At 40.2% G+C, this 60948-nt stretch overlaps 1 protein-coding gene across 1 annotated transcript; it reads right to left on the bottom strand.

The window, feature by feature from the left end:
- Window positions 1–1339: 1339 nt before the first annotated feature.
- On the bottom strand, window positions 1340–44274 carry PKP2 (plakophilin 2). The gene is given in 14 exon segments (XM_050325017.1): window positions 1340–3889; window positions 5433–5520; window positions 6502–6691; window positions 8399–8552; window positions 9162–9316; window positions 9319–9334; window positions 10183–10344; window positions 11797–11914; window positions 19485–19662; window positions 24798–25005; window positions 27964–28102; window positions 33844–34538; window positions 36963–37075; window positions 44019–44274. Coding segments are annotated over 14 exon segments (2499 nt in total). The 5' UTR covers window positions 44233–44274; the 3' UTR covers window positions 1340–3820.
- Window positions 44275–60948: the final 16674 nt, after the last annotated feature.

The raw sequence follows: 60948 nt of genomic DNA, 5'->3' as shown, positions 1-60948 counted from the left end.
CTCTGTATCATATCAGATGATGCCTTAAGGTCGTGTTATCTTCCCTGTGGGATGGGTCTGCACTATGAGTCAGGAATGCAAACTGAGATGATAATCAGTAGCAATCAAAGCAAAAGAATGGAAGAGCAGCTGCTGGAGTTGAAACATCAGTCTCAACACCATGCATGGCTTGTGCACGATTCACTGTGCGACTGTGCTCATCAGGCCATCTCATGAACCACCCCCCCAAAGAGAGCTGTGAAGTGATACTGTTGGGTTTTTTATTCCCGAAACCTAAAGATGGGGAAAGGTTAATGCTTCTGGCAGTGCTTCTGGAACCTAAGGGCTAACCCTGATAAAAAGCAAACAGGCAGCCTGCCTACCATCAGCTTTAATGGACTGCCTTCTGAGGATAAGCTGCCAGGCTTAAACAGTGGCCAGTGAAGGAGTTGAGGTTCTTGTATTGTGGCTTATGATGGTGCCAGTTCATCTCACCTGCAGTTTCCTATGGGCCCAGAAGGGAAGACTGAACCTTTCTTACTAGATAGCATGTTCCTACTCAAAAGGAAGACCTCACAAGAAGAGCCAAGTAACCTAAACCCTGTGTTCGTGTATAATATAATGCAATATTTTACACAGTTTAATTCTATTTAGGAAGGGAGAGAGAAGAAAATATTTAGGAGCAGTGACAGGAGGAAAAAAGGCAGGAGGATGAAATGAGGAAGGGAATGACTTATTCTCTGACACTGAATTAATGTCTATATTCTCTAGTATCTACTGCAAAATTATCCATACTATCTAAGAATTTCTGCTAAAACAATTCAGTGAAAGATGGTTGTACTGGGTTGTGGTTAAGACACGAGTCAAGAGGACCTGGGGTCTGTTCTTTGTTCAGCCAAAGACACTTTGGGCACTGCTCAGTACGTTTAAATTCAAGGTTTCTCAGGAAAAGAGCAAGCAGTGAATCTTCTATTTCCCAAGTCCAAGACTATGGTGAGAAAGCTTCTAATTATTTTCGAGATCTTCAGGGACCCATTTTACTGGCAAATACCAATTAAAAAAGAGGTGAAAACAGAAGATGCTGTGTGGTTTGATATGTCAGCAGCACTGTAACATGTCTTGTAAGTAAAAACAAATTATTTGCAGGAGCACTCTGATGCCAACAGGAGCATTACACAGCTTGCCTTCAGTAACACTGCCCTGCTGTAGAAAATAAGTCTCCATACACAGATTTAATTTAAAATTTGCCCTTTTAAAGGAAGGGCTAAGGCTTGAAAATACATTTGCTGCATCCCAGCAAGTATGTTCACTAATAACAAAAAAATCAAAGACAGATTTTTTGCATTAGAGAGAGCACTTTATTATTTCTCTGACTAACATGTTTTGTTTTCTTTGGAGACCTGCTGAAACATTTTTGATTGCATACAAGCAGGAGATCAGTTGTAATAAGGCGTGTCTCTGTTTCTCATGTTGTTGCCAGGTCTGAGATACTTTGTGACTTTATAACTTGCTTTGATTTTAAAGGGACACTATCATAGAATCAGAGAATCATTTAGGTTGAAAAAGACCTTTAAAATCACGGAGTCAATAGAAACAACACAAAAAGTTTGCATCCCCTTCATAAGGACATCTTATTGGGAGATAGTCATACTAAACAGTGTATTTTAAAGTACCTGGCATTGTTTGGTTTTTTTAAATACCTTGTGAGTTTCACAGAACTAAACCAGTGCTAGAGGATTTCTAAAAGCAGCTTTCCTGATTTTTAGACTGCAATTCTTCATTCCCATGCTACTCTGTATTCAGGTTTACTCTTTGTATATTAATTTTGCCTACCACTTCTTTTTGGGCAGCAAAAGTAGACTTGTCCAGGTTTCCTGGTGTTTATTCAGTTGTGGCACATGCAGTGTTACTTGGGTTAACAAGTTAGAAGAAAAAGTTAGATTTTAATTGTCTGTTTTCTATCATATTTTAAAAAGTTATAAAAACAATTTCCTCAACATGAGGTGCTGTAAGTTCCCTTCCCCTGTGTTGTTTTTGGACCTGTAGTATTTTGAACATGACCTCTTAAAAAAAAAAAAAAAACCAATAGTATTTTTAAAACCTCCTTCTGGAATGCATTTGATTTGAGTTATTCAAAGCAAATGTGGAGGACTAACAGACCTATGAAAATGATCTGTGATGGGAAAGCAGGGTTGTTTGCTTACCTCCCCAGGGCACATTCTGTTCTGTGCGCACGTGTGGGACTTTCTGGGAATCCTCTGAGAACTATGTGCATCTACCAGCAGAATTTAGCTCCCTGATATCCAGAAATATGTTTGGACACAATGCAATGTCACAGTCTATTGTCTTAGTTTCTGGTAGGAGCTGGACCTTTAGCCAGGAGTGTTGAAATGTGCATCAAAGGAATGCACATCTCCTTCTGGATAGGAACGGCTGTAATAGCTCCTGTGCCAGCAGGTCAGAATGAGGGCACAGGATGGGCTCTGTTCGAGCAGCAAGGCTTAAAAGTACATATGACAAAAAAGTACATATGACAAAATCTTCATTGCCATAAAGGTAGCTCACCTCCCCTGATTTCAGAAGAGGAATGCCAGATCATGTCAGCTGATAACCCAATCCCCATCCTTTTATATATTTATATATTAATTTCCTATTGGTTTAATGGACAATTTAACTACTGGTTGGTTGTTGTTTTGTTTTGTTTGTTTTTAATTTGACTTACTGAAAGTGCAGATGAGGGTTTTTTAGTGCTTCTTTACCCTCTCTGAGCATCATATCATGGTAACAGCCTTTATTTAGGTGCTTAGGATTTTTTTTTTCCTCCTGTTGCCTATTCCCACATGTGCAGACATGGTCCTAAAGTTATCACATTGCACGTAATTGCTGTAGGGAGGATGATTATTTCATGTAAGAGAATATGAAGCAGGATCAGCATTCCTTAAGCAGCACAGAGCCTAACCTCTTGTGTGTGTCTATTACTTCAAAAACAAAGGCAAGATTCCACTCCCTTTACTATATATAATCAAAAGAATTATTTTGAAATTGCAATTTTCTTAAAATAATCACTGAATCACCCACAAATAACTTCCCCACCAACTAGTAAAAAATGATGTGTCTAAATTCAGCCTCAAGTTTCTGAAACATAGTGTCTTAGACCTAGTGGTTCTAGTTAAAACCCCTTCTGGACACAAATTGCAACAGGCAGGTGAGGGAGGATGAGAGAAGTGAGAGATGATAAAATCTATGTAAAATCAGTTTTGTTGCTGATGAAATCTCAAAGGAAAGGGGCTTAAGAACCAGTGAGCTCATGAATACCAGCAGTACAAAAATAATAATTTTAACTTCATTGGTGCCAGGTAGTGAAACAGCTTCTTGTGCATACTCATGGAGTCTGCAGATTCTTATTTAGCTTGTGGGAAAAAAAAAAAAGAGGGTGAAAGACTACTAAGTCCTGAGCAGTGCACTTGATGCTTATCCACTGTAGAAAACTATTTGTATAAAACAGTCTGAAAAGAAATTTGCTGCCAATCAGCATTTCAAACTTCTCTGCATAGATCAAAGGCAGTCATCTGCAGCTCTGACTAGTGGTAAACCTGGATGAAACTTCACCTCAGACATCCTGAAGAATCCATCTTTGGTTATTCTTATATTGATATATACAGTGACAACAAGGTGATTAGGACTAAAAACTCCAAAAAATCACTCAAGTCTTTATATAAAATCGCAATTTCTTTTTTTTCTGAGATACTTCGTGGTTCACAATGGCAACACCAACCATGTGAAGGCAGTTACGTTAACTGATGTCTGATCTCGTTTGTCTTCAGTGGTGTTATGTTCTGATTCAATCTCTTAGTGAGTTATAGGCTTTTGTGGTCCGGGTGTTGATGAAATCCGCCTTCTTAAAGTCAGCCTTTGGAACGAAAGAAACAGAATTATCCATTATCTTCTGTGCTGATTCTGCAAGGTAGGGGTGGGTTGAGCTGTCTAAAAGCTAGATAGGGAGCCATGGTAGGGGTCTAGGCAGAGTCCTCTACAGTCATAGAGACAGTCACACCTCCATTTAGCCTAAGACAGGTGAGATGAATAATTGGAGTTGCTTAACTCTCTCCACTGACTGTACCAGGAGTTTGTTCTTCTAGCTCAGCAATACAGACTCCTGGCTCTTAGGTGACTAATGCCAGCTGAGATTAATCTTATCGGAACAAACAGTACAGGCTGATGCCAAAATGACTCAGGGCTTTATCCACCTCATTTGATCAATTAATTTCTGTTGCTCATCAGCCTGACTTTTCAAAAATGTCTAGGCATTAGGTGGTCTGCAGTTTTCAGTGCCATACTCAGTGTCTCTAAGGGAGCTGATTTGTACAGGAACAACAAGTAATCAGATTTTTTTTGAAACTCACATCTTACATATGTGTCTTACAGGCATACCTAAATTACCAGTGACTTCAGAAAATTCATACCATATTGCTGTACAATAAAGTCAGGAATGTAGTTGTAAAAAACCAGGGACGACAAAATCTCGTTAAGAATTTATATGGGTACAGTACCCTCATTCTTGAGCACTGATTTCTGGCTTGTGGGGAAGTATACTGCTGAGTGTGATGCAACACCATGAAAGCACACTATGCTAAATAACTTTCTTAGAGCAAATTTCAACAAAAAATCTACAAAAAGAAACAGCCAACTAATAAATGCTGAAGGCTACCTTGAGAACATGGGATAGTTTTAGGTTATAGGGAATTTTGGGTGACAATTTTGAACAGCAAACAAACCAGGATTGAAAACAGTTTGAAATGCAGGGTGAAGGTAGGTAGGTTGAATTCAACTCAGCTGTGCACTGAAAAAGCAGTCACAGAGCTTCAGCAAAAAAAAAAAAAAAAAAAAAAAAAAAAAAAAAGAAACAAACCGGTTTGTTGTCTGACTCATGCTGGTCATTTCTTGTTTGATTTTGATTATGGCAGTAAATATTTGCCAACACCTTTTCCAGGCCCTAGCTTTTTACCTACATGTGGGCTACCAGATCATGCAAATAAGGAGAATAAAACTGCTCTGGTTTCAAAGCAGGAAGCTGCCTCGCCCTGCATTTATTTTTGCTGGCACTTTACACCCTCTGTGCCAGGTTGGTTCAGTCAGTGGTGGATGGTCATCTACTATGCATCACTTCTCACCATCTGACACTTCTGACAGGCAGCAGCAACAGTTTTCATAAACTTTGGCAGTGGATTTAAAACCACAGGGGGAGGGAACATGAACACAGATGAGCAAAAATTAAGGCCATGCATTACTAAGGCAGTATAAGCAATAGGAAAACCAAATTCAGAGACCACTTGAAATCCTACTGATTCTTATATGTGCAGAATTGCTAAGGACCCCAGAGGACAAATTAAAGAGTTCTAGGTCTGAAAGGACAGATTCTGTGTTCTGTGTCTTTGTTCTAACCCAGATCTTACCTTTTTGTAAGCGTTGTGGAGATCAGTATGTGACCACAGGGAGTAGAGGAGGACTGAAGCAGCCCTGCTAGCTTTGCTGAACATGTTACTGCAATTTTGCAAAGAGAATGAGAAAACATAGTTAAATTTCCAAGTCATAATCACAGTGCATGTATAGACTTCAGCAAATGTAACCTTGCAGCATTTGTCCTGTCTCTCTTTGCTCCTAAATGCTGCTTTGCTATTCTTTAGGTATAGTAGCATGTTTCATGCTGTCCTGATTACTGAAAAAAATGAAACATGCCTCCGTGCATCACTCATTCTTCAAAATTAGGGTGAAACCAAGTACTTTGTAGGCTACATCTTAGAGCAGCTATCACACTATTAATTTTCAGTTGAGGAAAATACACTCAGCATTTGAAAGAATCTTTCCAGTAGGTAAAAATCTCTGGTTAGTTAGACAGGATTTAAACTACTTGGAGCCTCATGAGGCCTCCTTTACTGAGATGCATTTCCTCTTTCATTTTGTAAGAAGAGAGGAGAGGAAGGCAAGCAGCATCATTATTCGTATTCTTAAAGCATTAATTATCTTTTGAGTAAATATTGATTGCATGTGATTACATATTAAAGAATGATTAAATTTTGAATCTATTCTATAAAATGCTACTTTATGAATTATTTTTAAGTACAGGTCTATCAGTTTTATAAAATGTATCCCTGCACTTCACTGCTAAAGATTATCAGGACTGTGTTACAAATAACAGGAAAGACAGAAACTTCTGGGGTACAGACACGTTCTGATGGTCAGTCACTACGTGTATCAGAATATAGATAATGTTGTGCAGTTATCTTCTGAGGAGTTACTTAACATTCTGGAACACAGTGAATTTAGCTGAGGATGGAACAGTTGTAAGAGATTTTTCTGTATTTCCCAATATGTGCAATTCTATTCACATTGCTTGTTTAAGCTGCCCTGTACCTTGAGACAAAGTGTTTTTTTCTCCCCAGGTGGCAGAGAGGTTGCAGGTTTTGTTTTTTTTTTTTGCCCAGGACAAAAAAGGAAGAAGGTAAGACTTCTCATCCACCTTACCTGTCATTCATGCTGATGGCAATAATCTTTGGCAGGCCGTCAGCACTCAGGAGAAGCCGTGCATTGTGCGAGCTGCTCTGCGTCAGGTTGTACAAGGTGTAGCAGATGGACGCTGTGGTTTCACAGGCAACGTCAGACCCTGGGACAGACTCGGGAAGTACCGCGACCAAATCAGGCAAAACTTCTCTGGCTGCAAGTGGGAAGAGAGACAAGCGATTCCATTACCAACAGGTGCAGGTTTATGCAGGGGTCCTACCTTGTTCCTCCCATTCTCACCTAGCAGGGTGCTCCCACATCGTTCTGTACCTGCACTGCATCCCTGCAACTGAGGTTAAGCTGCATCCACACTGAATCAGACAGTTTGCAGTTTGCCTCATACACAATACATTACTGCCTCATGTGCTGTAGTGAGGTCACTAGGCATGTGCCAGCAGCAGGCTGCCACTTCCCAGGGAAACCTCTGTGTCCTAGAGGTAATCATGGGTATAGTGATACACACCAAACTGAGAAAAGGTGACTGCAGCACAGCTTTCTGAACCAGTGTGTAAACTGCTTATTTAAGAATAACATCATATTCTGAAGTCCATCCCTACTCAAGAAACACCTCATCACTTTGACCAGCCTGTTCATTTCTCCAGATGGGTGACAAGGTTCAAGCAATTATGTCAGACATGATAGTCCATCTTTTTCTCCATCAGTAAATCAAGAAAGGCAATTTTCAGAAAGCTTCATGAATTTATACACATATCTAGAAAACAGCATGCCTTTCCCAATGTGCTCTGAACAAAGTTTTTTAGGAATCTGACCTGAATTCACACATGCTTTCAAGTCAATCACAAAGAATACCTTTTCATGGACAAAAGGTTTGCCTGAAATTCCCCCAGTTCTTTCTACTATGGGTGAAGTAAGAAAATGACTGTGAATGTGCAAGATGAAGCATCTGTCTCCAAAGCTTTGTGCTATTCTATCTTTCCCACACTCTTTCATAAATTATTTTTTCTGATGAAATCCCAGCTTCTCGTCAGTTTAATTTCTATTCTGTCCAGGGGATTCACCACTTGTAATTTTTAACACCATATGGATTATCGCTTTGAAATCACCTCAACAACATGTTATAATATTTTCATTAACAGGGAATGTTCTCTAAGGATTAAACAGTGCCCAGGGGACTGTTCTGCAGAATTCTGGAGGTTAATCTGCCCCATCAACCATTCGTATGCCTGTAATTTCCCCTTTTCCTTTTGGTGGGAACACAGAAAAGAACAAGTTATGTGAATTCATTTTATCCTATCAGTAGGAAAAAATTTCAAATACACATTAAATCGAAATGAGAATATTCAGAATAGAAACAGCTTCTATTTAGAAATAAGATCCTTTAAAATTATTTTTTCTATAGCATCTTCTAGCTTCCATTCTCAAAAACATTTTGCAGGAAAACTGTGTGAGCTGCAAGCTTCCAAAGTTTTGTGTCTAATAGAAGGAAATGTGACCTTTGCTAGAAGAATTAGAGATGGTCTGTGATTTCTAGCAAAGCATTACATAGCTATGGCAGCACAGAAGCTGGCATTCACCTTCCTTTACCCTATTTTAAGCAGAAGAAAAACTCCCTCTCCAAATCTGCATAGATTTCACTTCCATTATGTATTTTTGAAGATAGCACCTATGGAAGTATTTGAAGAGGAATACACAATACAGTGAAAACTTGAGGTGAAAGTCCTCCTTAGGCAAAACTCTTTATTTTAAACCCTGTAAAATGGCTGCAAGTATCTGGTGCAGAGATCTACTCAACTCACACGGATCAGGTTTTTTTGGAGCATTTCTTTTTTCTCCTAAAGAAGGAAACTTGAAGGTAAAGAGAGCAGAGAGCGCCCAAGAGACAAAGCCAGTCTTTGCTCACCTATATCATTTTGCAGAGAGGTGTTGCGAGACAAGTTCCTGAGCAGTGACACTGCTGTCTTCTTTACTGCAGGGTGACTTACATGCAGCATAGTTCGGATGCTTGGAAGGCCATTTGCCTTTTGAACAACAGTCCGGGCCACCGAGAACGGCATCTGTGAAAGGGCACGTGGCAACACTGTGTCATCACCAGGAATGTACAGCCTCAGAAACCCTCCCCAGCAGGTTCTCTGCATCAATTTAAGCACGTTTAAAATAGTTTCAATTTAGAGCTGCGTATGAGCCGCGATGGAAAAGGAAGGTGCTATAAAAGAAGTTTTGAGCCCTCTTTCTCCCATGTGCTCTTTGGCTAGTTCCTCAAGCAGAGTCATTAGCTTCCTCACCACAAAAGTGATCTGCTGTTGTTGCAGAGCCTTCCTCTCCACACGGGACTATGTTCCACAAAATGACATTTTTGATGCTTTTAACATCTGCTCATCCCTCCCACTGTGTAACGAATTAGCAAATTCCACACATGGAGACGTGCACAGAGTGAGAAGAAGCAGGGCCTGTGTTTGCCAAGCAAGAAAACACTACAAAGTTGGTTGTGACTTTCCCTTCAATGTTCTTCAATTTCCTTGATGATGTCAGTGAGCCAGTGACTTGTCAGTGGTTATTTGAGCTCAGTGCAGTGGGGCTCAGGGCCTGTCACACTGCAGCCCTGAACTCTATGCATTCACATTAATAACTAAATGATCAGAAAAAAGAAAAAAATGCTGACTTACTGGTCCAGTGCCAGCTGTGAGGTTCTGAAGAGCTCCCAGGGATGCTTCCTGGGTGTAGTTTCTGGTGCTCTTCGCTATTAAGGAGAGATATATCCTAATCAGTGTAGAATGCCAGAGTGATTCAACACCTTTGGGATTGCTCTTTTCCTCAGGTAGGGAGTGTCCTGGTGCTTCTAAACATGTAAACAGATAAAGCCTTTAGAAACAGAGACTTATATGACTTAATGCATCACAAGCTAAACTAGTCATTTTGTAACTCTCTATGATGAGATTATTTGCAGATTGCCAAGTTGTGAACTCAAATAATAATGTGTAAAATTTCAATATTGAATGATACTGGACACTCAATCCAAAAAAAAAGGAGATAGGTATGGGGGAAGTTGTTTCTCATCTCTCAGCAACTGGTGTTAGGGGCTGAGATCAAGGAGAAACAGAAATGGACAGCTACTTGTACTATAGATGGAAGGCACAATACACTCCAGCAAAACCCACGGATGGAGAAGGGTTATCAATCTTTTTTATTTTGCTTTTGCCATCCCCTAGTACTGTTTTCCCTCCAGCTATTCCCAGTTGTCAGAATATTAGTGATCTGTACTACATGGTATTGAAAAGAAGAGGTCCTGAGATAGCCCAAAACCCAGCAAGTCGTGGCAGTGGCAAATCATTCTGAGCTGGTTTCACTGGTGAAAAAACCATCACAACACGCACCCATTGGTAGGGCACTTGCACAACTGCTGTACATGGCACAGATACCACTTGGATCCATCAGAGGGGATGAAACCGAGTGGCAGTATTCCTCAGCTAAGGAAACAGTGCTTTTTATATGCCAGTGTCACCAGCAGCAGCTGAAAGAGATAATTGGTGTCAAGTAGGACTATTAATAAATCTGCATTTTTGTGGCAAGTAAGTGCCATGGTATTGGACACAACAATAACAGACTGTCAGGTAGATTACAGTCTTATTCTCCAGAGGTTACTGCAACTGATTAACCAAATGAGACGTAACTAAACATGCACTTTACCTCTTTTACTTTCCTGCTCCGTGTTCCAAAACAGCCTGGTGTTTTATCGTTGCTAGAATTATTTCTTCTTTGTACATATATGCTCTGGGCATAGCTCTCAGGGAGCTCTATCTCTAGCTGGTAGGAAAGATTGTGAAGAATGCACACACAGTTTTCTGTGGCCTAAAATAACAAAAGAATAGAAATTGAAAGATTTGGCATGCAAGGAAGAGACATGTATAGACATGGGAAAAGCTTTCATTTTTGGATCTTCAACAACTAACAGCAGAGCTTCTAATGCCTTATGGAAGAGCTGGGCTTCATGCCAGTGATGCACAAGACTGCATTTACACTGATAAATTAAACATGCCCTGGGATGTTCCTGAGCACTGAGGCCAGCTGGCACACAGGGCTTGCATTCAGAGTGGAGTGCTTGCCTGCTGGAAATGGTCCTGGGACATTATAATTCCTGAATTGTGCCTGGGAAGTGTTTGGGCGAGTGCTATTTGACACAGACCAGAAGTGTGCCAAAAAATGTTTAAGAGCTTAAGAGTAAAGATGATCATGTACAAACCTTGCTGTAGCATCAGCAAAGCTTTGTATCTTTCCTACGGATGAAGTTTTTTTCCTGTGGTAGAATGCTTTTTTAAATAAGATGTTCCTTTCGGAACACGGCTAAGGTCAGGTCTACAATTTCTGCATGACGAGCCTATGGCAAATGGCTTTATTACCAGCTCCTCCTTTTTAGAAAGTAAAAAAGGAATGAGAGGTTTTAAGACAGACTGCAACAAGGAGCTATTGGCACAAGTGTAATGTGCTGGATTCTCCCTGAAGCTAATGGCACCGAATACAAGGAGATGCTCAAGCAACTAATCCTAGAATAGAGCTGTAAAAGTGCAGTAATTACCACTACATGGCACAAGTTACAGCAGGCACGCTAGAAGTGCCTTGCAGGCTGCAGATAACTCTGTCATAAGTGGAGGCTGGTCTTCTCACCCAGCTAAAAGACAAGCATCTAGTCTAAGCTGCGTTCAGGGTTCATCTGCAGTCAATGGTGGGAGGAAGAGAACAAGATAAACTGGCATCTGGAGGTGTCCGTGTCCTTGTAGTTACTGGCTTAGGTGGCAAGTATAACTTCTAAAAAACACTTAGGAAAATTAATTCCATTCTAAATGATGCAAGCTCCTTAATTACACTGACACCCAAAGGGATTTAGGTTCTTCATTTCCTAAGGGGTATACAGCATTAAATATACAGGTGAGTAACCAGATTAATTTTTTAAGCTTCTAGCGAGCTAGCTCCCTGAGGCAACTGAAAAGGTAACATCTGACTCTTTTGTGTCTTAGTATCTCTGACAGCTGTGACTTTATCTCACTTTTTTAAAGAAGACAGAAGTTTCTACCTTTCTCTCTGGTGATTCTGAGAATGCTTTCCCAGTGCTAAGGTACTATTCTTTTAGATAGCAGGATAAAAATACTTCAAAAAGCTTCTTCCTGGACTTTCACATTTGGTGGCAATTTTAAAAGCCCTGGAAACAGTTACATCACAACACTTTCTGAACACTGGTTTCTAAACAACAACAAACATTCACTTAGCAATTTCCCCCAGGAAAACACTTTTCATCTCAAAGAGTACCTTGTCATTCGGCTCATGGTCTGCAATAGCTCCTTGGATATAATACACAAGAGAATCAATCAAGCCATCACATTCTCTCATCTTTTTCCTTCCTTCTGGGCCAGCAGAGCTCATGTTTCTGTGCAGGAAGGAATAGGTTGGTGAGAAGAGATTTAGTCAAAGATATTTTTCTGTGCTACTCTGACAAGCTTTTCCAGCTAAATCTTAAAAACACTGAAGTTAAGGTTGACTGCTTCCTTTCTTCAGGGCTGTAGGACAATCTGAGCCTCCTCTAAGCAAAACTTTCACTTCAGCACACTCCCAGAAAAAAGCAAATACACCAGGAAAACAAACCATTGTGTTTGGATGCATAAGGTACGATCTGACTCCAATTTTCATGTCAAAGTTGAGTTAAATATTTTTAAACAAACCCGAACAGAAAAACCTGGGCTTTTTTTCATTATTCTATTTTCAGTTATATTTTTAATATTTAGGACGGTGCCTATGCCAAAATAACAGAGGAAAGATAGCTGTAAAAACTTCCATGCACACACAAAAAATGTCCTTTAGTAGTTTACCTACACCAAAACAGTTCTTGATCCAAGATAACCCATCAACAGGCACTTGTTCTGAGAGTTTTAGTAACATCTCTACATTAACATGAAGAAAACCGATGTCACTTACAGGGTCACGCTCACATGGCAGTTCAGGTGCTTGTGGAAATGCTCCAGAGGAAAATGCCATCAAGTAGGAGGGGGTTTGAATGCAGCCAGACTGGTAGGCTGGAGCAGCAGCCTGGCCCCACTGCTGGGCAAGAGGCTGCAGGGATGAATGGTGAGGAGGCTGCCAGAGCAGCAGTGAGAGCCGGGGAAAGGAGAAAAATGTCCTGCACTCAGCTGATTCCCAGCTTTCCAGAGAAGCTGCTGGCATCTAAGCAGGTAAAAGAAGGCAGAAGCCACAGAAGCTGCTCAGTCCGAGAGGGAAATGCCAGATGCTTTCTGCAGATGCCTCGTGCTGTTCAACCGCAGTGCCTCAGACACCTCTCTGCAGGCTTTCTGCTTCCTCCACACCCAAAAGAAGGCACTGTTTGCCAGGCTCTCAAGTAACATTTTCTGTGCTTTGGAGTAACCCAAGTGCAACTTGAAAATGAATTACAGAAGTCGTGGAAAACCAAACACACCCTTGCTGCTTGAAGCTAGGCTCTAAATAAGATACCGATTTCCAGGGAAGTAACAACACTTAAAATTTTGTTGTGTAATTACTTTTACAACTCAACAAGGTCTGAGTTATGGAATGCTGGAGTTATAAACCCAGACCTCATTATTCTGGACTCCTGCAGCTCCGCTGGCCAAAAGACTGCACATTCCAGCTTCTTTGTTTGAAATAACATTAAATATAACCCAACCTTAGCATCAAAACCGGAGAGGGACATGTTTCTTTAGATACTTTCAGGTTGCTTATTTTGCATGCTTACTTTACCCACTAGAAATCACAGTGTTTATAATTTTGTTAATGACAAAGCTAGTAAGGTACAGCTTTAAACTTTCCCATGGCTTATGACTGTAAAATGAATGTACCATCTTATATATTGTAATTTCACTTCTACTGTTTTTTTCACCCTGGAAAGCACATGCTCAGACTAAATACTAGTGCACTGTAACTATAATTTTGCTTTAGGTCATAATGTTAACAATACCTCTATCTATGAGTTCTCTATTCTCTCATGAAATTATGTATCACAGAATCAGTATTCAGATTCCTCAATATGGCCTACTATAGGCATCACATTGGAATTTAATTTTACTGATATATGTCACATTTGAGGCATGTCACGCTTTCATATGTTTATGGTTATGCTGGCAGAAATGTACATGTTATAGCCCTTCTAGCACATAGCAAAAATAGTTCCTGAGGCACGTAGACTAAAAATACTGTTAGAGATAAGTGTGGAATTTCCCTTGCCAAAGACACTTCAGCTGATGCAGTATTTAGTTTTGTCCCAGTACATCATTCTGAAACCCCTGAACTTTTTACAACTGGTCATGCTGAATGCTTGTGCAAGGAGAGGCTTTGCCCTGGACTTGCTGTTTTAGCATGAATATAGTGAGGCAAACAGCTTTTATAGCTCAGGAGGCAGAGAAGAGCCTGAATTGAGGGCACTGTCCTGTTCTGCAAAGGAAATTAATCACCAGACTCTGTTTCATTAAGAAGTTGATGCTCAGCTGTTCATCCAGCAATAGATATCAGTGCATGTCTATACACACATGGCCACCCCATTCTCCACCCTTCCCCGTTTCCTTATCACCACAACATGGGCTGGGAAGGGAAGAGTTTCTGCTCTCCCACTCACCCAAACACAGCTGTAACCACCTTACTCTAAACAGGGTCAGAGAAGAGCATTTCAGGCAAAACCTCAGTTGTACAGCTTCAGTTTGTTTGCTAATTGAAGCTGGGGAAATTCCAGGAAATAAAAATGTTATTAGATTGGGAAGAAAAAAGAAGTTTCTGAGAAGTGTCACAGAAATGTAAATGAAAAAATATTTTTTTTAAAACAGTGGCGACATTTTGCTTAGAAAATTTCAAAATTGACTTCATCTTGGCTTCCCAGGATTTGAGGTTCCTGACAACTGGAATGGCTCCTTCTGAGCTCAGGAGCTGGACTTTATTGTAGTGGAGTTCCTGGAGGCCCTGAAATACTCAGTGCTTGGGCAATTGCCGTGGTTGGGCTGGCCCAGCATTGTGACTCATGGCAACTGCTGTGGGGAGACTTCAGGGCTACCTGGAAATCTTCAAGTCTGCTGTGCAAGTTTGTTTTATTTGCATTTCATCAAAAGTGCTCTGATATAAATAGATCCATGAAACAAGGATCAGCTGGAGTAAAAACCAAGAGCCTTCTCATAGAGAAGCTCTTCTGCTGCCCAATTTCTGATATTTCAACCCTCCGTTGGCCTTGAAGGGTTGGGAGAGTGCAGCCTTAGGGAGACTGGTGCTTGCAGGGCTGGTCTCTTTAAATGACTCAGAACTCACATTTTGGCATCACCTAAATATTAAAAATCTCTGACTTCTGGCATGCTCAAATGTGGTAATCCTGGTGACATGCTCAAACTATACCACATGCTAATGTGGATGCATTTCATCTATCTATGTGCCTCATTTATCTCATCTTACATTTGCTTCTTCTGTTCTCTCTTGCACTCATGCATGGTGCAACTATGTTTGTAATCAAAATAGCTGTTTGCCCATGTTCTCATGGCATTTGGGGAGGATCAGCCAATTCCCTACTGGGAAATATTATTTTGATCCACAGATGCGAGGTAAATGCAAAGAAATGTGACATAGTAAAATCAAGCATGACTTTGAAAGAAACAGAATGATGGCATTATAATGTTCAATTAGCTTGCAAATGGCACCGAATGAAAGGGATACTCCCTTTAAGCCAACACTGAGTCATCCACGGACTGTTGGAAAAGGTTTTTGAACTGCTGTGAATGATCCGCATAACTGATAAGAGGAGGGATTTTGCTCCTGGGACTCATTCAATTACCAGACAACAATTTCCTGAAGTAGTTTGGGAAATTCTATTCCCTGCATGCCTTACACAGTTCAGAACTTCATCAAGGAGGGAAAGGTATTTAGGATCTACTTAGTAACCAGAGGCGCCAAGCTGCAAGATGCTTGCTGGAAATAACAAAATTCCTTTCAGGAATTGGGGGAGCAGATAAACTGAAGAGGAGGCAAGAGAAGATAAGAATGGATGGAAATAAACTTCAAGGAGTAGCAATGCTACGCAAGAGGCCTTGGTTCAAAGGCTTGTTATCATCAGGCATTTGTTTTAGGTTCTCTCTTAGAAGCTTCCATTACAAGTTTGAGCTGCCATCACACTTTTCAACACACAGTGAGAGCTTTGGCTTCACTTCTCTCTGGGGCAAAGGGAAGAAGATTTTTATGCAGCCTCCTGGTTTGAAGTGCAATGATCCCACTTCCTTCAAATACAGCTTTACACTGTCCTGTGGGTCACTGTGTAATTCAAAAAAGAAAGCTAAAACAAGAGCTGGGATAGACAAAGTGTCAAAAATAATAATGAGAAAGGAAGCATTACTTTTATTTAACTGGCTGGGGAACCAGTAACAGAGAGCATAGCTGACTCTTCTGGAGATAGTTGTCTATAAAGTTTTGAAAAACTAGAATACAAAGGGGCATTGGATGCTTCAGTTCCAGAGCAATTAAACAGGAAGGCTCTGCAATGAAGTACAGCAGTTGTGACCCTGAGCTCCAACACTTAAATGAAATGTTTTGCAGGAGGAAGTGTGATGACTAAACATAAATCTGGGGAAGTTCAGCACTGCAGAACTTTCAGGAACAGGTATTTCAAGATAAAAATGGAACAAGATCATTTATTAGCTTTCAAGGTGTAATACAACCAGCCTTCTACTAAGCCTTCCTTTTAATCAGAGGAAGAGTCATGCCAGAGATTCACTTATGCATATAAATAATATTTAACACCATACACTCTGCATGCTCTTGGTATCTTATCCCTTCAGACACAGAGAAGGAATATGGGGAAGTATCTTGAAGATTTTTACCCATTTGTATCAGAACTGGAGACAGAACTTTTACGTGTAGGACTTTCAGGCCAAGAAAAAGTGACTTTACCTTTACAATCCAACAGAACTTATCTGCAAATGCCTGTAATACTCCTGGAGATAGCGTAATACACCAGTTTTACTTGTTCAGCTTATTGTCAGGCAACCAGCGATGCCTGTTGATTTGGTTGACTATGCCTGTTCAGGGCTCAGTGCTTTTTATCACATTTCACTACTGAACAATACTATTTCTGATTCTAGCTGCTAGTGCAGAATTCTGTGGCGTACACAGCTTCTTTTTTGCTGTGTTAAGTTTTGTGACCTGTGATTTCTGTAAAGCTTTGCTTCTGACATGGTTTTAAGACAAAACACAGACCTAGAGAACGGGATTAACATATCCTTCGAACGTCAGACTTCCTTATCAGTGACTGCAAACACTGACACAGGCAGCCAAGATTCAGGACTCCACAATATGTCTGGCAATAACTTGTTAGCAGGACAGGGATTGGTCTGCTCATTCACTCATTCCAGTGTCTGAAAGTACCTGCAATATTATCTGCTAGAGTGGATTTCCTCCTCCTGAACTTTTGCCAAGGAGGAGGAAGAGAGCTTTGATTTATGAGTTAGTAACTGTGTGGCACAGTGCACACGCCCACGCCAGATGCCAGTGTTAGATTTGGACTGTGGGTGTCCCTTTCAGTCAATAGGAGTATGTAAATTTTTGAAAATAAGTTCTGGCATTCTCCTATAGCTAAGTACTGCACTATGCATAATGTATTGCACTTCAAAGTACTATTTTTACCCTGCAATAGAAGCTGCAGGCTATAGACTTTATCAGCATGCACAACAAACATGTTAGTATTACAAAAGGGAGGACTAATTACAGATTTATATTCTGGCAAATAAATATACTCTTTAAACATCTTCATTAGCAACATCATTCCCTCAGTGCACAGTTTTACTACTTTGTGGTATACTCTTTTTTTAGTTTTCAGCATTTATTCATGCAGAGATTAATTTTTAATTAATACATAAGGAAGGAATACTTCCAGTGACCTAATCTGGGAGGGGCATCCATTTCCAATAAAGAGATGCAAACTGATTAATCTTAAAAATCTCAGCTATCTGGCCTGTACAAATAGGATAAGCCTCATTAAAAACTATTCTGTGCCAGAAACTAATTCTGTGCTGCAATCCTGCAGATCACCTTCACCTGGGAATTTTCGAGCCCTTCTTGTTTTAATTATAATTTTCAGTGTTGAAGCTCTTAAAAATGAGGACTAGAATATGGACATCATATCTATAGGATGAGTAATGCATCCTTGAGCACTTAGATAAGGGCAGTTTAAGAGGCTTTTCATTAAGGCTGCAGACCTCACTGCAGCTCTGGAGCAGCCCCAAGCACTGACTTTTCTGTACAGAGTAAGGCAAGTCAAAAATTTACAAGACCTCACATAACAACTTGTATCAAGCTGCTGAAACAATCTCAGATAAAGTAATACCAAGCTAAACCTGAGAAGGATCCTTTTTCTGCATCGGTTCGCTTATAGGGAAGAGACAGTTCCAGAATCCAAATGCAAGAGAGGAGCAGCTAGACTGTTTCTGTGTAAATGCATCCTGGGCTAAGCAATATGAAGAAAGACAATCTCTTCATTTCCTAAACATCACCAGTGTTAGCTAGAGACATTTTATTATGGGTGGTTAACGTTTCTTTTTATTTGCTTTTGAGCCATCATAGTAAATAAAAGTTAATTATTACTTAGAGATGATCTTTAATTAGTAGTTAGTGGGCTGACAGGAGTTCCTACAGGAAAAGGTGCCTTATTGTTGAGTATTTTGTATAGCTAACGATTCATTTGTCTTCTGAAACCACATGAGTCAGGCACACAGCTGTTTACACAGTAAAAATTAATGCCATATATACAACTACCATGCTATAGGACATGTTAGCATAGCAGGAATGTGTGAGGCAAAACTGGGCAGCTTCCCAAGCCTCTAAATTTTGAACTTAATTTCTTTTATAGTACTAGAAGGTGTGTAAAACTCAGGCCACGACTTTGCACTTGCACTTTACTCCTCTAAGGAGCTCACTGTCCTTTCATGCATTTTGGAATGTGTAAACAGAAGACATGCATCTCTGATACTCATGAGTGTACTTATTTAACGAGCAATGACTTTGAACTCACAAACACAAAAGGCCCCAGTTCTATAGCCTGTTATTTTTAAAGGAGTTTTTCTTGAAGATGTGATTTTTATCCTTCAGCCATTTAGGGGTGTGTTCACTGAGGCCTTTGGTGTTTCTTTGTACTATCTAGCTACTGTGTTCAGCAGCCTAGTAGCTGACTGCAGTAGCAAATACACAGCTATAAATCTATTAATCCACTCCATGGCTACAACTTGCTTGAACTTGTGCTAAAGGTTGCACAGGGCTTACTATGGTTTAACAAATGGCTTTTCCCTAATTTAAGTTAAATAACTTTCTAGTCAGTTTAAGTATAGATTAGGACATGTCAAAGTAAGCATCTTTGGCAGCAGCTGAAAACTGAAGGCTTTTATGTGCTTCTAGGTACCATGTCTCTTTTCCAAGTCATCTGTTTAGATGAGAAGGGATTATGGCTTGAGAGCAACTCTGTGCATTTTAACCAAAGGGCCCCTGGAGATGCTACTGAATGTAACTATTAGTCATGGTTTATATGCAGAGTAGAAAAAAAGACTGACTTGGCCGTTGCTGAGCACGTTCTGCTCACTACTCAAAGGACTGCTCCCGAGCCTGGTAGCACTTAGCAGGTATTGCAGCAGGTGAGCAGAATATACTCAGCAGAAATGTAAAAAAATTGGTTCCACAAAAAGAGTGGTCCCATTAATACCCAATATTGCTGTAGATAAGGATAACTTTCTCAGTCTCGAAAGGATATTTCAGATACACAAGCACTTCAGTTGTCCTACCAAAGATCTATGACACCAGAACTAATAATTCAAATATGTTAGTCTTTTGTTAGTCCAAATGGCACTTACAGGGGTATACAACAGTAAAGTGCATAAAAATTGAAAACAAGAAAGAAAATAAATGTGCAGGCCTGTTTTATCATCACTATTGCCTTGGTTAGCTGTAGATTGAGTGCTCACCTCAAGCATCCCGTGGCATTGTAGAAGATATCAGGGTCAGGTAAAACACTTGACTTTGGGTAATCTCGATCTGGCCAGCCTGAGTAAGGGATGAGAACAGCTTCGGTCAGCGTCTGCAGGGCTTCTCTAACCAACAGGTGCTTCAGCTGGTCATTAGAGGACAAATTCCACAACAAACCTGTAATATCCAAAATAAAATCAGAGTGGCAAAAGGACTCCCCTGCAGTTTGAAAGACTTAATCTCAAAGTCCTTGAAGTGAAAGAGTGAAGAAGCCTGCCTGACACTTGATATCCTGAGGAGGAATAGAAGGGGTTGTTAAGTGTTCACTAGCCCTGATCTGAGGACAGGGAAATGAGACAAAAAAGAGGGCACAGTTATGCATGTGATTAAAGTAAAATTTCTGCATAGTCAGTCTGATGCCCAACCATGAAGTGCAGTTTCCCATGGCTCCACATTGCTTATCTGCAGCAATCATCTTCTCCATTACCAAAGTAGCACAAGCTAAGCAGAGATAACAACACCACCATCAGTGATCATCCTCCACAGTTCCAGGGAGGAATCTGTCCATTCTGGATGCCTGGCAGAACTAGTTGCACTTAAAAGTACAAAGATCAGTGAGTGGGAGAATAAACTCATATACTGAAGGGATTGTGATGGGAAGTACAGAGATGAAGTTCACAGGTTGCTGGAAATCTGCTGGAAGACAGGAAATGCCCATTACCAAGTTTCTCTAACACTTGATAGCAAAATTTCTCATAAGAGGGCAAACTGCTAAACACTGGTTGGCCATTACTGTCCAGACATTAGTCACTAAGCAAATCATTAAGTAATGCTACAAAGCTTGTCTATTCACAATCTCCAAAACAAATCTTCAATATAATCTTACATAACTTACTAGGTTTGCTTATGCTCTATTCCAACAGATGACAGTTCTTTCTGAAGTACTCTTCCCCCGGAAAACAACACATACTTCTGCTTTTCACTACAAAGACATTCATTGTTTCCCCAGCCCGCTGCTCTAAGTTTCACAGACCTCCTCCTCCACACACTGGCAGAGTATTAGTGAATGTTTCTTTCATCAATTCACAACAAAAAATGCTTCTTTTATATCTCCTTACACTTTGAATTTAATTTCAGGTATTGTGAGAAATAATAAAATCAAAACAAAAGCCAGCCAAAAGCAGCCCATTCCTTCTTTTGGGATCAGCTCTTCAATCTCTGAATTAGAAGATAAAAGGAAGAATGTATTTTCCTGAAGGAAAAAAAGGCTTATAGGAAATCAGAGAAGCAGTCCTAAGAGCATTGGTAAGGGAAACAGGTTAAGACAGAATGGCACAAATGCAAGGAAGGGCACAAGGACAGAATATAATTTAAAGAAGAATGAATTAACTTTTAATAACAGATTGATACTTAGAGTTGTCAGAACAGAATTTGAGATGTTGCTTACACTGTAAATTTTCCAACAAAAATCCTACCTTTACCCACAGGCACTGTATCACTGGGCTGAGAAGGATTCTCTCAGTGGCATTCTGGGTGTGGATGAATTTGTTCACATTAGAAAATGTCTTTAGGAGTGGATTCTTTCCTTGCACCTATGCTATAATGTACTCATAGGAGCACAGTTTTCCCTTAGATGGTTATTTGGAAAAATGGGTGGGGTCTGCTTTTAAATTTATATTTCTTTTAATGACAGTCCTGTTTATGCTGTAATCTTCCCTGCAGGAGAAATTTCCTTTCATTTCTTGTATTTATGCTTCATGATAACAAGATCAAGAGGTTAGCTACTCCCTGGAGGCTCTTCTGGCTTACCTTCAAAAGCTAATATTTTTTGGTTTTTGTTTTTTTTTCCCAAGCCACAGCCATTTGACTTTCTGTTCCTCAGTATGCTCTCCAAATACTATAAAATTCAATTCCTCTTAGCTCTTGTGTTGTCGCCAAATGACATCCTCTCCTACTACTTAAGAATAACCTCATTCCTTTCCTAAGAGATTTCTAAGCAGCTTGGTATGTCAAAGAAAGGACAAAGCCTATGTTTCCTTTCCTTTGACTTGTATCAATGATTTCATGAAGCTAGACAGTTCACTCAGATCTTGAGGAGGACTCGTTCTCCCTATGAAGGGGTCATATAAGCACAGAAATTGCAGAGAAACCAGGCCTTAGGTAAACTGGTCCACAGCAGCTTTCAAACCACTTTCATAAGCACAAAGCCACCTTGGTTGGGGTTGGGGCTTGGTGCTCTCTGTGTGTTCTCCTGGGACGCACAGAGCGTGAGGCAGCACACAGCACTTGCTGTAATCAGCATTTATCTCCATGCACTTTGATTGCTTTCAGTCTTTCCATAGGACAACTCAAGGCACGCTGCATGACTGTGCTCAGTCTGTATTCCTCAGGTCTAGAAGGAAATACAGGCCATCAAAGTATTATTCTTTAGAACATTTGATGTAATATGGCTTAAAGTTAGGCAAGTGCTTGTCTGTATTAACACTGCTGGTACTAATAAGCCAGTGATCTTAAAAATAAGCTTTTAAGGCTGATATTTACTTGTCTCATGTAATTTTCTGAGAGGTAATGAAGTACAGTATGGGAAAACAACTGTATCTCAGAGTTTTAACTTCCTTCTCTCCAACAACATCCTTATCTTCACATACTTCTGCCAGGTGGAGGGCTTTGGTACCATGCTTCCTACACAGCAGCAGAAACAAAAAGCTTCCCTCTGCTGAGCTTAGACATCTTTATTAATGGGTATTGCATGCTTTCCATCCTTGGACAGGAGTCTTTCACCACAGCTCAGTGAGGGATTATCAGGTACCAAGCTGATTTTACTCATCTTTTATAGGGAAAGACATTCAGTTAAATATCGTATCACACATTTGGAAGTCCCTAATTTACAGTCAAAGTAGGCAAGTAATATGTATGATGTGGAAAGAGAAATGGACTTCTCACGCTGACTGGGTGGAAGGCCAAATTTTCCACATTAATCTTTTCCTGGAAGGGTTACAACACTGCAGAGAGATTGCATGCTTAGCTGTGATATTCCACGAGTCCTGCAGGAAGCCAAAGGCAAAGCAAGAGGAGAAACAAAACTTGTAGGTGAGCCATGGTCAGACAGGGAAACTGTTGTTCAGCAGAATTTAACCATTTGGTTAGAAAGGACAGTCAAAGGTTTGCATTATCCTTGGAAAAGCCTTGTGTTGCAGCCCATTTCAGGCTATGCAGTCAATCTGACAGGACAGGAATTCCAGTGATCCCTAGATATCACTGTACATGCCACGATCATCTGGAAGAAATGATCTAAGTTAGAACACGTGTAACAGTGACTGTCTATCTCCTGTCTGCAGCTCACTCCTTGCCTGTCTGGGAAAGAAAATGGCCAGAAGAAAAGCTAATATTCTCACAGAAATTCATTCATCCAGACTGCCCTTTGCCCTGTAGGCTCCTTGCAGCTTATTAAGGAGATGAAGAATTGTTCAAGTGTTGGCAAAAAGTATGCCCTAGTGCCATTTTCACAGAGGCACTCAGTGTATTTCCTCCTGACTGCACATTTGGTCTTCAACAAAGCAAGAAATGCTTCTCTCTTGGTGTATTTTTTAAGCCATCCTTGGCAACAGATAGGTATGAAAGCATATCACAATATTTTGCTTTACACAAGCTACATCATCTTGCTTGATACTGCTTAAATATTTTGTTGGTGTCTTCTTTGTTTTGTAAGTAAATACTCATGTTCAACGACAGGAGTAATTGCAGAACGAATTGCCTTCATCCAATTCCACACTGAAGGGGAAGACAGTAACATTCACAGTATCCATGTGAACTATCCTGCACAGTCAACAGTTTTGTCAGAAATTATGAAACTACTAGCAAGGAAAGAGCATTGGCTTTCTGGCCACTGTACCACCATCTTCACTGCTTACCTCACTGATCTGTAACAGCACAGAGAGATAACACACTATACAGCAAGTTACTAAGTGACCCTGATTCTGCAACTGATGACTGTGAAAACCTTTAAAACATTTTAATGTTGCAGAGCTGTAGAACTGAGCCAAAAGAACCAACAATACAATGCTTTGTTCTCCAGCTTAGGGAGCAGAGTATTTAAAATACTTAAAAGAATGCAGAATTACAGAAGGTCTTGACATGTCCTTGCTTCAAGGCAGGGCTGCTTGACACCTTCTGTATCTTTTCAAGCACTGTTCTCTTAATAGCTTTTGTTCCTGGTATCTTTAAAGTTCACTTGAAATAAAACCCCATTCATTTATTCATAATGTTTTCCATTTATAAGAGATAGCCTGCTCTTCCTTTGCATGCTAACGAGAACGAATGTGGGTCATGAGCAGTTGAATTCCAGCAGACACACTCTGGTCACACAGGACTGCAGGGATGAGGTGGTGGGCACTTCTTAAAGGGCTGCTGCAAAGCCAACAAGGCAGCAACCATAGGTTTCTTTTTGAGTAATGCTGGAGACTCTTCCTCCCACCATCCCTTCTGCTACACTGAAGAACAACAAGAGGTGTAATATGGGGTTTCTGATCCAAAGGGCTTTTCCTTCAAATTTGCAATTGGCCCTACTAATTAACAGTTCTTCCTCAAGGTTACTGGAAATAAAAGCATGAGAACACTAGCCCTGTAAAAACAGAATCCAGAATGTCAGTCACTCCACTGATGGTGCTGAGTGATCTTTGCAGTCAAATGGCTGCCCAGGAGGGATTCTCTCTCTTGTACACAAAAAAGAAACATGCTGTGGCTGTGGCAGAGCTTTCTGCTTGTCACAGATCCAAGAAGACAGGCTCGTGTGTAAACCACTGGGAGTGGGAGAGCTCAGAGCAGAAATCTGGGGCAGTAGAGTTTGTGGGGAATACAACAACCACTTTCTATCCAAGGCACCTGACAGTTCTGGGTGGCTGTCTTCAGCAAGGAACTCCTGGCTAAGTGCTGTCAGCACAGAGTCAAATAACAAAGGCTGAACTGCTGTGTAAATAGCAGCAGCATTAATTACAGTCCCAGGCTCCTTAAGGGAGCCTCACTTTCTTTTCTGGAATATCTAGGACTTTAAGCTTCCTGCAAACAGACTCATATAATTTCTGAAGGAGCTTCAAGAGGGGAAGTTGCAGTTCCTAATCTCTTCTTACTGACTGAAAGACTGGTCTTGAGTAAGGACCTTGGAATTTTACCCTAAGCAAATTGCCTAGAATAGGTGACAATGTTCTTGTATTTAGTCACTAAACATGGGCCTAAGTAAACAATCCTGTACCTCTCCTGGAAAGCTTGTGCATTAACTTAAAGCACTTCGTGTTTGACTGCACAGAAAACACTACCTGTGATTTGCTTCTTAGTCTCTACATCCCTGGTGTGTCGGAGTAGGCGGAGCAAGAGTGGGATCCCTTTCTGCTCTGACACTTCCAGTTTGTTGTCATTGTCCTCAAACACCAAGTTTCTCAGAGCACCACATGCTGCCCGCTGAATGTCCTCATTCTGAACCTCAAGGAGCTGTAAAAGTCTGGGGATACCACCAAGTGAGAAAACCTGTGAGGGAAACAAAACACAGTAGAGAATAATCAGATGCAGTAAAACCCAAACTTCACTCTCCCCCTGCCCCAGCAAATATTTAAATAGTCATAGGGACTTCTTTCATTTGCTCCTATTTGAAAGACTAAGCACAAATCTTTAATCATTTGCACATGACTGCTAACTTCTGGGCTTTCATATGACTAATAGTTAAAATTAACTAACGGAGGCATCACATTTTGATAATGTAAGAGAATGAAACCAAATCTCTTCCAGCTTTGTTGCAGATCTGTACTCTCTGACAAGACATTTAATCACTCTGTATTTTAGCTTCCATGTTGCTGAAATGGGTATTTGAGATTTAATTCTGAACATTTATACAATTTATAAACAATTTTGAGATTACTATATGTAAAATGTTCCTGAGTGCCAAATCTGGGGTTTTTCTTTTCAGCAGCAAGCCTGATGGAAAGACAGTATTTTTTTCTTTATTATCTACTGTGCATTTATCAAGTAAGTGACAGTGTATCAAATAAGAACACATTATACTTAGTACTTCTTATCTGTGGCATACTGAGAAACAACAGTAAACTTAAACATTGTAAGCTAGCTATCTACTGAACCACCCTCATTTAACAAAGACTACTTTTCAGTGTCTAATTCTTTAGAAAATGAGGTTTTGATCACAAATGAAGACTTCAGAAGATCTTACTGTACAGCAGCTGTATGGAAAAATTAGTTTCCAAGTTCTACATGTTGTGGCAAATGAGGAATCCCATCTGAGCTGTGATGTGACATAAGCAAGCCTTGGCTCGTTTAAGAACGATTTTACTATGAAAAGTACCTTACATTCAAGTACAACTGAGAAAGGTTTCCTCCAGCATCTCAAAATGCCATATGGTTTTGAGGACAAACTCATCCTTGTGTATAATCAACAGCACGTGAAAGACTAAGAAATCTGATACAACTGTTTTGAGCAGTCCAGAGTTTAAGGATAAAAAGAATTCAACGCAACTGGCAGGTGTTGGCAACACAAAGGAATGGAATGTAACAAAGCCTTTTGCCCTTCATGTAGCAAACTACACAGCCTGCCAGCCTTTCCTCTGATTCAGCTGTACAAAAGGCACAGTTTCTTGCTACTGCACTGCTGACCTGATTCCCTCTGTAACCACTGCAATGCTAGCAGAATGAAACACAGAAATATATACCTTGAGGGAAATGGAGCATAGAGGCACATCAACCTATTTTATTATAGAAGATCAGCCCTTTCGACACTGACACTGTAGTTGGTTGGGTTTTTTTAAACATTTATGCAGACTTTCTGTTAGTAATTTTAATGCATTTATAGCTCTTGTAAAAGAAGTGATGCTATTTCGACCTAATTTGCAAAGGATAATTTACTAAAGCTATTGATTAGTCCTTCTAAATTTTCACTGGTAGACAGAATTCATCAAAATACTGTAAGAACACCACTTAAAAGAAAAAGAAAAAGAAAAGCCACTAGACTCACAAACTATCAACTATGAGAGAACAAAGCACTGTAAGACAAAGGCTGAAAGGCTAAAAAGGGGACACAAAACAATGCCAATGTAAACAAGTCTGACAGGCACCAAACAAAAAAGCTCAGCTAGGATATGTGGAATAGACAGGAAAACAGGAGAAGGCTTTAGGCTGACTGCTCCAATTAGAACACTTTTACTCATGCACTTGTTTTCCTGGGAAGCTGCCTGAGAGAGGTCTGTATAATAAACCACCTTCAAACATTAAATTCTGGAGCTCTGTCCTCAGCCTGAAGTTAAGGATGCTACTTGTACTGGTTTCTTCCAAGACAGATTTTGACATACCATGAAATCAAGTTAAAAGGACTGAGTGATGTTTGGCTGTCACTGAACTGGACTGAATGTACATGAATATGGAGTTAAGGCTGAGGTTACCTATGGAATGATACTGAGCATATTTACAAACCAAAGCAGGTGTAACACTGGTTTTCAGTGGTTGAAATAAACTGTCACCTTACACACTCACGTACAGAACTGAGAGACATGTTTGTGTCCAATACTGAAACTTAAAGAAAAGGAAGAAGAGAACATTTTTAATACGTGCTTTCAAAAAACTTGTAAGAGATTTAACAAGTGTCTTGTAAGGGACTTAAAAAATGTGGTTAATCTAAACAATGTATTAATGTCTTGGTTAATCTAAACAATGTATTAATGTATTTGTGCAGTCCCAGAGGGCCCTTAACATTTTGGCAAATCCATACACTGTATTAACACATTTGTGCACTCCCTAGCAAACCTTGAAGATTGGATAAGTTTGCACTCTACTCCCAGAGTTTTCTCTTTGGGGATATTTCTGTACCAATGGTGTAAGCGTGCTAGTCAAAAATGAGAGACAGGAGCAATTATAACGAGAAAAATTTCAGACTCTATTTATAAAGGCTGAAAGAACTATTTTTTTTTCCTGCAACAGAGCAAATTGTGTTTTTTTTCACTTTCCAGCCTCAACATTTATCAAAAACTACCTAGACAGGACAGAAACTAATCAAATCAGTTTGAAAAAGGGAGATTTAAGTTCTGCTTTTAAAGTTATACCAGGAATAACTGGTAAACGTAGTAAAGCTCTTTGACTGCCTACAGCAGCTTGTGGAATCCTAATCAGTGGGATGATCTGGATGTTGGTCCTAAACATCTGTAATTACAGATGGTTTGAGTGAATTTTTACCCTACATTTCTATGTCTCCTATCACAAAATGCTAAAGCCCAAATTTTTGCAAGCATAGATCCAATCCTATTCCATGGATTTAAAAGAAACTTCAGCATAAACCATCAGTGTATTTTAGGGAAAATATCTAACATTAGTACCCTATAAGGTTTCTTGAGTGCCTTTTTTTTGGTGTGTCATGCTGACACAGTGCCACACAGTACAGAAAGCTGTTTTCTCTACCTGACTGCAACTGGCACAAAAATAATTACTTACTTTTCTTCTGGCATCTGCTTTCTGGAAGCACTCATGCTGTATGAAAGTCACTGCAGCAAGAATCCTAGGCGTGGACTGTGTGTTTTCACTTTTCAGTATGTTCACCGCACGCTCCAGTGTCATCTCCACTTCTGGGCTCCTTAAAAGTGTAGACAGAGGAAACAGGGTGAAGCAAGACTGCAGAAAAACTATCTTTGTTGTAATACCAGGATTTTTGTATTTTTCAAGGCACTTTAGATTGTCTTAGAACTTTTTTTGCTTTCCAGTAGCAGAAAGTAGTATAAAAGCTTTAACAGACACTGATATTCTGGGGAAGAGAAAATCATAAATAAAAGCGTGGTGACAATGAGAAGTTCTGGAGAAAGCAAGTCATGCTTCAAATTATAAAAACAAAATGGAAACATTAGTGGATGTTTTTATCAGTGTTTCCATCAGTTTCCATCCTTTCATCACTGGATGAAGGGCAGGATGTGGAAGGAAAGATGAAGGAAGTGGATGACAGATCCAAAGATGGCAATAACCAAAGTAGAGTGACTAGTACTGATCATAAAGACACCCTGATGTTTTCCTCAGTAATGTGATGATTGCTTTTTTACATTTGTTTTCATGCCTTCCATCCATTTCTTAGTTTCCAGACTACATATATGCAGGACTGCATTGAAACAGATGGGTAAAGCCTTTTTTTCAGAATAAAAATAGCACTCATTAAACTGAGTATGTACATCCACTGTGGTGGGATTAAAAATAAGTGTAGCTATTTTCCTTTCAAATTCCAGCATGTTTGCTTAAATGATGATCATTTTAGACAACCATATGAAAAAATGGAAAAAGAGGTCACCAGACACATTTTTTTCCTCACTAAATGGAACATAATTCATGGCACATTCAGGAGCATTAGCCATGGGACAGGTGGTTATGCTCCCTAGACTTTTATTTACTTTTTGTTTCAAGTATGTTCCACCTAGAAATAAAAAAGGGGGGAGGGGGGAGGAGGAGGACAAGTGGACAAGAACATGAGTATTATATTTTTTTTTAACCAAAGAGTTTTGTAGTACCAGATCCTCTGCTGGCCAAATGGGGATGAGAGAGCAGTCTGTGAACCCCAGTGAAACAAGAAGTCATTGGCAATAACTTCCTACTTCAGAGCTACCAGAACGAGAATGATTTACTTAATAATCATCCCAGTAAATGAAGTCAAAGTTAGAAATATTAACACAATTACCACTTACGTTAAAATAGGTCTCTGGGAAATAAATTGGCTTAAATTGAAATTTTAATTTTTTTTCAATTAACTAAGCAGAAATATTAAATAATAAACAATATTCAGGAAAGTGAAATAGTACACTTTTTGGTACTGAGAAACGTTTCTAAAAATTGTATTTGTGGAGGTGTCACCCAGTTCTTCAGCTCTGAGACTGGCTCCAAAGTGGACCTCCAGGAGTGAAAGAGCCTGGAGGGCTGCAGGGGAGCAAGGCAGACAAACCAGGCAGAAATCAGGCAGATTTCCCATAGGGAATCTTGCTATAAATGCACTGAAATCCAGCTCTTTTCTCCCAAAATATTTATGATGCACTTATGAGCTCTGAGACAAAAACAGATTTTGCTGGAATTTTTCTTGCAGCTACACTGCAAATCAACATCTGCTGCTTGGTTTTGCCAAGGCAAAAACCAATTAGCATGGCCGTAAGGACAGCAAAGAAATGCAGAATTTTGATTCACTGCACCTGTTGCAAATGAAATGATATACCCATATCCTGAGGTTTCCACCTGCCTTTATATTTCTTTTTGGTATAAATCATTATTGTTTGGTATAAATATGTTATTTCTTCTCCTCTCCTCTGAGTTATTGTTTTGAGCAAATACACTGTATCTATAGGTGCTGAGGATGCTTATGCAAGAGAAAGATGAAATTAGAACTTTGGTTAGTATTTCTAGTGCCTGGCACTGCTTACAGCTTCCATATTTTCAGAGTTTAAAATTCTGGCCAAATTTAAAACAAAGTAGTCACTAAATTACTCTAAGGTGTAAGTCAGATGAACCGATCAGAAAACTACTTAAAGATCTCAAACAATGAGTGATGAAAAAAAGCCAGATCATATTTCTCCTTCTTACTCTCTATAGTGGGACAGAAAAGCAGGCTTTTCAACCTCGGGTTTTAGTCACATTTCTTAAATCAACAATTTTGTCACCCTGTCCACATGTGAGCATGTCAACCTGACTGCTAGTCATTGCAATCATTTTGGAGCCCTTCGCCCAAAATCAGTCACCTTCTGTGAGCAGCAGACATCAACAATGTATTAAATTCTGAGTCACTTCACCGACTAACAGCTGAGAAGGACTAGAACCATGTACCTTTCAAGGTCAAAATTGCTGCATGAGCTGATCCCTCATGGGATACCAAAGAATCCATGTGGAAACTCAACCTCAGGACGCCAAGGGTGTCCCAGAGTGGTTATGGTCCATCAGCAGAGCCTGCCAGGCTGAGATGAACACAGGGGCAGTCAGACTGCATTTCTAAGTGCTAAGGGTGTAGATCTGCATTGAGACTGACAGCAGCTCACTGTTCACCAGAGTTATCCCTTCATGCAGCAGGCAAAAATATTTCTCTCCTGTTGCACACTGCCATACTAGGCTTGCTCTTCACTGGGTAAAAATAACATTCCCTGATGTTTTATCTGGCAGCAATAAAGGATGCAATACAATCTTTGACCCTCAATGGTATTCATAAAGTTGCAGCACCCTAATTCTTGTCAAAATAGAATTTGATGCGATGATTCTATCTCGCCCTCCAAACATTTACAGGCAAACTTAATAGCAGTTGGTTGAGTGGCATGTGTCATGACACTGAACAGTCAGTCAGGAAATGGTTGTTAAACAGAACAATGATTTGACAAGTTCTGACTTCACCTTAAGTGCCAGAGTATAATATTTTTGAGATAGATACATACATAATAATTTTGTGACAGCTCTCTGCACATTTAGAGGTCAGATTCTGTAAGCAGCTGTTTCTCAGACAGCTTCAGGTTGAATCTCTTTCCTAAGCTCTTCATCATAACAGTGCTTTTAACTGATTCACTTTACCAGAAGACACAGAGATAACATCTCTATACTATGATTTTTCTACTTTGCTTTCATAGCATGAGCTAATTCTTTTACAGAATGTTTGAAAATGCTTTTATATAAATTTCAAATGCTGTATACAGCTAGTCCCCTACTTCTCTTTAACCTTGCACAACTATTTTACACTCTCTTAATTCACCTTGGAAAGACCAAAATTGTGATTTGCATAAAAAAGTATAAATTTCAGGAAAAAATAATTTACTCCAAAACCAAGCTTATCTTTTTTGACCCTTTATCTTACTAAGGGAGCAAGAGGTAAGGTAGGAATATGTCAGACAATGTAGATTTAAAATCAGAGAGAATGGGAAATGACAAGAAATACGAAAGTGTCTACAAACTTCTTTAACTGAGAAACCTTGTCAGAAGAAACTACTGTACTACTGGTGGGATGATGAACTTAAGTGAAATACCTCTGACTTGACAGAGGTGTACACTCCACAGCAAAATGTTGTCTAGTGTGGTTTAAACAGTTAATTCTACAGTAACCTGTGTGGTAGCTATTGAGGTTGAACCAGAATGCACTACAAATAGGACTTCTGCATCCACTCCTTCCAGTGGTGAGACTCACAAGAGGACTTATTAAATGTGCAATATAGGTGTTGACTACAGTAATAATGTATGTGGATATCACACACATGATTATATAAATGTGTAACAAACACTGACTTCAGTCAGCTATAACAGCTACAGTTTCCTCCTTATAATTTAAGAACGGTGTAAAGATGGTGAGAGTGGTGCAAATTTCTTGCAGAATTTTAACTTACATGCTGCTTTCCACCAGCCTCTTTACTAATGTAAGTTATTACATTTTACAGAGACTTTTTAATACTTTGGGTAAAGAGCCCCTCACTCCCCCAAAAACTTAGCTATGAAACTAAAGTAGATTCTAGGATATTTGAAAGTCTAAGCAAGATATGTAGAAGTAAATGAAATGGAAGTACTGAGATAAACAAGATCTGTAAACAGCTGCAAAGGGAACTCTAGAAGCTTTCACAGCACTTCCAGTTGTTTTCCTCTCTAATTTCCAGCAAAAGCTGAACCTAAAAACTGGCACTTTAGGAATTACGCTGTCAAAAGATTTCCAATAGGCCACAAATCTCCCAGCTGAGTTCAACATGGTCTCAATCAAGCCACTTGCACAATGACTGAAGAAAGATTTTTACATCTGCAGGTATGAAAAATACTTTGGTTGATGTTTGTACAGGCAGACAACCAGACTCCAGTGTCTGCACCTGCAAAAGAAAAACCAAAATTGCTCCTACATGTAATTAAAGACAAAAATTGCTGGTTGTTGTTGCTCAGAAATGTATTCAAGAACGTGCCAGAAGTTAAGTAAATTATTATCAATGGGATACATGCCTGTTAGTAAATTGTCTTACTGAGAAATGAAGTCCTCCCAGGTACCTATTTTCAACATTACTACTCTCAAATCTTTAGCTGTTGTGAGCTCTGAGCTGTTTTATTTTCTGGACTTGTTGTAAAGACTGAATATCTAGGAGTCTCATCATTAATATCAGATCTCTTAATTCCTGCATTTCCCAGCAGTGAGAATTTCAATCCAGGCCAGAAGTGGGCATGATATTATATATGCTTGTAAATCTTATTATAACACACAACACGTAGTTGACAACAGAAAATACCTCATCAGTGATACCAGATGATGCCTCAAAACACACAGTAACAAATCCAGAAGAAGAAAGGTATTCTTCAGAAAAATGAGCCTAACCACTACACAGTTATGGGAAAAGAGCCATTTCTTAATAACACTGTTGTAAATTACACTATGATTAACTTAAATAAGAAATTTTAGGATCTTATTTGGATTATGAAACAACAATAGAAAGCAGAGTAGACAATGCAGGTAACCATCTCCTGTATAGCAAGTGGCTTGTTCTGTCTGTTGAACCTAAACAGCTCTGGAAACATTCAGAATTATTCTAAAATTAAAAAATATTCACCTCTGAGTGAATTTCAGAACTGATACACTTTCTTTTCTGAAAATGAAACTGATTTTAGACATTCTGAAATCTTCTCTGGAAGAGAATTTCAGTGGAGGCAGGGGAAGTAATGTTGGGGGAAAAAAAAATTCCAGTACTTCAAGCAATTTTCCTGAAGTCTGGGGGCAGATTTTTGACTTTCTGGTATGGATCTAACAGGGCTTTAAGTCAGGATAGTGCCCTCAGAGCATGTAGGATCTCATGGCAGTGAGAAGCTCTGGGGATGGATGGTGCTACAGAGCTAAGAGAAATTTCTGCTTGTGTTTTAATTGAAGTTAATATTAAAAAGTATCTTTGAAACCATGAAGGATTTTCAACCAGAAATTGTAAATCTGCCAAAAGCTGCTTCACTGGTAGATTTCTGACCTATTCTTGTGAGAACCAGTGCTGATATCATCTGATCTTTTATGAGCACAAAATCTGCCAATACTACATTGTGTACTGTGACTCAGATTGTAAATTACTCAGTGACTACTTACAGTGTTATAAAATTGGTCAACTTTTGCAAAAGGGGGTCCCAACCCTAAGTGGGAGTTGTGGATTCTGCAGTATGTACATACTGCTATATCTTTTTCTCCTTTTCCTCTGTTGCACTGGAAGAGGATTTTTAAAAGCAAATCTTCCTGCATCCCCTGCACTGGTATTTTGTACGCTGTGTTGGTTGCTGAACCGTAAGCTGTCAGTTTACTTTCTCTTTTTAAACAAACGTGGCCCTTTCAGCTGTGACACCCCAGAACCAAAGCAGGTCCTGCATCATGCTTACCCTAGCTGAGATCCATTGATGGTGACCTGCTCACTCTGCAGGAAGCCATTTCTCCCCGCTGCGGCCACAGCAGCTGTCAATGGCATCCTCTTCCCATCTGTTTCTGCAGTGACACTGGCTATTGAAGCTGGATGGGAAACTTCCCTCCTGGTCTGTGCGTTTCTGAAAGTGGTTTGGTAGAAGCTGGACCTCACAGACTGCCTGTTCTGAGACGCCAGCTGGGAAGCAGTTGGTGATCTCACTTGTCCCATCGCGCTGCCCGAGGTCAGGTAGTTTTCCTTCTCCAAAAGGTTGGTCATACTGCGACTGTTGCCTGCCTGGTGGTACAGAGGTACAGTGGGGCTGGGGTAGACACCATCCAGGGCAGCATCATTAACAGCCCCCATGCGGGAGTGTCTCTTAAAAGAGCGTCCCCTGTTCACCGAGTCACGAAGAGTGTAACCAACAATCTCAGACCGAGCGTATCTCGGGGGGACAGTTCCACTCGATCTCCCGATATCTCCATGCCTCATAGAGAATCCGGTTGGAATCCCTCCATCATAGTGAAAATCACTGGACACATATGCCAGTCTTTCCGGAATTCGTTGGGGTGAAACCTCCAGTCTCTTCAGAGGTTGCCTTTGAGCTCTCTCTTCCATTGTCCTGTAAGCAACCCTTGTCCCCCAGCCATTTGTGTAAGAGGATGGTGAGGCAACCTGCTCAAGGGTGCACAAAACAACAGGAGTCACAGTAAGATCACAGCACTTAGGATTAATAGCAAAGAAGCCAAACAAATAAGTAAAGATAAAAATTTTACACTCTGCTTTCAGAGTAAGAAAACAAAATGCAAACGTCAACGTACACTCTGTGTATTACATGGGATTCTGCAACACTTCTTTTACTTGCCTCAAGAAGGCAGGAAGAAGTACAGTCTACGGCATCTAATCTTTAGTCAAGAACTCAGAATAGTTCCACAAGTCAATTATTCCTGGCAGTGAACAGTTTGAGTATTAAGGGACATTTTTCAGCTTGAAACTCCTTGGGGATTAACACCAACATCTGCTACTAAAACTAAATTCAAGGTTGTCCAACATACAGAAGAAAATTAATCAGTCAGATATTGAAAATATTATACTAAAGTGTCTGCATATTAATATTAACCTTATTAATATAAGGTTATTTAGCACTCCTGTTCACTCTGTGGTAGAATCTAGTAAAAAGAGATAGCCCTTTCCATGTTTGTTTAACCTCTTAAAAATGGAGGAGACTGTATAACATTCCAAGAAAATCAAAATGACCATTTCACCATTTCAATGATATCCCCAAGTCTACAGTTGCAATTTTAGATGATTTTTCTTTTCTTGTCCCTAATGGGCATAGACTGCAATGGAACATCATCTTGCTTTATAATATTCTCTTTTCTAAAGTCAACAAATCCATGTCCTCTAACCTTTCTTTGTAAGGTGTATCTTCAAGACTTTTACTGTTTAGGTGTCGTTTGAGACCTCTCCAAACTTTCCTCCTTTTTCTTGTGCTCTATACTGGACACCATACTCAATTCAAAACCTTCCAGAAGTAAATCAACTTGGAACACTATCTGGCCTTGAAATACAGGAACCATGTTTTTTTAAAAAATCAGTAAGCATAGGGGCATACAGCCATAAATCAAAGCCCCACATATTCCATTTCCATTTTGCAATATTAAAGGTATTTTTTTAAGGTAAACTGAGGAGTTTATACAAACTATTAACTGAAGGAACAGTGCTCAGTAGATAGCTGCCAGGCTGAAATCCCCTAATTTCACTGTTGAGGACATCCTGAGGATGACAACTGACTCATAAAAGGAGTAAAGGTTACAGAAACTGGTGGGTTGAGGCAAGGATCATTGGCTATATGTGTTTATTCTACAGAAGTTTTGCAAGGATATCTTTATCTTTTGTTTGGGGATAAGGACATTAATGCTTTTGTGAAATACTAGGCCTTGTGCCTTTTTCCAGCTTTCACACAGGACAAATAGTCTCTCTCTTCCCCTCAAACCCCTGTTTTCCCCCCCGCCAAGAACACTACATTATTTTCTTGTGATTCCTATGTCACCTCCAGTTTTCCCCTTGTTAGAAGGAATGAATTCACATAAAATATTATGGATTAGACAATTGGTGAGAATAGCAGAGAGGAGGACAGAGAAAGATATATGTTTAATTAAACAGTTCTAACTCTCCCCATACAGAGCCAGGGCTGCTTCACTGATTGCTCAGAAGCTGGACTATTTCTTTTGATGACAATAAGCTATTCTTAGTAAGCTAAAATTAAGAAAGAACTGCCCTCTCCAAATACAGTTATTTATTAAATAAATATTTCTGTTCTCAAGCTGAATTGTTTTCAGTTGACTAATGCCGATCACGCAGCAGCGTTGCTATTGAGCTGTGTTGATTTCCCAGTCACATGGATGCTCCCTCAAACAGTTTCATACCAGTTATGAGCTGTGTCAGAAACCCTGCAGAAAACCAATTATTTGTTCATTCAGGCCATGAACCCAAGAAAAGCTGGTCAAAACAACAAGAGAACTTATGATCAGATGGTTTAAAAACACCATTGTATTGGAAGGACTGTACTGCTGAAATTCTTGTAATGCTAAAAGGGGTGACAACAGCAGTATTTTAAATTATAAGGAACACTCTACCTGTCTTTGTGAAACTAATCTGTTTTCCTTCGGGTCTGGATGCTTAATTATGTTCAACTGGGAAGCAGGGCCTCTAGCTGCTCTGAGTTACGGATGTGCTGACTGACCTCCTGCCTGGTGGGAGGGATAAACTTGTCACAGCCTTTGCCTTAGTGGAGCGTTAATATGATTTTTCATTTTTTACCCTGATGCCAATTCTCACAAAACCAACAGGGTTGCAAATAGCCTGCCTGCACAACTGAGTTTAATCCAGCCACTAGGCTCTGAAGTCACTGGAAGTGGGGTAAAACATTAAGAGATTTCAGTTGTAAAAACCTCATTTTCTAGAAATGAGGCTTTAAAAAGAAAACAAATAGGCAAGCAAACCTTATAACACCATCTAAATGCTATTATTTGTGGTAACAAAATTAATAACTATGCATGTGATGTTATATTTATTTCCATTCATCATCTTCCTCACCTGGTTTGACTGGTAATATGAGAAACTGTAGGGACTTCTTGGTGAAAAATCATTTTCAGTAATCCCCATGTTATAGACACGCTCTGGTACACTGGATGCACGGTGCAAGCTGCCTGTAACCAAAGATTAATATTAGTAAGATTTTTAACAAAACATGGTATTGTTACAGAGGAGGAGATACAGTACTAGGGAAACATAGCAGGGTGCACTACCATTAATATATATAAACTGGATGTTGAACAGAGAAATAATGGAAAGATGTTTGCATTTGGTGTATCACATTCAAAACACGGCCAAGCAAAGCTTCCTGAGGATACAAGCCTTTTTTCAGTTCCCTATATATTTTATATAATCTCCTCAGTGCTTCATCCAAAGAGCACAAAGAGTCCCCAAACAAATTCTATGGCCCATGGAGGCATGTGGCATATGATGCCAGAAAGTTGGGTTCTTCAGTGATGCCTCAAATCTGCTCCTGAAAGGTTCACTAAGCCTACAAACAATGTAGAAGATCCACAGTGTATCTGCTTTGATCCTCTTCTTCCATGGGCCAGCTTTGAAAATAGAACAGCACATTGTGATTATTTCTTTCATTAAAACTGCAAACAAACCAACCAAAAACTTCAGATTGTATCTTTTTTCACTAATACAACACATTTTCAAAGAACAAGTGCTCCTATTACTGAAAACTCTTAAACCAACAGATACTGCTGATACAATAATCCATGAGATTTCTGTGCTACTATGAGAATCTGCATGTAGGAATTGACCCCAGGTTTAAAGAGGTGAAACCGAAGTCGAAAGTAAGATATACCTCAAATCAGTCATAAATGGGATCAGTGGGTGCTGCAGAAGTTTAGGCTGAAGACATAGTAGTGGTCATTAAAGAAGTTAATTTGCCATCAATTTTCAAAACAGTAGATATTACCTGAGATACTACAGAAAAGAAATCTAAGGAATGAATCGTTAACTTGGCCAAACAGCTGAAGTCTCTGCTCCTAAAAACAGCAGGAGACCTATGCCCATGGGAATTCAGGTGCCAAAGACATACCAGCAAGCAGTTGTTGGGGTGTTTGAAAGCACCTGGAGTATGTGTGTCAGAGCTGATTCCTCCAGTGTATGCAGTTAAGGTTCCGGGCTTCTTTAGGTGCACAACCCTAGAAAGCTCAGCACATCTGTATATTTTATCCTTAGTGTCTGCAGTTAGTCAAGGACTCAAAAAGGATGAAAATAAACTCGGGTAACCAGAATAATTTATGAATAATTCTCCCTAGCATGTAGCTACCTGGGCAAGTCCAAATTTGTGTATTCTATAATATAGTATAATACAATACAATATAATGGCAGACTGCAATAATTTGAGGCCTAATTCAACCATACTTTGCAGTTACTTTGCCTATTTAATCATACTTTCCAATTTTTTCATTTTGGCCACACGAGGCAGATTTAAACACGTATTAGGTGATTTGTCAAGACACATTCACAGTAACTTTGCGTCATGAGAGTGGAATGATGAAGCTTGGTCAAACTCATGATTTGGATTGTAATAATTCCTTCGTGACATTACAAGGTTACCATAGCCCAAGGGTTACCCAAGTACACGAGAAACCAGTAAGAGGGAACTGTTCTCTTTTACTGTGAAAAATTCTGGCTGAACAACATCCAACATTTATTTATTTCTATAAATCTCTCATTTGTGTCATATGAGACATGATGTACTATTTCAGGTGCCCAGTAAGGTGTCTAGCTTAGCCTATCCCCTGTGCCTGCTTTTTTAAAGATTCACTTTCTTCTTCATTGCTGCATAATAAAGTATTTCCACACAACAAATACAGTTTAAAATAAACTTCTATTTCTTTACAGTTAGTATTTTTTGTCCTGTTTACTACACTTAGTGAGAAAGTATTCTCAGTTATTTATCTAGTTAGGGCATAATGACCCTTTGAACACGTAATTTTTGTATATTTTAGGTAACTCAAAACTTGTCTTTACAAAAAAATACAAAAAAGAGAAGATAAAAATAACAAGGCCATTCATGAACTAGTTGAGGATAAACTACATTATCTAACAGTTTCCTCTTTGCAAAAGTGAAATGCAGTCAAACAGAAATTGTAACATGCAGTTATCTTCAACTAGTCCTCTTTTCTAACCTTCAGTCTCTCTGTGAAACTATCCATCAGTTAAAATTTTTCTCCTTCAGAGACAAACCCAGTATATGTCAACTTATGGAATTTCACTTTGCATTTGCAGTTATCTCTTGCTTGCTCTTACAACACTGGGAAATTATTTTGCCAGACTTTTACCTGCAGATTTATTAGGCAGACATAAAATGCATATCTTTTTACTGTGTTCTCTTTACCTGTGCCACAAGTCAGTGTGTTAAAGGAAAAAGTGGTAATAGAAATGCTGTATCTTTCCTTGAGGTGCAGAATAATGACCTGATCAAAACTTGCCTCTGTCAGCAGGGCTTCCTTCAGATTATTTTCACCACACTACAAAACCTGCTTGCCTTTCCCACCTTGCAGAGTTGCTCAGTATTACATATATTCAGAAATCATTATGCTGTCCTTACATACTCAGTGCACTGGGTATCCTTGTTTTGTTCATTTTGTTTGTTTGGGTTTTTTCCCCTAAAAAAGCCATGACAGATTTTTAAAAAAAACATTTATATTATAGTCTCATATACTGTTAGGATTAATACTTTCTAGCTGTGATACTCTGTGTTTTAAAGTCTTACAAAAACTCTCTCCAGAAAATATGCACACCATACTCATCCATAGGGGACAAACACTATTTGAGAGGCCATAGGATATCACACTTGATTTCCAGCAGCCAGTCAAGAAAAAAATGGGTTTCCTACAGGCCCTGCATCATGTCTGTCAACCCATAAGGACAGTTTAGAAAACTCAGGCATCTCAGACAACACCAGACACCCATGTGTGGGCAACTGAGTGGAACCATTTATCACAGTCTCCCCTCTCTCCTGTCAATATGAACTGAAACAGTCCAGGAACACTTTGGATGGGGTCAGTGGAGCAGGAAACCTAAACCCCTTTGCTCTTCTCCACTGCCAAAATAAAAGCTGTACCCTGATATCCCAACAGTTACGACAAAATTTTAAGACTGGAAAAAATAATGACACTATCAGGAGGGAGACTGTACAGACGACAGCAAAAATCCCACCTGTCTTCACAGAGGCTCTTCTCGAGGCTCCTTTGTCCCCGTGGATGTGACAAGCCCAACAGCTCCAAAAGCCTTGGAAACTTCTCCTCAGTGATCACTGCCTATGGCTGCTGACAGATCAACCTGCTGTTTGCTCTGCTTTCAAAAACAACTACGACAAGAGGCATCTCTAAGATATATGGACAAGACAATCATCCTCCATTAAGAAGCTGGGCGTATCAAATTCCCCTTAAATCACATACAGTGGTAACTCTCAGCTGTGGGTCTTTTTCAGTGCTTTTGTGCTTGAATTGTTATCATCAAAGTCAAATTTTGGCCTCAAACCTCCCAGAGCAGTCATCAGTGTAGCTGTACCCTGTACACACAAGTCTATTAAGGACTGTGATACTTTCATGCACCCTGAGGGCCCACCTTGTTGAGTGTTCATTGTCCACTCTTGCTCAGGGCAGGTGGGTGATCATATCCCCAACAGAGACTCCTCAGTGCTCCTGGACTGTCATCCTTTAATCCCTTTTTTATACTTCAGCCCTCACAATGGACTAAGATGGTGACATTTAAGAACAGCACACGAAAAAAGTCACTGAATCACTCCATCTAGAGATCAAAGAGCCCTCTTTTTGATCGTGCTCCTTCATCACTGTGCCAGCACATGACTGGTCCCAGAGGAGTTTTTCTAACATTTTGTGCTCAAATTTAAAAAAGATTTCTTCTGGCTCAGGAAGCAGAGGCGAGGAATTTAATAAAACCAACAACAATTGAAAGTCATCAACAAGGAATTTTTTTTCTACTTCCTTATGCCTCAAATATATAAACAGAAATTTACTACAAAGCTGTTATCACTGTCAGAATTCTGCAAAATAGAAGCCTAAGGACAAAAAAGTGCACCGGTCCCCTAAAAGGAGATTCAAGAAGAAAATACTACTCAGAATTTTAAAAACTGGGAAATGTGAGGAATAAATAAGGGTCTGATTTTAACAGTTTTGTTAAAAGATGTTTTTTATTGGGAAATCTCCTAAGTTTGAATTCTGGTTTGATTTTTTTTTTTTTAATAAACACACAGTGTTTATAAAACTGTGTTAGGGAAAGAATCACAACACAGCCAGCAGTTCATCAGGACATTTGATTTTGTACGATACATATCAGAGGCAAGTGGACTCATAAATAGAATAAAGCTTAATAGATTCCTAAAATGTACATAAAATAATCAATTGCTGCATCATAGGCAAGCTGAAAATCACCAGTCATTAAAGTATATGATTCTGAATGCCATTTTTCTTTGATAAGGCAGAACTACCTTAAATATTTCCATCTTTAAATAGCATTCAGAAATTTGATATGACTGCTTTAGTTACTCAAAACTTCTAAGGGCAGCATAATCTTTAATTTATAAAGGCTTTGCAATGGATGAATTAGAAAAGTTGCAGCTGTTGTTAAACTGCTTGAAAAGCTGTTTGACAACATTTTGAAAAGAGCTGAGGTCATACATAACTTCAATCCTTTTGCAGCAGGTAGAATTCTCAGATTCAAGGATGACTGAATTTCTACTATAAAAAAGAAATACACCCTCCAAAATGGGGAAAAGGGCATGAAATAGCAAACAATATGAGGGTAGGAGGTAAAAAGATGTTTTTCCATTTACAGGTGAAGCTGAAGGCTAATCAGACACCTGTAATTCGAAATTCTAAGGAGAAATTACGCTGCCTGACAAACTACTTCTTGTGGCTTCAAACTTTTCAGTACACTCAGCAGAAAATGGGTGTGCACAGATGATACTGGGCAAGACCTTTACTACCACTGATTTTTCATACCCGGTGGTTATGTGCTTGGCTAATTTTAGGCATGTATGTGAATACTGTGGTTAGGTATGCACTGAGTACCTTGCTGAACTGAGTCTGAAATACTCCTGCAGATAGGACAGTTATATCACAAGGCCCTGCTCCTGCTCCCTCTGACACTTTGCAAGTCTTCCCTGAAAGTGCAAGCAATACGGGGCCCGTGGTGAATATAGCCAGAGAAAGGTTATAATTCAGAGAAAGTGATGCTTTTGCATGTAAAAGAGGGCATATTTTTTAAAAAAAATTTTAAAGGTACCCTACATGTAAGAATTGAAATGTTTCTCAAAGCATAGCCGATTTTTGAGCAAGTCCATACAGAAAGCACATTGGGACACATACGCACATATACGTATATTTTTCAGGGAAGTAAACATGTTAACTTCAAGAGAGGCATTTGATTCACATATATATTTAAAATATACATAGATTTCCACATATTAGATATATATGTATATCTTAATGGAATGCATTCCAGTTTCATTTACTTTTTCTGAATTTTGCAGTAGGACTAAAATGTGTACAGTGAGTTGGGCACAAGAATACATTTGAAAGATGAAAAGTTCATTTTATGCATGAACAAAACACGTTACAGACATGGCATTTGCCACTCCTGATCCTGAAGTTTAAAAGTTTTTGTGTCTCAGAAATGCAAGGGATTCAAATACTTGACCTTTAGAAAAACAAAGCAGGATAACTATCCCCAAATACATCAGGTCTGTTAATGTATTCCAGAGAAGTCAAGATGACTTAGGAGGATGGGAACTCTGTCTTCATAGTTTCATGCATGGTTTAGAGACATGAGCTCAGGTTCATGACATTGTATCATTTATAAACTAGTGCTTAAAAAGCTTTTTGCAGGCTCTCTGTTCGTAGAAAAAGAAATTAAGTTACTCCAAAAGTGTTTAGAAAACATATTTAAATGGCAGTAGCCAAGTTAAGGACTTGCATGTGTATCTGCACATTGCACAGCTGTGTGTACCTGTTTGTGTGATTTGTATATCTGATTTTTATGAGCAGAATTTGTCCATGTCAGCACTGTGTGCATTTTTTGCCATGAGGTGTTTTTTAGATAGAGGCCAGACAAAGAACAAGAAAACATTCCTCTGCCTGACAGGAACAGATGAGAGAAGTATAAAGACTTTCGTCTCACAACTTTTAGCAAATGAAAGGTGACAGCTTCTTTGAGGACAACTGAGAAAGAGGGTAAGTCAGTCATATCTTCCTATTTTAAAAACATGATTAAAATTTCATCATATATAAAGTTTTCATTCATTAGTTAACACTAAGCCCCTCGGGCAGCCTGCCTTTAACCCTCAGCACCTGAGAGTCACCCTGTGGCTGCCTGATGCTGTGATCGAGCCCTGGCTGGGGCACAAGGTGTGACTGCAGACTTTATTGATTGGGTCTGGCCTTCTGCCTGCAAGACCTTAGAAGCACAGAGTGATTGACGTCAATTTGTATCATGCATGTTAAAGAACTGGGTAAATAATGCCTGACAGCATTATCGTTCTGTATTTCCCATTCACGCCTTTCTCAGAGCTACTTTTCCAAACTTCCTTTTACCTTTGTTTGTTTGTTTTAATTTCACGGTTAAACAAGGCAAAACATTTCCTATATTTCTTTCCGTTTTATTTAGCAAACAGGACCGGTGGGTAAGGATAAAAGCATTAAAATAAGCACATTAAGCGGTCGCTGGATTAGGAGAATATCGCCTCAATCCCTCCCTCCCCCTCCTGGGCAGCGGAGAGCCGGGAGCGGCCCCACCATGCACCGAGTTACGGCGAGAGTTTGGGAGGGAGAAACTTCTCACTCACTGGGGTGTGCAAAGAGAACGGGAAGAAGCGACAGATTCGCGCTTTTTTCTGCCAAATCCGGTCACGGCGTGTGAGCGGCACCGGCTGTCCCGAGCACTCCGCACCTCCCGGGGCCGGGAAGCAGCTGCGGCCGCCCGCGGGTCCCACCCCGGCCTCCCGGGACCCCTTCCCGTGCTCCCACCGCCGCTCCCACCGGAGAGCCCCGAGGGGCCGGGGCGGGCACTCACCATTGTACAGCGAGCCCCGTCTCTTCCTGGCCAGCGTCTGCTGGACCTGCCGGTGGATCCGCAGCGCCTTCTCCTCCCCGGCGCGGTCGCCCGAGAGCTTGAGCCGGTCCTCGGAGGGCAGCGCCAGGCTGGAGCTGTCCAGCTCCCCCAGGATCTGCTGGCCCAGCACGGTGCGGATGTAGCCCTGCTCGGCGGCGGGGCCGCGGCCGGCCATGGGCACCGCCGGGCTCGGATCCCGCTCCGCTCCGATAACCTGTTGCGCTGCTGCCGCCGCTCCCGCCGCGCCCAGCGCCGCCCCGGGGCTGCCCCGCCCGCCGCACAGGTGCCAGGCACGGCCCGGGAGCCGCTCCGCCCCTTCCCTCCCTTTCCCCGTCCTCTCTCCGCTCTTCCCCTCCCTTCCTCTGCTCGCCGGGGTGAAAGAGTCCGGCGTGGCCGCCCAGCTCAGCCCAGCCCAGCCCAGCTCAGCTCAGCCCAGCCCAGCCCAGCCCAGTCCAGCGGGGCGCGGTCGCCGCCTCCAGCAACAGCCGCCTGTCCCCGTCCTCGCCCCGGGGAGTCCCGGAGCGGCCGGACCAGTGTGTGTGCGAGTTTGTGATGGCTCTGGAGCGGCGTCCTGCGATTGCCGGGGGGCCGGCTACCGTTCTTCCCCCGCTCCCCTTCCGCCGGGAACAAACACACGCACGCGTTTTAAACACACTAAATATGCGCTGTCTTCGTGTATCGCCCCTCACAGATGCTTCGCGTTATGTTATATATTTAAGGTGCTTCTATGTTTTTACACATTTACGCGTTTTGTGCGTGTGTACGTGAGTTTCGACCTGGAAACCGAAGATGCTCTAAGTGCAGTGGCCCGTGCTGTGCAGATCAAACTTTCCGGCGGGACTGTGATGCGGGAGTGGGTATAGGGATGCTGATTTGGGAGGTTTTCTTGCTCGGTGGGTTTTTTTCAGGCTGCCTGGGGGATTGCAGAGAGATGAGTTGAAGCCGCCTTCTCTCTGTTGTAAAGAGGTGATGAGGGAATTGCTCAATTAAAGTTTGGAAAACCCCCGACTGGCGCTGCCCCTGCCGTCACGGGCGCGTTCTTATCCACTGAAGTACAGCGGGGCGAGTGCGAGCCGGGAGAAGGCTGAAGTTCTTACCCTGTCTCAGGACACAGCTTGGAGTCACTGTTTAAACAAACACTCTACTCGCAATGGGCTGAAAGGAAGAGAAACAAGGGAACGTATAATGCCTTGGGCAAAGAAAAATGCAGGCTTTAGAAAAAGAAGCAGGCGATCCAGGGTTGCACAATTAAAAAAAAAAAAATCTCCACCAAACTAAATGTAGGTATTTTGATTGAAACCCTGATATTTCTTAAAAGCAAATGAAAACTAATGTGGCTTTTAACTTCATATGTTGTGATTTCAGAGACGTGCTGGGACTCAAAATGAGCTGTTGAAGCTTGTTTTTTACCAAACTTCAGACAGCAGTGAGGGTACAGGGTGGCTGGGGAGAAACTGGGGTGATCCTTGTCTTAGTATGTCACTCTAACATAAGAAACTGGGCACCTTCTCAGAAAACACAGGATGGGGTTGGGGATGAGGAACCAGATCTACTTTAGGAGTTCAGTATACTTTTGCTTCTGGTTTTTAATTGTTGTCTCTCTTCCAATTTTTTGTCTGAGAGGGGGAAGCAGCTCTGGCCCTTCTCATCACTTGGACTGACTAATGTCACCCCTTTTATTCTAATGTGGTGTTCCACAGGAGAGCTCATGATAGTGGTACATGAGAATAGTTTCACTGGTTAAGAGAAATTGAGTGACACACTCCTTCTCCCTTATAAATGGGGAAAAGTTATATATCGGAGCAGAAAGGTTGGAGATGAGCTGTGAGGGTACCAGCTGGAAAAGAGGAGCAGGAATTCGAGGAGAGGAAATTGGAGATATGTGGCAGACTAACATGCGTCCTGACCTGGGTTATAAAGCTGTGTTCGTTTCATCAGTCATTCATACAGTCTTGATGAATGCTGGCAGAACTGTGATGGGCAGGAAAAAATTATAACTGAAAAGTGCAAGGATAAAAAAGTGAAAGCATGGACAGGATAAGGCAGGAAAAACAATGGGGAAGACACATCACAGCTAGAAAGGAATGTTAACTATGTCAGAAGCTCTGTTAGACCCTTTTGCTGACATACAGATGGCCACAAAAGCATTTCCAGTAAACAATAGATACTACATTCTCAGGCAGTATGAGTGAGGAGATTAGAAAATAGTCTAAAAAATGTGAAACATTTCCTCCCCTCCTCCTTTTCCCTACCCTCTTCTCTGTTCCCGAACTCCAGCACAAACATGAATTCTGGATAGTTTTTATTAGTCAAGACCAATTTGGTTTCACACAATGGACAAGATTTAGAAAATACTCTTGTAGAGGGTATCCTCAAATGCTACTGACATCACATGGAGGTTTACAAGCTCTCGGCACATCAGCATTGCCTCTGTTGGAAGAGCTCTTGAATTGTTATTAATTTTGCAAGTATGTACATTTATTTATGCTTGTGATATCTGTGGCAAAAGAAATGGCAATTTTCTCTGGACCTTACAATCTTTAATTAGATTTTTGCATTGGGTTTCTCTTTGTGTAACTAGGAATGCTGACTGGAAAGCTGGGGGTGGGGAGAGAGAGGAGAAAGAAAGAATTTTGCTTGCACAGCAGTTCAGAAAATGCTTAGCCAACATCTGAAATAGAAATGAATAAAGTTTTTCTTCAGTTTTTCTTAACTGAAGCAAATAAATAAATACCACATAACTGATTTCCCTGTCAATAGCAATTTCATGAAGTTGATTTATGTTGGATTAATGTTGATTCAATTACAAAAAAACAAACAAAAAGCCGCAAGTCTTTTGAGAGGGAAATACTTTAGCAAAGCCATTTGCAGATATAAAGCAACATATTTGGGATTATCCCTGAAAAGATTGCAATTTGTGATGGATGTTTACTCATTAGATTTTTGAAAAAGAGAATTAATTATAATGCATATGGTGATTAAGGGATGAGGAAGCACATGCAAAAGTATTTGCTCAGTGTCTGATGGAGTCAAACAGATCAGAAAACCAGATATTTCTTTATAAGACTTATTTCTTATTCTTACCAGATGTGCTTGGCCTCAACCACACAACCTTTCTCCATCAGAAGTTTCCCACAAATAATATTTATATTAAAGTTGTGGTAGTTGTTCCTTTAGCTCGTTTTTCCCTCCTCCCCTTGCCCCATTAACCGTGTTAGGACTTAAGGAACCAGCTGAGTTTGTACCTTGGAAACAGATTATTTTCAGTTGCAGGAACTTTAGAGGAAATGAGGTGTTCAGTTTAAAAGTGCAACAGCATCTTAAATACACACGTAAATAACGTGTGTGAATCTCTAGGACCACACAGAAAATGAAGTGCCATTTACTCAGGGTTTGTTCCCCCCCCGCCCCCATCCTCCCTTTCCATTTTGAATCCTAGGGTCGAGGGTGTTATATGTAAGGGCAGATTATTCAAGAATAGCAGGATTGTTTCTACACGTGCCCTCTTCCCCACGGTTCGATTTGACCCCGCCGAGGGGAAGGGAACCGACTCCTCCCCGCCGGGAAAAGCCCTGCGAGGAGCGAGAGCCCGCAGTGCCACCGCGTGTTCCCTCGCTGGAACGGCACGGCCGGGCCCGCTCCCCTTCCCTGCCTCTGGGAAGGGAAAACTCGCAAAGCGGACTTGGAGAGTACACAGGAAAGAGTTAACTCTGTGCTTTGGAACCTGAGGTCGGTATCTATTGCAATTTTGTTTGTCATAGGAGACAGAACTGAAGCTCAATCCTTCTGTGTTCTGCATCAGGCATGGCTATCCTGTATTTTCTTCCAGTAACATAAATTTCTTTCATCCTAGCATCATTTTTGGAAACAGAGAAACAGAAGATCATCTGTTTGGTCCTGTAGGATAATTTAAAAATAAAGATTTTTTTCAGAGACACCTGGAGGAAAAGTGCTATTTTTTCCACTGGTGAAATGAGTGTGATAGCAGTTCTCTGCCTGAAAGAGATGTGGTGATAAAAGCAGTAGGATCTGTGATTGAGACTCTCTGCCTGACCTAGACAGAGTTCAAGGGAGCAGCAAATTACCTGAGGAAAGAAAAAACACAATCACAATCACACACACACAGACACACACACATACACACACAGTGACAATGATCCTCATTGAAACACGACCAAGCTTCACGCACTTTGATGAGTTGAGTGTAGAACTGCTGGCTTTGAAAATCCAGACCATAACCTGGAGCTGACTAAACCTTTTGACTGGAGCAATGCCATATCAAAACTGTCCTGTGGCCATGGGCATTGCTTTATGTCTCAAGAGACCAAGGACTGCAGATAACAGTGGCTCCTCAGGCATATGGCTTTTTTTGTTGTGTAGTAGGACAGGACTAACATGCATCCTGACTTTGTTAATAAAGCCTTCATCATTCCATCAGTCTTGCTTCTGGAGGTGTTGGTTATCCAGCCCACCTATTGCAGGGTGGCAGCTGATGTTGGCCACTGCTGTAGCCCTCAGATAAAATCTCTACTCGAGTCACAGTCTGTTGAGCAGTTTTACTTGGTGTCACTGCCACACAGGGCTTGATCTGATGGGAAGGGGATGACGCTGATAGAGATCTGTACTGGGATGCATTCAACCAAGGGATATTTTTGAATGCTACGCCCAGCACAAGCTGTGGGGTTAGGTTGTCTCTGATGCAATAGAGCAGTCTCCAGGAGAAAGCCAGAGGTGTTGACGTGGCTGCCCTTGTGTACAACGGCATCTGAGATGTTGTAAAAAGGTTTTGGCGCGGTGGATGAGACAGCAGGAACAGAGGGAACTGAGATAAAGTTTTTAACACACCTGACTATGAATCATCTCTGTGGAGATTCCCCAGCTGGATCATGGGGAATGTTTTACTTCTGAGTGGGCTCCTCTTAACACAGCGGGTAGGGGACAGTCTGGTTGCACAGCTCCACCAGGAAGTTATTTTTCAGTGAGTAAGAATGGAGGAGACAGAATTAATCTAAATCTTTCATGTCCCTACAGGTCCTTTGTGTGTGGCAGGAGCAGCTGCACACTGTGAACTGGGGGTAAGGTGGTCAGCAAGTTCTGGGGGAAGGTAGTAAAGCCCTTTCTGTCCTAGCCAGTCAGTATCTCATGGATAGCATTGCCTTGACTGCTGTCTTCTTACCCAGTTTATCACAGCAGGCTCAAGGCTTGCTAACAAAGCAGACAAAACCAAGCAGCAGGGAAACATGGCCAAAGCTGGTAATGCTGCATTTAAACATCGATAAGGTAACAGCATGGACTTGTCTCTGTTTTGGACTGTTTGCTGCCTGACTATCTGCTGACACAGGAAATTCCCTGTGCCTAAGGATTGTTCTCTTGTCCTCACTTCTTTTCTTTCCACGTCCCTGTGCTCTGTTTTATCCTACCATTTCTAGTCTCTCACTTTAGTAATCAAATGTAATACTTTTAAAAGTGTGATTTTTTTCTTTCTTTCTCCTTTTTTTTTAGTCTCAGAAATGCACACAGCCAGTTATTGGAACAAAGGTTATGCTCTGCATCTGTCAGTTCTTGAGTCATCTGGGCACTGTGAAGACAGCCAAGAAAGATCTAGGAAGGCATATTCAAATGGTCTTATCAGATGCTATGCTATAAAGAGCAACAATTCCATGTGGCTTGTTTGCAGGGTTTGGAATGAAAGGAATGAAGTGGAGCTAATTTCAGTAATCTGCAATCACTGCTTTGAGTAACACACTTAATCGGTTGTCTCAGGTGTGGATGTTTTTCCATGTTTTAGAATTGTGGTCATTGTAGTAAAAGAACATGATGTATATGTAGGTGGAAGTATAAATACTTTTAAAGTGAGGACAGAGGATTAAAACATCAGTGTTTTTTTGAGCTATTGTTGCAAGCGGTATCATCTAGAAGCTCTGAATTTTATCAGGGCCCTCTTTCATTAGGGACTGCATATGTGAGGGAGTTTTGATTTCACCTTATGGTACAAGTAAATGATGTATCCAAATGACTGATGTCTCATCTTTATGTACAAGTCAGGGGTGGAGGAACTTAAGGTTATTCCTGAAGGAATGTGGTATCTCAGGAACTGAAAACCATTTTTTAATTTTTGGCTCCTAGTTTAGAAATGTATGAGAGGTGGCTATTGAGAACAGTATTAGAGCAACATTTTAAAACATTCTTTTTCTTTTTTTTCCTAGTGTTAGTAGAAGGGGTTTTATTGGTCATATTTCCCCCATCAAAGTAGTATTTGAGACAAAACTAAAATTTTTTTTTTTAATAAGAGCTGTCAACTCCCCTCCTCCAGGAAAAATTAAAATTGTTTCATTAAAATATCCTAATTTCTTTTCCTCAGTGAAGTTGTAGAAAACACTGCTAAAGGGACTTGAGGGGGATATCTACTAATTTTGTGCTGTAAAGCAGGATTAACTGTATTTAAAATAACACAGATATCTTCCTAATCTTCTTTTAATATATAATTTAATGCATGATGGGAGGCTATTTCTGTATCATACTGTTTTTCCACAACCTGAGAATGCACACATGAACGGTCTGTTATAATAGACTCTCATCTGCATAATGCCAGATTAATGCATCCAAACCAGTCACTGTAAGAAAATGACAGAATGCACTAAAACATACAGGAGATTAAGCTGGAAGAAAACTGAAGAGTACATGCATATTCATTTTGGATAGAATTCTTAACTGCACAAAGCAGTCACAAAGCTGGCTGGCCTGTTTCCTTGGGAAAGGAAAATCTCAGATAGACTCCAGTTGCCAGAATAGTTTATAAGCAATCTGTGTGTAAGACCAGTGGGTCCAGCTGGCCAGCAAGAGCTGCTGTCGAGAGATGCTCTGTGAACACAATGATTTCCCAACAGGTTGGGGTTTTTTTTGAGTTTTCTTTAGGAAAGTCAGACTGATTAAGTTTTTATGGACACATTTTTTGTGAGTACAGTCCAGTCTGATCCTGGCTCAAAATACGTGCAACCAGGTTTGCAGTATAAAAAAAAGCTGCCTTGTTTCCTATACTTTTTAATTTTCATAGCTCTTTTTCAGGGTTTACTGTTAGCATGGACAGCGGTGGATATAACACAATGAAAAAGTTAATATTCCAGGCATTTCCAGCACAGTTTAGGGAGTGCATAAGAACAGAAACATGTTTGCCCTGGATCAGATCAAAGATCTGAGGTGCCTGCCATGCTGATGCGATGGCCCACAGTGGATGCCAAGTTTAATATCAGCACAGAGGTGGCATAGTATCTTAGTATCCTTCTGCAGCCTACAGCAGTTTGCAGCTCAGGGATCTCTTCAGCCAGAGGTAGTACCCTTGTGTTTAATTGTCTTTAATGATTTTCCCCCAATAACTGGAATGATGTATTTTTGCATCACTATTGCCCTTCTGTAATAGGTTATACAGCTTCATTATAGGGTGTGAGAAGATATATTCCCTTTTGTGTTAGAAAATGCTAGATGACAATTTCACTTGATGTAATCCATTTTCGGTAATCTGGAAAAAAAAAAAGAAGAGTTTCTTATTCATCTTCTCTGTGTTGCTGGTTATACCGTTCACTATTATGTTCCTCTGAAATTGGTTTCCCAGGCTGAAAAGTCCTAACCTTTTAATCTCTCTTTGCATGCAAATTGTTTCAGACTGTAGGTCATCTTTATCAGCCTTCATTTTTCTAGCTCAGCTCTACAATTTTTAAGATGAGATGCTAGAACTGCACACAGTTTTTAAGGTGCTGAGACACCTTGGACTTAGTGATATATTCATTATTTCTTTTTTTTCCCCTTTCTTATTCTGTACCTAATCATTCCTTTATGTTCAGGAATTCCTTTATGTTAACATTTTTGACTGCTGCTAAGCTGACATTTTGAAGTCAAACACTGGTGCAGAGCATTCTTTGTTTGGCCTTCATGCTTCCTGCAAGGATGTTGAATATAAACACATTTTAGTGGCTATTACAGAGTTAGTCCTTCATAGTGACATTGTAACAGAAGCCAAAAATACCTCTGGGAAGAGAGTCAAACCCAAACTCTCCCCCTTGAGCTGCCTGGATAGCTTATCCATGAAACATTCCTGTACAGTGTCTAAAAATACCACCGTGTGACATTTAAATCTACATAAGAGTAATTAAATTCTCCTATTATTATGGTATTTCCAGTCCTGGCAGACTCTCTAATGTGAATTCCCTAGTTTGTTGCTATGGTTAACTGTCCTGATCTTGACCTGATTGGTGGCAATGTCCATACTTTGACTTGAGAGTTGTTTTAAAATACTTTGCCTGACACATCTGTATGAGGTTCGAGATTTGCAATTGGACATCGAACTACTGCTGTAGTTTTAGTGGTCTTTCAAGGTGTCATCCATGGGGCTGTGGAATACCCACCAGCTTTAATGATGAAGGTCAAGCGTGTAAACACACACACAAACACATAGTTTACATTTGTGAAAAAGAGCCATAGGTCTAAAGGGGAGTAACACAAAATATTCATTAGAAACACATCTCTTTCCTGTAGGGAGTAAGCGATGGAAGAAATCAAAATTTAAATGGCATGTTTTGTTTCAAAGACTGCAAAATATTTTACATGTATTCATGAACCAAACTCGACAACATCACCAAAACAGAATATTTGGCAACTAGTTCCCTACAGCCATCTGCAAAATGAAATGAAACCCTGGGGGTTTTCCTACAAACATGCTGTGGCTGTGGCTTGATCAATATACTCAGACACTTTTATATCCTCCCTACCCTTTGCTCCTTTGTTGCATAGTAAATTCGTGTATACTTAACCATACCACAGCATCTGCTCTCTGTTAATCCAGATGCTGGATCTAAAGTGGAAGTTCTCTGTGCCAGTCAACTGTTCCTTGCTATGTGCTCTGTCTCTGAAGTTAACTATCATTTTAGCATTAACAGGAAATTTGGATGTTGTTGCTTCTTTTACCAGTTTGTGGAATCTTTTAGATAAATTATAGAAAAATATGCAGTCCCTCTCTGGTCTCTGTAGTATCCCTTTTCACTTTTAGTTTAATGAAAGTTGTAGCTAGGAATTTCTTTCTCTTGCATACTTTAGATTACTGTGATATACTCTGCCAGCAGACACTGGATTTCACTCCTCTTCTTCAACTCCAGACAGTAATTCCAAATGGGATAATGGGATAAAGCACTTCCTGAAAATCTGAAGTAATCCTTCCAAATATTTCCCTGATGTGAAGCCACTGGCTGTAATGCAGATACAGAAAGAATGAATATTGCCTTGGCGTCCACTGAATTTGTTTCATTTGGGTTTGGCAACACACTTACCACTTTTTTTTTTTTAAAGAATCAGTCAGTCTCTCCATACTCTGAATCCAGTCTGGCTGTTCTTATTCAAGTTGCACTTTTTTTCTGACATTAATGAAAATTAATTGATCCCTAGACATGCTCTGGATGATAATTTATTTCCTGCAGCTGCAAAAAGCCCATATCTCAATGGGCAATTTAAACTGGAATATTCAACTGAAAAGAAGTCTAAGCAGACAAGGACATTTTTTGTGTGTGTCTAGATCTTATCTGGAAGAAGGGACAAAGTGCAGTGGCCTGCTGGCCAGATTTAACTGGAAAGATCACTGTGGACGTCTTCTTTTACTGACAGGCTTCCTTCCAGGCTCTCTGAAAGCCCTGATGAAAGTTTTCTTCACTAGACCTGGAATCATGTGCTAAGAAGGACTGGAATTTCTTTCCCAAAATTTTTTTTTTTTGACGTGGAAAGGACACTAAAGGCTTCCAGTTGCTAAGTCAATGTTTCATTTAGAATATAAAGCAATGAATTAAGGCATCACAGTTATTTAAAACATTTTTATAGTTAAAATGGATGAAATATAATGAATCTCCTTCCTGCCCACTTTGATCCTTGCTTGTTTCCCCTTGCCCATCAACTATCATTGAACAAACTCCTGTGACCTCTTCTGGATTGCTAAGGAAGTGCCTGTCAGGGGTAGCATTTCATACCACCTTTTCACATAGGTTGCTGATGAAATGACAGTTCCCACTTCTTCCTTTGCACTTGCAATTAAATCCTTCTGCTCTTTCCTTTGTGTTGGGTGTAAGCAGTAGTTTGGCCACAGGGTAAGAAGGCTTGCCTTGCTGCTGCTGCAAAACTAGAAATTTGTTTCTTTGTTGGGTTGCTTTCCTGTGAGATTGGAGAATGAAGGAGCAGCACCAAATCTTCTGGCAGTAGCAGGCAGGTTAACTTGAACAGCTATGGATCTGTTCTCTCTTGTAGTCTGAGCCTCATTTTCTTGGGGGTCTCTCAGTCCCTGTTACTGCTTCACACCTTTTGTTCCTCTCTTTCTCCTCTCTCTCTCTCCAAAGAGTTCAGTACAACTCAGAGTCCAGTAGCCCAGATGAGACAGACCTTTCTCTCTTCTTGCAAGACACCAAATTTAAGAAAATGCACAGTATGGGAAGAAAATTAAGTAGCTTCGTAAAAAATACATAGCCAAACATACATGTAAAATGCATACATCCAATTTTATGCATCTTAGATGAAAAAGAAGATGAAAATTTGTGTGTGTAGAAACTGCAGTCAGCTGGAAAACATGCATGAGTTACTTTCCATTAGCTTTCCTCTCACTACTGGGATCTATCAGTAACAGCTTGTTTATTCCCTCATGGACTGAGTAATTTAGCTCCTATTTTCTCCATCATAGGAACATACTTGAAAAGAGGCTCTCTTTTATGCTTTATTCCACAGCTCTGAAACAAGATCTTGGCAATATTTCAGATCAAGAAAGTTGAGTGCTGTTAATATAGATCTCTTGTATTTTATCAGCTTTCTATGATTGCTTTTCTTTTTCCCTCAGCTTCCTCTCCTCCCTCACTGTGAAAGCTGCTCTGAGCTTTTTGAACTTCTGTTCAGTGCTGGGCTGTGTTCTGCTATGAGGTATGGCAGTGTATTAGTAATGGGTGATGTGGCTCTCCATTTTTTGTGTATGAGCACACAGAGGAATGCACAGACAAGCACAGACTAATGCTCTTATATCCAGGGGAGTTCACTGGAGAGGAAGAAACTCTGGCTTTCTTGTCTACTCAGAGCTATGGAATAGGACTGCAAATGGTTTTCTAGGGACGTTGAGGTTTTAATCAGTTGCAATTCCACATGGACAAAAAACCCAAAGTACAAATTATTTATGAGGTGAAGAGCATGGATTTGTGCATTCATTGGTTGTATGTGGCACCAGGGAATGCTTGTTTTATCCAAACCAGAATGGAAGTTTGACCCCTTTTTGTTAACATATTCCCTAAACTGTAGCAGCACAGAGCTCATTGTTGTATCTTTTCCTGGATTGCTGTTTGCAGTGGGAATGGGGGACAAAAATGTCTTGGGCTTCTGCTTGGTGTCCTGATTATTTGATATGGAATTTGGCCACAAAATAACATTATTGCACTGTATAATATTTAGCTTTGTGTAGCCACACTTCTTTCCTCTGAAAGCCAAGGTGTGAGAAAGAGGAGTGAAAAAGTGGGGCTACTGTGCCTTCCATCCTTGTACAAGCTGGGATTTGGGCAGGTCACAGTCTGTGTCCACCTCAGAAACACTCTGAAATCCATCAGTTTAAAAATAACCACAATAATTCAGGTTAACAGATAGGACAGAAGAAAGCTGTATGCCAAATCTGAGCTTGCCAGTTAGAAAATGGAGAGAATAGAAAACTCTAGATCTCCTACTTCACTTTGCCTAAAGACATACAGATCTTGAATCCTGAGCTCGAGTTCAGGACTTTAACCCTTCTGCTGGCAATTTGTTTGTTCTAATTATGAATTTCTTTGATTCTTTGGGCCATTTTTTTTTGTATTAATCATCAAGTGGCAATAATGCTGTTCAGGTAGTTGAGCCTTCTATCCCTACTTTTGTCTCTTCCAGAACAAGAAGTACTCAAGAAGACAAATAGTATTTTCTCTTTTATATAATATAACTATATATATTAATATGTGCTTCAGTGTGAAATAAATGTGATTAAGGAAAAGAAAGAATCTATGCATCAAACACTGGCTATTTTGATCAAACATAACAACAATTGTCAAACAGAAGGTCTTGTCTTTGTTCTTTTTCAAAAGCTGGTTTTTAATTGCTACCATTATTTCTTGGTGGTTATTGTACATGAAGAAAAGTGTGACTGCTCTTGTCAGCCACTTTTCTTACACAGTGTTATTCCTTTTCAGGACTTATATAATCTTGCAGCCTACTGAGAAGTAAATTAGAAAGTACTGAGATTTAGTCCTTGACTTGAATCTCCAATTAAAGTTACAATTACTCCAAGTTTTGTTTATTTTCCTTTTCCAAACTGAAGTAAAAGGTTATTTGGAATATGGTTCATGACAATTTTGGTGGAGTTCTATGAAGATGTGCTTATATAATACTTGACTTCAAAATCACATGAAAACATTGCAATTAAGTTCTCTGAGACTCACTGTACTCTTTGGTTCATTGTGTTTCTTTATATGCAGATTAAAGATCTTACTCTCTTTCCCCACTTACATTTAATTCCACTCAGGCATTTGGAGCTGCACTGCTGTAATACTTCATTCAAACTAAACAGCAACAAAATGCAAGTGCAGAGTGAATATTTGGTGAAATTTTTGCTGCCGATGAAGGGAGGGACAGACACCAGCATAAGCAATCATCAGACACAGCAGTCATGGCAGAAGGAAGGACTGACACATAGACAGCACTGGATATTCTTTATACCAAAAGCAGCTGTCATGCTCTTGATGAGTTGGAAGTGAACCAGATTGAGAAGAGCAGAGCTGAGGGTTAAAAGTCATCACCAAAGGATTAGTCAATATGAATTTATTGCTTTGTTGTTTTATGACATCTGAAGCTTCAGCTGAAGAAAGTGCAGGAGGTGATACAGGGCTATCAGAGTAAAAGTAAGAGCCAAGACAAGTGCAAGGGATAACTTTCAAATTACTCTGTGGAATCCACATGGAAAAAGCTGATTGGAACAAAAAAATGTTCTGTATATTTAAGGATATCCTAGTAGATGCCTACTGAGAACTAAAGACAAGAGCTGTTGAGATAGTCCTCAGGCAGGAAAAATATAAACATCATTGGCACTGTCAGGGTTCAAGGGATTTTTGGGTTTCATGTGTTCTGCAAGGGCAGAGTTTTAATTTGATGTCTTCTTTTTAGCTGAGGCTCGTGTCTGCTTCTTAATTCCAAACAGGCAGCCTTTGTTACACAAGAGCAAAGATGAGGTAAGGAGAGGAGGAGCTATGAATTACCTTAAGCAAGGTGAAATCTGCTTCCAGCATAGAGGTGGGGAGACAGGGACATTTTCTGTTATCATCAAGAGGAAAGAATCTAGGAAAGCATGAAGAAAGAATAATAAATGGAGATGGGAAATGGTGTTAACATTTATTCACACTGAAAATAGAGCCTTTATGAATAGATTAATAAGAGCAAGAAAATATTTGAACTTGGTGTTGAGTCAATCTGATCCAAACTTTAATGAACTTTGAATTGCTCCTGGGTATTTTTACTGTCTTTTTAATGGAAAATAATAAAAGATTGGAAACATGGGCAAGTTACATGTTACAATAAGCATAGTAATGAGATAATAATTATACTAAACTATTGTCATAAACATAAATCTGAAAGTGTAAAATGAGTTTCTGAAAGCAGCATGGGTTGGGATATCATAAAATGTCTCATTAAAAATTTGGATACTTTATTTTCAAATTTCTACTTCTAAACTTTTTAATGAGACAAATAATAAAGTAAAATGACAATCTCTGTTTGGTTGCACAGGGCAGTAAAAGTTTTAAGAAAGTTATTTTACGTAAGGAGGAATGAAGGGTGGGTTAAAGTTATCACACCATAAACCAAAATGGAGATTTATAAAGTGCCAATGAATTTGTGTATCCATCATATTATAGTCTCCAGAAACTGAAGGTTACATTGTGGGATCTTCTCTGCTCATGAGACCAAATTGACATAGACACAATTTCCATAAGGAATTGCAAGTTTACCTGTTGATATACACTATAGGTTAGGCCTGAAGAACATACAGAATGTGGTGTCCTTTTGATATGTCATGGATTTAAAAAAAAATACAATTATACTCCGAGATATTACGGGCCATCCAGGACTCTAGAGCTCTAGAAAGAATTTTTGCACAAGCACAATTCTTTAGTAGAAACAAGGAGAAAATATGATGGCTATTAATAGTGACTGGGTAGTGTGATCCGGAGGCCACTGAAGGTGGAAAGACTACTGCATGATTTATTTTGAGCAGCAATGCCATATTTTCTTACTCTTTTTCTTTTTCTTTTTTAATTTACACTGATGTAGCAGTGATAAGCCATGGCTGAAATAAAGACATTTCTTGCATGTCAAACAAAATGATGGATTGAAAGGTGTGAGCTTTAACTGTGACCATCAGGAGGGCTTTTAGCTTCAAATTTAGACTCCATGAGATGCATACAAGATATCATAATCATTAATGGTTTAAAAATCTCTCACAAAAGTAGAGGACTTCTACAGAGAAAAACAAAAGGGCTACTTTGGGCATTCATCTATTCGAGATGGTTCAGTTCACAGAACCAACCTGTATTGTGCCAGAGGGAAGCTAAATTGAGCTAAGTCCATAGTACTTTTCAAGACTGAAAGGTATTGCCTGTTATGAAATATTGATGGGAAATATAGAAAACCCCAATTCAAATAATTGAATAAATCTCTAAAAATAATAATAGAATAAGACAATAATTTGTGTTGCAAATGACCTTTAAAGGCCATCTAGTCCAACACCCATGCAATGATCCGGGTACATCTTCAATTAGATCAGGTTGCTCAGAATCCCACCCAACCTGACCTTGAATGTTTCCAGGAATCCACCACTGTTCTCTCTGGGCAACCTGTGCCAGTATTTTACCACAGTCACTGTAAAAAACTTCTTGCTTATATCTAATTTCAGTTGACCCTGTTTTAATTTAAAACCATTACCCCTTGTCCTATTGCCACAGACCCTGCTAAAACATCTGTCCCCATCTTTTATATATGCCCCCTTTAAGCACTGAAATACAACAATGAAGCCTCCACGGAGTCCTTTCCTCTCCAGGCTGAACAATCCCAACTGTTTCAGCCTGTCTTCAGGGGGGAGGTGCTCCATCCCTCTGACCATCTTTGTGGCCTTCCTGTGGACTTGCTCCAACAGGCTCACGTCCTTCTTAAGCTGGGGGCACCAGAGCTGGGTGTGGTATCCCAGGTGGGGTCTTACAAGAGTGGAGCAAAGGGAGAGAATCACCTTCCTTGACCTGTTGGCCACACTGCTCTGGGTGCAGCTCATGATACAAATGGCTTGCTGAGTCATGTCCAGACTCTCATCCATCAGCACCCCCAAGTCCTTCCTGGCAGGGCTGCTCCTCAAGGAGGCACCTGTTTGATGCAAACACTAGATCATAAAGATATATAAGAATATATGAAGATTAGCAACATTATCCTTACCAAGTACCTGCTTGTGTTATAGTGCTGGCAGCAAGTTAAAATGATATCGAGGTATGGAATCGTTCTTTCTTCAAATCAGTTCAAGTTAGGAGTCATTGAAGTCCTGGAAACCAGAGGAACTATTACATTATTATCAAGCACATTTAAGAAGAATCAGGCTAAGCCATTGCAGAGAGATTTCAAATCTGTTATGGTAAGTGCTACATACACAGATCTTCCCCATGACTGTCTGGTCTGTTACTCTTTGTTCTTCCTGTGCTGCTGCTCAGTGCCTGAGTGATTTCCCCACTCTCTTGGATTGAGATTTCTTCCCTGGGAATTGTTGACCAGCTAGCTTTTATCAGATCTTACCACTCTCTAGTCTGTACAAATTCTACAACAGGATGACATCCCCCTGAACTTCCCAGAAAAGCAATGTAGCAAAGCAAGTTCTTGCAGGTTGTTGAGTATTTAATTATTTTATTCTTTCTGTGTACAATGTAGTCCACAAGAATATTGTGTAGTTTTTATTTGACTCTTCCATCTTTGGAGGTCTGCTTAATCCACAAGGCATTGATTTTAGTGGCTTTATTGTGTAAGAGGAAGACCAGCAAGGATGGGAAGCATCAAAGGGAGCAGCAGAGCAATAGGAACTGTGAGGAATGGCTGGTTAGGCACATGTGTTAGTGTTTATTAGCCATGCATATGCCATCTGCTGAAGGAAAGGAGCAACAGGAGACTAATCATGCTGGGTAGAAAAGATGTGAGAGCAGTGCTATGACTGGCCTAGATGGGCCAGCCAAAAAAGAAAAGAGGCAATCAGGGAGAAAGTGCAGAGGGAGAGGAGGAGGCAACCCGGCTCTGTGAATATAAAAATATTTGTCAGTTTCTGCTGTCTATTTTTTCGTTTGCTGATTGCTGAATAAGGCAAGAGTGCACACAGTATTAGGACTGGAGACTGTACTCACTGGATTTTGCTTCTCCCCTCTTTAGAGACTTTACTGTGAATCTGTCAGGGGAGAGGGGACCTGAAATTGCTATGTCTAATCACATGAGCCAGTTAACATCATTGAAAGGTTCCTTCCTTGGAAATTAGTACCTGACATAAAAGTTCTCAAATCCTTGACAGACAATATAGATTAAAGCTTGCAGCTTTAATTAAGAGGACTACAGGAAAAGAACACCAAGGGTATAAATTCAAGGATTTTGAGTTAAGAAAATGTCAGAACTAAGACACACATAGAGTATAAGACACACAGTTCTAGACTGGCCAACACAAACCTGGTAATAAATAACTTTCAGGAAAATTTGCAGTGGAAGGAGGCAGAGTAAGCAAATAAGGGCAGAGGTATTCTTCAGCTGTAAGAGGCAAGAGAGCAAACAATGGAAAGAGAAACATCATAGGGCAGTG

This window comes from Myiozetetes cayanensis, unplaced genomic scaffold, assembly GCF_022539395.1.
Source record: "Myiozetetes cayanensis isolate MyiCay16 unplaced genomic scaffold, myiCay2020 scf3, whole genome shotgun sequence".
In the NCBI taxonomy this organism is placed as follows: domain Eukaryota; kingdom Metazoa; phylum Chordata; class Aves; order Passeriformes; family Tyrannidae; genus Myiozetetes; species Myiozetetes cayanensis.
Note: the sequence above shows the minus strand (reverse complement) of the source record. Positions and strands in the feature narration are given on the sequence as shown.